The sequence below is a fragment of the Rhinopithecus roxellana genome, chromosome 5 (assembly GCF_007565055.1).
Source record: "Rhinopithecus roxellana isolate Shanxi Qingling chromosome 5, ASM756505v1, whole genome shotgun sequence".
In the NCBI taxonomy this organism is placed as follows: domain Eukaryota; kingdom Metazoa; phylum Chordata; class Mammalia; order Primates; family Cercopithecidae; genus Rhinopithecus; species Rhinopithecus roxellana.
In genome coordinates this window covers 152,960,812-153,031,582 of record NC_044553.1, presented here as the reverse complement: position 1 = coordinate 153,031,582, position 70,771 = coordinate 152,960,812, and the positions used below count along the sequence as shown (strand labels likewise).

Here is a 70,771-nt window from a genome sequence, read left to right as displayed (position 1 = left end):
GGGGTTCAACTTCAGAAAGATCCCAGAAAAAGATCTTCATGAGGGCTTCCATTACATCATCCACGAGCTGAACCAGAAGACCCAGGACCTCCAAGTGAGCATCGGGAACATGCTGTTCATTGACCGGAGGCTGCAGCCCCAGCGTATGTTTTTGGAAGATGCCGAGAACTTTTATGGTGCAGAAACCATACTCACCAACTTTCAGAATTTGAAAATTACTCAGAAGCAGATCAATGACTTTATCAGTAATAAAACCCATGGGAAAATTAATAACCTGATCAAGAATATAGACCCTGGCACTGTGATGCTTCTTACAAATTATATTTTCTTCCGAGGTAAGGCTTTTGGCATGTTGGTGTGGAATGAATAGGATGACCATTAGACTTGGGTTAAAAACCTGGGTTGGCCACTATTTGCTCTTTGACCTTGAATTCATATGTCATTTATCTCTCAGAACCTCGCTTTACCTATCTGTAAAATGGGTACCATAATACATAACTCATCATATGATTATCAAGATTTAAAGTGAAAATGTATGTGAAATGAGCTTTATGAAGTCTGTCATTTTCATGGTTAGTGATTATCCTAACACAACTTTGGTTACAGAGATCGGAATTACATTTTATTCCCATCTCTTAGAAGAGAAAAAAATTCAGAGAGAGATTAACTGACTTACTCCAAGTTACAAAGCCCATCATTGAGAGTCAGGACTGGAACCCATTTCTCTTGGCCCTAGCACTGTGTGCTTTCCAGCACTTTAAGCAGACACCTGAGATAGTGATTGTGTTGATTACGGTGATGGTGATCACTCGGTGGGTCTTCTTATATATAATATATATGAATTCTCCTTATCAGACTTTATATATTTCCCAGATCTGATGGAAAGAGACAGAAAAAAAAGACGGAAGAATGTTTGTTTCCAAATTTCAGCTTTATCCCCCAACACCACACAGAACACATATACACAGACAGGTTGGCCAAAATAGGTGAGAATCAGAGGCCAACACCCATCGGTCCAGATAAAATCACTGCTGGAGTGTCAGGAACATGGTACTAAATATAAAAAATTGAGGGTTCTCAAAATCCACAGGCAGATTGATGGCTAAAGAAGAAAAAAGGTGACCACTGGCAGTCTAAAACCTCGATGTGCCTAAACCAGAGAAGGAAAGGGGAGAATATGGAATTTCCTGAAATTCCTATGTCCCCTAGATAACAACAGGAATAACAGTGAAAATAACGATGCTGATGATGACTAGCACCTACTCGACCTCACTATACACAGGCACTGAGCTGTGCTGCCTTATCCTGCTACATGTCAAGGCATCCCTATGAGGTAGCTGCCAATATCCTCATTCTACAAATAAGAACACGGAAGTCCAGGGAGACTGAGACACTTACCCAAAGTTAACCCTTGATAACCTTTTGGACAGGTAGATAGAACAGTGAGGCCAGGATTTGAACTCAGGGAGTTGGCCCTACAATGAGGACTCTCGAGTAGCAAGTTTGAAAGACCCAGGTCTGAGTTTATGCCCAATAGGTCAAGGTATCTTCAGAGTCCAGGCACCCAGGCTTCAGTGTTCACTGCTCTTTGGCAAGCTCCCAATGGCAGCCTGTTTCATCAGTTTTCTTAGTTCCACATGACAGCAGCTCCTTCAGGACTGACTCAGATTAGAATCAAGCATTTCTACTCACACCAGACTCAATTAGCCCTCATTAATTGTAATGCAGTCCCCTCTGTTAGGACATACTCAGTGGGCTTTCTCAGGCTTAGGGGAACCTGGGCTTATGGTAGTCTGCTTTTCCCCTCTTAATTTGGCAGTCTAGTCTTGACTTCTTTGGGAACTAATAATTACACCTGAGCCCATCTCATCAGAAATCTCCAGGATGTGGTATGAGGGCAAGGACTTCCCTGATACCCCAGAATATCCCTTTTCACCCTGAATCTGTGTGGACAGAGACTAGTGGTTAGATGGATTTAGTCACCTTTTCTCCCATGGGATGATCATGTCATTTTGTCTTTCTTCAAACTAAGCCAGGTGGCAACATGAGTTTGATCCAAATGTGACTAAAGAGGAAGATTTCTTTTCGGAGAAAAACAGTTCAGTCAAGGTGCCCATGATGTTCCGTAGTGGCATGTACCAAGTTGGCTATGATGATAAGCTCTCTTGCACCATCCTGGAAATACCCTACCAGAAAAATATCACAGCCATCTTCCTCCTTCCTGATGAGGGCAAGCTGAAGCACTTGGAGAAGGGCTTGCAGGTGGACACTTTCTCCAGATGGAAAACGTTACTGTCACGCAGGTAAAGTGGGTGCCTAGCCCTCGCAGCTTTTTCCTTCTCCTGTCTTCCCTCTTATTTCTTCTCTCTGAGCTCTTACCTCACGGCCAAGTCCTCTTCTGGCCTCTATAATAAACTTATATCATGGTGAGAAGTAGACTGGGGAACAAATCACAAGAATAGAGTGAAGTGCTTGACTCTTTGAGGGAGATTCATCAAGACTGTGAGAGCACAGTAGATGGAGTCTCAGCAGAGGGTGGTGGTCAGGGAGGACTTCACAGAGGATATAGTATTTGAGCCAAGTCTTCAAGGCTGGGTGACAGTCTGTATGAAAGGTGAACGAGCAAAGGAAACTGCAAGGACACACACGGGCTGTAAAAGAGAGCTGTGAGTTGTGAGGAGAATGATGTTGTCAACTGTGGTGTCACAACAAAACCCGTGAAGTGTCCAAAGTAAGTTATACAAATAGTTGAAGAACCAAAGAGAGTAAATATTTTTCTTTTAAAACATAAACTGATATTAGATTAATGCTAAGCCTACAGAATTCCTCCCAGGCACTTGCTTACTGATAGATTTTGGGGGAAGAGGTAAGAGTTGGTGTTGGGTTTAAGTCTTAGGGACTTAGTGTCAGCATGGACATACCTAGTGCCTTGAAAGTGGCTGGGTTAGTGGCCTCTAGTGGCCAGAGCAGTGAAGGGGATGTAGCAGAGTGGGCAGCTTCCACTTGGACAGGTGTCAGATGTCCCCTTCTCTGTTCTTCTCTTTCCCTCTTCCACTTTGTCCCTGTCATCATTCCCCGTGCATCTCCATAAAGGTATTTACTGAGAACCTCTGCCACACCTAATGTCCTGTCAGGCACCAAGGATGGTTCCAGGAGAGGTGCAGATGATCCTAGGACTGAGCTTAGTAACCCATGGGTGGTAACTGAACTGATGCAACTCTTTTCCTGCAGAACATGACCTTGGAGGCATTGCAGAATGCATCTCTTATATTTAGAGTGAGCCGCAGGCTCAAGAAAGGGAAATTCTGAGCCTGAATGCTTCCAATAAAGTCACGGCTCTGGGATGGGGGAGCCCAGTGGCAAAGCATCCTGAGAGAGTTGCCATCCCTTGAGATCTGTGTAGCCTCACCCGCCCTTCTCACTGGGAACCAGGGAGCTGCAAGGGTTGGCAGGGTCTGGCCACTGAAACAAAAGGAGGGGTCCAGGTTACAACCTTTAGCTGAGACCTGATTTTCTCATCTACGGTGGGTGGACGTAATATTGCCAACATCACAGTACTCTTGAGAGAATTAAATGTGCCTTAGCAAACATTGCCCCACAGAAAACACACCCAAATGCAAGTTCCTTTCTCCTTCTCCTTCCCATTGGCTAAAGAGGCAGAGCTCCAAGGTTCTCAGCAGAACTTTTGAACTTCTGGTTTATTGAATGACAGGTGTCCTGCAAATCTGACCCTCTTACCCTCAGGTTGAAGCTCTAGGGTGGCTGCTCCTCCACTGAAGAAGATGTTTCCAGTGGGAAGGGCAGGTGAGGCTGTGCAGATCTCGAGGGATGGCAGTGCTCTTGGAATGCCCTGCTACTTAGCTCCCCCCTTCCATAAATGTGACTTTATTGAAAGTATTCAGAACCAGAATTTTCCTTTTTTGTGCCTGCAGCTCACTCTAGATATCACAGATGCATTCTGCAATGCCTCCAAGACCATGTTCCATGTGAAAGGAGTCACATCAGTTCAGTTCAGTTACCACCCATGGGTTCCCCCATGTTGTCTCAACATGGGGACATCCCAAAGGGACTGACATGTTTCAGCCTGCACTCTACAGAGTTTTAGAGTTCATAGGGATGTCTTGGGAGATCTCCCTAAGGAATTTGGGGCTGTAGAAGGTGAAGAGAAGGTGAGAAATGGGAAGAATGCCAGGTCTTCCACCCCACTTCATCCGGAAGTCCTGACTTTGTGAGACATGGACTCCAGAATATGACCTTTCCTGTAGGACTCAAATTACAGTGACTTGAGACCCTGCAGTTGATTTGCTGGAACTTGCCGTCCTGACTGCACTCCCGTCCCATCTCCAAGCCATGTCTGACAATTTCCCCATGGGGCTATAGCTCAGGTGCTGCACTGGGGGCTTCACGTTCCCCTCACCAAGGCCCTCTGCAGCCCCCAGTGCTGTGACCACCATCAGGCCCCCACTAACCACACAGAGATGTTCCCTGGCCACTGCCACTATCTCTCTGGCTTCAGGCTTCATCTCCTTTTGCACCTCTACTCAAGAGTGGAATAGAACCTTCAAGATTTTCTGTAGGCCAGTGCCAGACTTCCTGGAGGTTTGGGAATAACAGAACCAAAGCTCTCACAAGAACCCAGGATAACTTAGAGTGCATAGAAGTGGCGTCTTGTAGAGTCCAAGTGTAGGCTATTCTCAGCGTCTTTTCCAGGGCACCTCCTTCCATTTATCTAGTGCCTGCTCTGCCTCCCCTATCCCTCTGGGACTGCTTCCTGCATCTTCATGACTTGAGGCCAGGCCTCCTCACCAGGAAGGCCATGGAGAGGAAGGTTCCTCTCACCCCAGGGATGTCTTGCCTACCCAGTCACTTCTGGCCTTGGAATGACAGACAGGGTAATGTCTACCTTCCCAAGAAGAAACTCCAAATCCTCTTGCAGGACAGGGGGCTTGCCCACAGTCCCCAAGGAATTACATTTGGTTAGAACATGATAGGCAAATATTCCTAATGTCTGAGCTCATTATTTCTGGGAGATAAGCGGTCAAGTTGCTTTGATCTACCGGTGAGAAGCGTAGTCCGGACATCTCAGTGGTCCGCTATGGGGTGGACAGGCTATCCCTATGTATTCTTCCTGCAGTCCCCTCCAGACGGGAGAAGACCCTGAGCAGAAAAATCACCTTTTCCCTAAAAGGAGTAACAAAGTCAACAGACACACACCAGTTTACATGTGGGTAGAACATGTCAGAATTTAGGCTTCGGATGACTTCCACCTGGCCTCTGTGCAGGAGGCAGACACCTGCTTTGGATTTGCATAATTTGAGGCCAGGTGCTCCTCTGATTTCCCCAGAGGAAAAGCTCTATTTCCCAGGGTCCACCTTTAGGAGCAGAAAATTGCTGGTGGTTTTGAAATAGCCATTGTCCTGTTCAGAAGTGTTGAGGGTCCACTCCCAGCCTGGGTGCCCCCCACACATTTCCGTACATATTGGTATATGCACTCACCTGCCAGCAGCAGCTGCATTTAATGCCTTCCCATGTTGGCACAAACTAAAGCAAATCTCCCCATTAACGCACTGGACCTAGGGCCCTTCGCTACTCAGGAACATCACCCTAGAAATCCACTCCTCACTTTCCTACATCAACATATGTTTTTCTCTCTTCTGAATCATTTCCATCAGATACAAAGATGCTCTTATCTTCCATCTCATCATGAAACCTCGTAGGGGGCCAGGGATAACTTACAGCTCATGGAAGTGGCTTCTATGCAAGAAGACAAAGCAGGTGTCTGCCTTCTGTGCAAGCAGACCTGTACGACTTGTGCTGGCCTGCAGGAAATCTCAATGCTCTTATTTTTCCCAACATAAAAGTGTCTCTTGACCTCTGCTTTCCCCCAGTTATTCCCCCATTTCGTCACTCCCCCTTTGCAGGTGAATACCTGTGAAACAGTTGCCTCTGTTCACAGCCCCTAGTTCCTCTCATCCTTTCCTAAATCCACTCCAGTCCAGCTTCTGCACCTACTTCTCACAGACAGCTCCATTCCCAGGGTCCCAAGGGTGTCTGTGTTGCAGAGTGCAGTCAGCCTCAGGCCTCGCTGTTAGGCTGGTTGGTGTCCCCACCTCCTTAAGGTGCTCTTCATTTGGCTTCAAGCTCTCCACTCTCACGGCACATCCCACCTCTCCCCTCCTCAATCTCCTTTGCTGGAGACCCCTCTCCTCCTCCAGGTCTCAGAGGTGAGTGTCTCAGGGCTCAATTCCCAGCCTTCTTTTCTCTCTATACTTACTCCTGAGTGAGTGCACAGGCTCAGAGCTTTAAACACCATCTCTATTACCACGACTGCCATGCTTCTAGCCCCAGTCCCTGTTCTCCCCCAAACTCCAGAGTCATGGATCTTTCTGTTTACCCAGAATCTCCCCTGTATGTGTAATTGGAGCTTAGTGTCAACACATCTAGAATGGTGTCCTGATCTGTCCCCAGGGAGCCTCCCCAAGCCTGCCCATCTCAGTCAATGGTGACTCCATCTTTTTAGTTGCTCAAGCCAAAAACCTTGGAGTCACCCTGACCACTCTCAAATGCCTCATTCCGTCTGTCAGGAAACCCCTTTAGCCTACAGCAAACTACATCTGGAATTTGGTATCTTTCCACTCTCTCTATGGCTCCCAACATCCGACGACCACACTAGCTTCCAAATGGTCTCCCGGCATCAGTTTTGCCCATCCCTACTTCACACACACCACCACCACCAAGAGTATATTCTTAACAGAGGCGATAGAATTATCTTTTTAAATCCTAAGCAAGACTATGTCACTCCTCTCTTCAAAACCCTACAGTGACTGCCCATTTTATTCAGGAAAAAAAAAAAAAAAAAAAGCCTAATTTGTCGAATTCCCTTGCATGCCTCAAGGTTTGCTCAAACCTTGGACCGATCCCCGATATCTGCAAGTTGACCTATTTATTTTTTTCCATAGCACTTACTGCCTTCTGCATACTACCGGTACGTGTGTGTAGGTTTAGGTGGTACTTTTTGCGATGTTGATTCTATCCTCTGTCTTCCCTGCTAGAACACACAGTCAGGGGCAGGGATCTTTGCCTGTTCTGTTCATAGATGCATCTCCAGCACCTAGAACAGCACCTGGTATACAGTGGGCATTTAATAAATGTTTGTTGAGTGAATGAAGTAGTGGAAAGGTAAATTTGGGAGTCGTCAGGTCTGTGGATGATATTCAAAGCTGTGAGACTGAATGCCATTCATGGGGAGGGAGTGAAGGTGGAAAAGAGAAGGGGACCAAGGTCTGAGTCTTGGAGCAGCAGCGTAGCTGGTAGAGACAGGTGGGGTGGAGCCAGACAGGGGCAGGAGTGGTGGGGAAGGAGGAGAAGCCTCAAGGGTGAACTTGGAACGCTTCACCCTGGGGAAAGAGATTACTGGCAGGTGCGGCTCACTGGGAGTTGACTCTGGGATGTGGGGCTGGATGTCAACGGTGACTCTGGAAAGAGTTACTTCCATAGAAAGTTGAAGTCAAAGAGCGGACTGCAGTGGACTGAGGCAATCGTGGGAGGGAGTGGAGATAGCTAGCAGAGACAACCTCTGCTACAAAGGGAAGTAAAGAAATGAGCTGGAAGCTGGAAAGGCAATTCAGGGCCAAGACAGATGTCTTGGCGTTAGTTTTTGAGGATCGGGTGCAGCCTTCTCCAGAGGAGGATCAAAGGGGCACTGTTGAAGGATGATGCAGGAGAGAGAGGACACATAGGCAGGAATGAGGTCCTTGGGTAGGTGGGAAAATAGGGTGCAGGGCCAGGTGAACAGGAGTCCAGGGCCTGCAGGTACCTCAGGAGACCCTGGCCCCAGGCTCCAGGCAGGAGGCTGATCGCGGTTCAGCCACAGAGGATGTGAAGTTACTAGTTGGAGGGCAGGAGGATGGACACCTGCTAAGCGCCGACTGTCTGCTGAGCGCCTTGTCTGCATTTGCCTTAGCACCCCTAGTGTTCCGCGGGAGGGATGAGGATCAGCTTCCTTCTCGCGTAAGTGACTTAGAGAGGGAAGGTCATTTGCCCCAAGTCACAGAGCTCATGAGAGGCAGAGTGGATTTGAACTCAGTTCTGTCTAGCTCCAGATTCTGGGTGCCCTGTTCCCTCCAGCGTCAGATATTCCGGGGTCAGGATGGGCTCAGGGCTCAGGCATGGCAGTGACTACAGTGGGGACATTGTCAGTGACTGTGGCTGAAGGGGCTCTGAGACAGGGGGACTTGAGACTTGAGAACACTCGCTGTAGAAGGTTCTGGGGCAGGTGTGCTGGGAGGCAGGGATACTGTTCAGATTGCTTACAGTGTTTTGAAACCAGGGTCCCAGGGTTAAGGAATCCCTCCTCGTTCTGTGGATGGAGAGAGATTGGAGACCTTTGGGGCTGGGAGGACACATTTCATTCGTCATGTATCCTGAGGCTTACTCTGCAACACAACAGGACTTGACCACTCACCCTTGTCGTGTCAATTCCCCAGGGTCGTAGATGTGTCTGTGCCCAGACTCCACATGACAGGCACCTTCGACCTGAAGAAGACTCTCTCCTACATGGGTATCTCCAGAATCTTTGAGGAGCATGGTGAACTCACCAAGATCGCCCCTTATCGCAACCTGAAAGTCGGCCAGGTAAGCCTGCCTAGCCTGGACTCCACTCCCTGCAGCACAGGGGCCTTCGCCCAGTCCCGGGCCAGAGCCAGGGTCACAGTGGCTGTCAGAGCCAGGACTCCACCCACCAGTTGGGGTGGCCATGAATCCAGCTGTGACCCTTACCAATCCCATGATACTGGGCAAACTACATAACCTCCCCCAGCCCCATGCTTCCAGTCTTTAAAACTGCTGCTATTTTGGAAATCTATTCAATGTAACAAACATTGATCAAGGCCTGGAACAGTTATCAGGCCTAGAAATGGTCTAGATCTAACCCAGACCCTCTCTCAAAGGCAACATGCTTTTCTCTCTTTTCCTTCCTTCCTTCCTTCCTTCCTTCCTTCCTTCCTTCCTTCCTTCCTTCCTTCCTTCCTTCCTTCCTTCCTTCCTTCCTCTCTCTCTCTCTCTCTCTCTCTTTCTTTCTTTCTTTTTTGTCTTTCTTCCTTTCTCTCTTTCTTCCTCTCTTTCTCTCTTTCTTTCTTTCTTCTTTCTTTTTTTTTTGACAGAGTCTTGCTCTGTTGCCCAGACTGGCGTGCAATGGTACATCTTGGCTCACTGCAACCTCCACCTCCCGGGTTCAAGCAATTCTCCTGCCTTAGCCTCCTGAGTAGCTGGGATTACAGGCGCCCGCCCCATGCCCAGCTAATTTTTTTTGAATTTTTAGTAGAGACGGGGTTTCACCACGTTGACCAGGCTGGTCTCAAACTCCTGATCTCAGGTCATCCACCCATCTTGGCCTCCCAAAGTGCTGGGATTACAGGCGTGAGCCACCGCGCCCAAGGCCACACGTTTTGTATGAGTTGGCGTAAGCATTTGCTGCATAGGAAGAGATGACCAAGCAAAGGGGCCTGTGGCCTCTGACAAAGGTGAGCACCTGATTGCCTGGGGCCAAAAGAGAGCAGCATATAAGTAGGGTCACCAAATTTAGCAGATTTCATACAGGATACCCAGCTAAATTTGAATTTTAAGCCAGGCGCGGTGGCTCAAGCCTGTAATCCCAGCACTTTGGGAGGCCGAGACAGGCGGATCACGAGGTCAGGAGATCGAGACCATCCTGCCTAACACAGTGAAACCCTGTCTCTACTAAAAATACAAAAAACTAGCCGGGCAAGGTGGCGGGCACCTGTAGTCCCAGTTACTTGGGAGGCTGAGGCAGGAGAATGGCGTAAACCCGGGAGGCAGAGCTTGCAGTGAGCTGAGATCCGGCCACTGCACTCCAGCTTGGGCGACAGAGTGAGACTCCGTCTCAAAAAAAAAAAAAAAAAAAAAAATTGAATTTTAGATAAATGATGAATAATTTTTTTAGTGCCAGTATGTTCTGAATATTGCAGAGGACATACTTACACTAAAACATATTCATTGTTTATCTTGAATTCAAATTTCACTGGATGTCCTGTATTTCACCTGGCAACCCTACTTTGGGGTTAAAAAGGCATTGAAGGAGGGGAAAGATTTCAACGAGCAGAGATGGGTGCAGGAATGGGTGCAGCAGTGTGGCCAAGGCTGGAGGGTTTTGCATATCATGCAGTAGTGGGTGGTGGGGATTAGGTGCTTAATGGAGATGAAGTGGGAGGTTCAAGCCAGTCTGGGAAGGATCCAGCTTGCCAAGCTGAGCCCGCTGCTCTGAATCAGATGGCACAGATTCCACTGTAATTTTCACTTTGACATAAGAAACACAGCTACTAGAATTTTCTCACTTTTGAGCTTTCCTGCCACAGACTTCCCACAAACATTCAACACCAGCTCTGAAGGTCTTGTTGAGTTTAATGGCTCTGTAGTTCTGTAGTTACGCTTGCTGATAGCTGTGATTCTATCACAGGATACTATCCTGTTTTCTGCAAGGAAAATTGTGAGAATTTTGCAGACTAGGAAGAAATGTGCAAGGATTTCACACATACCCATCCGCTTACCAGTACTGATCACCTGTTTACAGATGTTGATGCCTTTGGAGTGGATTTGGGATGCAAGTCATCTCAGAGCTAATCCAGAATCCTCCTCCCTCTTAACCATCCACCAGGTGGATGAAAGGAGGTGCTGGAGGCTTCAGGGTGGGGATACCACCACCTCACTTTCACCCAACTACAGCCCAGTAGACCTTTTCTGCCATGGCTGTGGTTGATGCTTCCCTGTAACCCATGAGAAAGAGAAGCAAACTCCACTCCATCTCTCCCCACACCGACCCCCGTAACTGATGCTCCCCCTGCACCATCTTTTCCTTCACGCAGGCATCTGCTTGTCGAATATTCTCCAGCATTAATGGCAAAAGAGCCAGAAACCCTGGAGTAAACCAAGTTACTGCTGTGCTGGACAGCTTGGACCAAGTTGTCTCCCTCTCTGATCCTCTCTGGGCCTCCGGCCCACCATGGTCGCTGAGCAGCTTGGCAGTCCCTGACTTTGCCCTTGGCTTCCACAGGCTGTGCACAAGGCTGAGCTGAAGATGGATGAGAGGGGTACGGAGGGGGCCGCTGGCACTGGAGTACAGACTCTGCCCATGGAGACACCACTCGTCGTCAAGATAGACAAACCCTATCTGCTGCTGATTTACAGCGAGAAAATACCTTCCGTGCTCTTCCTGGGAAAGATTGTTAACCCTATTGGAAAATAAAGGAGAATTCCTGCTTGCCGCAGACCCCGAACATGGCTTGGGATTGAACATGTTCCGTCTTCCTGAGATGGAAGTGACAGGCACAGTTCAGCTTAGCCCCTCCCCGTCACTATCTCCCTAGACTGCCTGAAAGAGCAAAATTGCAAGTTCTAGGAAGTCCTGTGCCCCGTTCCCTCCCTGCCCATTCAAATGCTGGGATTCGATGCCCCCCGACTCGGTGGCATTCTCCTCTCCCCTCCAGCAGGCAGAGGGACTCTGTGATTTAATAAACAAACGTTTCTCCCCGCAGCCCTGCCCCAGGTTGACTGGCTATTGGTGGATAATCTGGGGAAGGTATGGGCCACCGCAAGTACCTGGAGACTGGAGGGAGAGACTGGGTTCAAATCCTAGAATGAGGTATCTTTGGGAAAGCCACAAACCCTCTTTGGGCCTGTCTTCTTATTTCTGAAGTGAAGGTCTTGCCACTCCCTTTGGGGCTCCGAGGAAGCTAGTTCAGTGCTTTAAAAAAGTTGTTCCCACCTCTGTAAGCCCTCGGCCAATTATCCGCCCCAGTGTGTCCACGTGGGAGCTCTGGGCTCAGCCAGGCATTCAGGTGGATGGGGAAACAGGGACAGGGCCAGTTCAGCCCCTGGGGCAACATTAGAAGGACGAAGTCTAGAGTAGCAGCTAGAATTTGCCGCCAACTTTATCCATTTCAGGCACAAAAAGAACGTCCTGGCACCCTCCCTCCCACGTCCCCTCCTTATCTGGTTGTTAAAGGCAGATCCTGCGGTTTAAACCTGTTAGCAAGTTCAATTGAAGAGTGAGTGGCCCCAGAAAATGCGGCCCTGCAGGGCCTCCTGTGGCCACTAGAGGGCACCAGGTGCTCGCAGGGCCGTCCACAAGTCCCTGGCCTGGTGCCAGCTCATTTCAGGCATCTGGTTCCTTCTTTTCCTGCAGGGAATTCTCTGGGCTTCCGGTGTTTGGAGAGGAGAGGATACTTGCTGGCTTGGCATTGAGAAGCCTCGGCTGTTACTACTTATCATTTCCTGGGCCTGTTTAGCAGTTTGCAGCTCAAAGTGTCCTTTGTGTTCTGGTCACAGGTGCTCTCAGAGCAGCCAGAGTGGGCGTCCCTATGACAGACGTGGAAACTGAGGCTCAGAGAGGTGAAGTGGCTTCCTCGTGGCCTCAGGGTTAGCCACATGCAGCAAGCGCCCCATCTTCTGGTTTGGGGCAGGAAGGGAGGAGTAGCCAGAGGCTGGTGGAGAAGGCTGCCTGGTGGGGGGCCGGGGCTAGTGGACGGTGGTGAAGGCTGAGCCCGGGAGCCCAGAGTGCGCAGCCCCTTTTCCAGAGGGTGGGGGTGAGGGAGAAGGTTGAGACCCCGCACAGGGACACAGACCTGGGAAAAAGCCTGGGAATCTCAGCCGAGCCCTTTGCCGACATCATTTCCCCTGCCCCAGCCTGAAGGGTGGGTATGGAAAGACAGAAACCCTCAGCTACGGTGTCAGGTGCACAAAATATGACACTGGGGACGTGACACAGCCAGGCAAGCCACTGAGTGGCCAGGTGACCTGTGCATGTCACTAAACCTTTCTGAGCCTTAGCTGCTTCATTTATTGAGAGAGGATCATAATATCTACCTCAGCGGCTAAGCTAGAGTCTAATACCCTCTATCTACCTACCTACCTCTGAGGATCACATGAGGTTGCATGGCCATCGTGCCTGGCATGTGGGCTTGCAGTTGAGAGCCCCTGCTGCAGTCCCCACCAGCCCCCTCCAGTGTCTGCAATGACCAGCTGTTTCCCAAAACTCTGCCCCAGGCATTTGCTTCTGTCATCTCCTCTAATGAGAATTCCCTCCTCTAGCCTAACAAACTTCTACTCACCCTTTAATACCCAGGCCATTAGGACCTCTTTGTGAACTCTTCTCTACCTTTCCAACATCTTCCAAGCAGCCTTCCAAAACCCTCACCTCCATGCATGACGATGGCAAGTGGGTCTGAATGTTCCCTCCAGCCCTCTGTGGGCTGCAGTCAATCCTCCATTAAATGATGACTTCCGGGCTGCAATCTCTGAGCTCCTCGTTGATACATGTAGACCGGTTCCTGCCTTCCTGGGGTTAATAATCAGTGAGGGAAGCCATCATGAATACAATAAACACACATTCGTCATGAGCTGCAGTGGGCACAGTGAAGGAGACGTTGCAGAGCTTGCAAAGGATGTCACAGAAGGATTGCATCCAGTCGGACGGGCACGTGTCACAGAAGGATCATGTCCAGTCCGGGGGTCGCATGTCACAGAAGGGTCACATCCAGTCCGATGGCCCAAGAAAGGCTTCCTCGGGATGTAATATTTAGGGAGAGCTCCAAATGCTGGGAACTCATCTGTTTTTAAACTGTAGTTAGGAATTAAAACTGCATATAGAAGTGTTTTTTCCAGCATAGTTAATAATATGTTAAATACTGATTGGTATTTTTTTTTGTTTATTTTTTTTTTATTATACTTTAAGTTCTAGGGTACATGTGCATAACGTGCAGGTTTGTTACATATGTATACTTATGCCATGTTGGTGTGCTGCACCCATCAACTCGTCAGCACCCATCAATTCATCATTTATATCATGTATAACTCCCAATCCAATCCCTCCCCCCGCCCCCCTCCCCATGATAGGCCCCAGTGTGTGATGTTCCCCTTCCCGAGTCCAAGTGATCTCATTGTTCAGTTCCCACCTATGAGTTTGGTTTTCTCTTCTTGTGACAGTTTGCTAAGAATGATGGTTTCCAGCTGCATCCATGTCCCTACAAAGGATGCAAACTCATCCTTTTTTATGGCTGCATAGTATTCCATGGTGTATATGTGCCACATTTTCTTAATCCAGTCTGTCACAGATGGACATTTGGGTTGATTCCAAGTCTTTGCTATTGTGAATAGTGCCACAATAAACATACATGTGCATGTGTCTTTGTAGTAGAATAATTTATAATCCTTTGGGTATATACCCAGTAGTAGGATGGCTGGGTCATATGGTACATCTAGTTCTAGATCCTTGAGGAATTGCCATACTGTTTTCCATAATGGTTGAACTAGTTTACAATCCCACCAACAGTGTAAAAGTGTTCCTATTTCTCCACATCCTCTCCAACACCTGTTGTTTCCTGACTTTTTAATGATTGCCGTTCTAACTGGTGTGAGATGGTATCTCATTGTGGTTTTGATTTGCATTTCTCTGATGGCGAGTGATGATGAGCATTTTTTCATGTGTCTGTTGGCTGTATGAATGTCTTCTTTTGAGAAATGTCTGTTCTTATCCTTTGCCCACTTTTTGATGGGGTTGTTTGTTTTTTTCTTGTATATTTGTTTGAGTTCTTTGTAGATTCTGGATATTAGCCCTTTGTCAGATGAGTAGGTTGCAAAAATTTTCTCCCATTCTGTAGGTTGCCTGTTCACTCTGATGGTAGTTTCTTTTGCTGTGCAGAAGCTCTTTAGTTTAATGAGATCCCATTTGTCAATTTTGGCTTTTGCTGCCGTTGCTTTTGGTGTTTTAGACATGAAGTCCTTGCCCCATGCCTATGTCCTGAATGGTACTACCTAGATTTTCTTCTAGGGTTTTTATGGTATTAGGTCTAACATTTAAGTCTCTAAGCCATCTTGAATTAATCTTCGTATAAGGAGTAAGGAAAGGATCCAGTTTCAGCTTTCTACTTATGGCTAGCCAATTTTCCCAGCACCATTTATTAAATAGGGAATCCTTTCCCCATTTCTTGTTTCTCTCAGGTTTGTCAAAGATCAGATGGCTGTAGATGTGTGGTATTATTTCTGAGGACTCTGTTCTGTTCCATTGGTCTATATCTCTGTTTTGGTACCAGTACCATGCTGTTTTAGTTACTGTAGCCTTGTAGTATAGTTTGAAGTCAGGTAGCGTGACGCCTCCAGCTTTGTCCTTTTGACTTAGGATTGTCTTGGCAATGCGGGCTCTTTTTTGGTTCCATATGAACTTTAAAGCAGTTTTTTCCAATTCTGTGAAGAAACTCATTGGTAGCTTGATGGGGATGGCATTGAATCTATAAATAACCTTGGGCAGTATGGCCATTTTCACGATATTGATTCTTCCTATCCATGAGCATGGTATGTTCTTCCATTTGTTTGTGTCCTCTTTGATTTCACTGAGCAGTGGTTTGTAGTTCTCCTTGAAGAGGTCCTTTACATCCCTTGTAAGTTGGGTTCCTAGGTATTTTATTCTCTTTAAGCAATTGTGAATGGAAGTTCATTCATGATTTGGCTCTCTGTTTGTCTATTACTGGTGTATAAGAATGCTTGTGATTTTTGCACATTAATTTTGTATCCTGAGACTTTCCTGAAGTTGCTTATCAGCTTAAGGAGATTTTGGGCTGAGACAATGGGGTTTTCTAAATATACAATCATGTCATCTGCAAACAGGGACAGTTTGACTTCTTCTTTTCCTAACTGAATACCCTTGATTTCTTTCTCTTGCCTTATTGCCCTAGCCAGAACTTCCAACACTATGTTGAATAGGAGTGGTGAGAGAGGGCATCCCTGTCTTGTGCCAGTTTTCAAAGGGAATTTTTCCAGTTTTTGCCCATTCAGTATGATATTAGCTGTGGGTTTGTCATAAATAGCTCTTATTATTTTGAGGTACGTTCCATCAATACCGAATTTCTTGAGCGTTTTTAGCATGAAGGGCTGTTGAATTTTGTCAAAAGCCTTTTCTGCATCTATTGAGATAATCATGTGGTTCTTGTCTTTGGTTCTGTTTATATGCTGGATTACGTTTATTGATTTGCGAATGTTGAGCCAGCCTTGCATCCCAGGGATGAAGCCCACTTGATCATGGTGGATAAGCTTTTTGATGTGCTGCTGAATCCGGTTTGCCAGTATTTTATTGAGGATTTTTGCATCGACGTTCATCAGGGATATTGGTCTAAAATTCTCTTTTTTTGTTGTGTCTCTGCCAGGCTTTGGTATCAGGATAATGTTGGCCTCATAAAATGAGTTAGGGAGGATTCCATCTTTTTCTATTGATTGGAATAGTTTCAGAAGGAATGGTACCAGCTCCTCCTTGTACCTCTGGTAGAATTCAGCTGTGAATCCATCTGGTCCTGGACTTTTTTTGGTGGGTAGGCTATTAATTATTGCCTCAATTTCAGAGCCTGCTATTGGTCTATTCAGGGATTCAACTTCTTCCTGGTTTAGTCTTGGGAGAGTGTAAGTGTCCAGGAAATTATCTATTTCTTCTAGATTTTCTAGTTTATTTGCGTAGAGGTGTTTATAGTATTCTCTGATGGTAGTTTGTATTTCTGTGGGGTCAGTGGTGATATCCCCTTTATCATTTTTTATTGCGTCTATTTGACTCCTCTCTCTTTTCTTCTTTATTAGTCCTGCTAGCTGTCTGTCAATTTTGTTGATCTTTCCAAAAAACCAACTCCTGGATTCATTGATTTTTTGGAGGGTTTTTTGTGTCTCTATCTCCTTCAGTTCTGCTCTGATCTTAGTTACTTCTTGCCTTCTGCTAGCTTTTGAATGTGTTTGCTCTTGCCTCTCTAGTTCTTTTAATTGTGATGTTAGAGTGTCAATTTTAGATCTTTCCTGCTTTCTCTTGTGGGCATTTAGTGCTATCAATTTCCCTCTACACACTGCTTTAAATGTGTCCCAGAGATTCTGGTATGTTGTATCTTTGTTCTCATTGGTTTCAAAGAACATCTTTATTTCTGCTTTCATTTTGTTATGTACCCAGTAGTCATTCAGTAGCAGATTGTTCAGTTTCCATGTAGTTGAGCGGTTTTGATTGAGTTTCTTAGTCCTGAGTTCTAGTTTGATTGCACTGTGGTCTGAGAGACAGTTTGTTATAATTTATGTTCTTTTACATTTGCTGAGGAGTGCTTTACTTCCAATTATGTGGTCAATTTTGGAATAAGTGTGATGTGGTGCTGAGAAGAATGTATATTCTGTTGATTTGGGGTGGAGAGTTCTATAGATATCTATTAGGTCCGCTTGGTGCAGAGATGAGTTCAATTCCTGGATATCCTTGTTAACTTTCTGTCTCGTTGATCTGTCTAATGTTGACAGTGGAGTGTTGAAGTCTCCCATTATTATTGTATGGGAGTCTAAGTCTCTTTGTAAGTCTCTAAGGACTTGCTTTATGAATCTGGGTGCTCCTGTATTGGGTGCATATATATTTAGGATCGTTAGCTCTTCCTGTTGAATTGATCCCTTTACCATTATGTAATGGCCTTCTTTGTCTCTTTTGATCTTTGATGGTTTAAAGTCTGTTTTATCAGAGACTAGGATTGCAACCTCTGCTTTTTTTTGTTCTCCATTTGCTTGGTAGATCTTCCTCCATCCCTTTATTTTGAGCCTATGTATGTCTCTGCATGTGAGATGGGTCTCCTGAATACAGCAGACTGATGGGTCTTGACTCTTTATCCAGTTTGCCAGTCTGTGTCTTTTAATTGGAGCATTTAGTCCATTTACATTTAAGGTTAATATTGTTATGTGTGAACTTGATCCTGCCATTATGATAACAACTGGTTATTTTGCTCGTTATTTGATGCAGTTTCTTCCTAGCCTCGATGGTCTTTACATTTTGGCATGTTTTTGCAATGGCTGGAACCGGTTGTTCCTTTCCATGTTTAGGGCTTCCTTCAGGGTCTCTTGTAAGGCAGGCCTGGTGGTGACAAAATCTCTAAGCATTTGCTTATCTGTAAAGGATTTTATTTCTCCTTCACTTATGAAACTTAGTTTGGCTGGATATGAAATTCTGGGTTGAAAATTCTTTTCTTTAAGAACGTTGAATATTGGCCCCTACTCTCTTCTGGCTTGTAGAGTTTCTGCCGAGAGATCTGCTGTTAGTCTGATGGGCTTCCCTTTGTGGGTAACCCAACCTTTCTCTCTGGCTGCCCTTAAGATTTTTTCCTTCATTTCAACTTTGGTGAATCTGGCAATTATGTGTCTTGGAGTTGCTCTTCTGGAGGAGTATCTTTGTGGCATTCTCTGTATTTCCTGAATTTGAATGTTGGCCTGCCCTACTAGGTTGGGGAAGTTCTCCTGGATGATATCCTGAAGAGTGTTTTCCAACTTGGTTCCATTTTCCCCCTCACTTTCAGGCACCCCAATCAGACGTAGATTTGGTCTTTTTACATAATCCCATACTTCTTGCAGGCTTTGTTCATTTCTTTTTCTTCTTTTTTCTTTTGGTTTCTCTTCTCAGCTTTATTTCATTCATTTGATCCTCAATCGCTGATACTCTTTCTTCCAGTTGATCGAGTCGGTTACTGAAGCTTGTGCATTTGTCACGTATTTCTCATGTCATGGTTTTCATCTCTGTCATTTCGTTTATGACCTTCTCTGCATTAATTAGTCTAACTGTCAATTCTTCCACTCTTTTTTCAAGATTTTTAGTTTCTTTGCACTGGGTACGTAATTTCTCCTTTAGCTCTGAGAAGTTTGATGGACTGAAGCCTTCTTCTCTCATCTCGTCAAAGTCATTCTCTGACCAGCTTTGATCCGTTGCTGGCGATGGGCTGCGCTCCTTTGCAGGGGGAGATGCGCTCTTATTTTTTGAATTTCCAGCTTTTCTGCCCTGCTTTTTCCCCATCTTTGTGGTTTTATCTGTCTCTGGTCTTTGATGATGGTGACGTACTGATGGGGTTTTGGTATAGGTGTCCTTCCTGTTTGATAGTTTTCCTTCTGACAGTCAGGACCCTCAGCTGTAGGTCTGTTGGAGATTGCTTGAGGTCCACTCCAGACCCTGTTTGCCTGGGTATCAGCAGCAGAGGTTGCAGAAGATAGAATATTGCTGAACAGCGAATGTACCTGATTCTTACTTTGGAAGCTTCCTCTCAGGGGTGTACTCCACCCTGTGAGGTGTGGGGTGTCAGACTGCCCCTAGTGGGGGATGTCTCCCAGTTAGGCTACTCAGGGGTCAGGGACCCACTTGAGCAGGCAGTCTGTCCCTTCTCAGATCTCAACCTCCATGTTGGGAGATCCACTGCTCTCTTCAAAGCTATCAGACAGAGTCATTTGCGTCTGCAGAGGTTCTGCTGCTTTTTAGTTGTTGTTGTTTATCTGTGCCCTGTCCCCAGAGGTGGAGTCTACAGAGACAGGCAGGTTTCCTTGGGCTGCTGTGAGCTCCACCCAGTTCGAGCTTCCCAGTGGCTTTGTTTACCTACTTAAGCCTCAGCAATGGCGGGCGCCCCTTCCCCAGACTTGCTGCTGCCTTGCAGTTAGATCGTAGACTGCTGTGTTAGCAATGAGGGAGGCTCCGTGGGCGTGGGACCCTCCCGGCCAGGTGTGGGATATATTCTCCTGGTGTGCCCGTTTGCTTAAAGCGCAGTATTGGGGTGGGAGTTACCCGATTTTCCAGGTGTTGTGTGTCTCAGTTCCCCTGGCTAGGAAAAGGGATTCCCTTCCCTCTTGCACTTCCCAGATGAGGCGATGCCTCGCCCTGCTTCAGCTCTCGCTGGTCGGGCTGCAGCAGCTGACCAGCACCGATTGTCTGGCACTCCCTAGTGAGATGACCCCAGTACCTCAGTTGAAAATGCAGAAATCACCGGTCTTCTGTGTCGCTCACGCTGGGAGTTGGAGACTGGAGCTGTTCCTATTTGGCCATCTTGCTCCGCCCCCCCGATTGGTATTTCTAAGTAAACCAATAGAAATCAGGTGTAAGCTCGAGTTCTTTATTCATCTTCCTTTTAACTAATTCTGTTTTTAAAATGACAGTTGCATACCTTAAATATTTTTAAATATCATGTTCTGCTTTCATAGCCACATTTGTATAAATAAATTCTGTAAAAATAAATTTACACACTATAAAAATAAATTCTATTTTGAAAAAGAAAAAAGAGGAAGAAATGAGGGTGGGAGCCCAGGGAGACCCCACCAAGCAGCAGGAACAGCATGTGCAAAGGCCCTGAGGTCGGGAGTGGCATGGGTGAGGAGCTGAAATGAGATAAGTAAGCAAGAAGGGGTGGGAGCGGGGCTGAGAGGTAGGTGAGAAATCGTGGGCCACAGAGGGATGCTGGTCTTTAATTGAAGAACTATGGTGGGCTGCAGCAGGTGTGCAGTTTGAGAGAGACTCAGGTAAGCCCATGTGTTGTGTGTCCCTCTGCCTGCAGACTAGGTGTCCTTGTATCCCCCATGCCCAGGCTGGTACATGCCACAGAGCACACACCCAACACGTACTTGCTGGAAAGAAAAACTGCCCTGCCAATCACCCTTGTCCAGACACGGTCAGCCCCCTCCAAAGCTCCCCTCTCCTCTGGGAAGGGAGTCACATGCCTTAGCCTGGCAGGTCTGCCCACTGGGATGTGGCCATGCCTGCTCCTTCTTGTAGGTCCGTGTGCCATCTCCCTACATCTTCCAACCTTCCTGGATGCTCTCCTTGCTCCTCATCCTCTCCCACTCCCACCACTTCCCTCCAGTGTGTTACTCAGTCTTTCAGGGAAGGTCAACCACTACTCCTTCTCAGAAGCCTTCCCAGGTCACATATTTGTAGGCTGACCGACCTTGTGAATAAATGAGTGAATGAATTAGTGGATTTTGATTTTGACATAACCAGCACTTCCTAGATGCCTATCAAAGCCTGGCACGACATGAGTGCTTTCCCCATCTCACTGGCCCACAAGCCTTCCAGTTGGTGTGACCATCCCAGTTTACTGATGAGAAAACTGAGGCTCAGGAAGATCACATCACTTGCACAAGGTCCCACAGCGAGACAGCCACAGAGATAGGAGCAAATACAAATCCCCTGAGCACTTGTGGCTTTTATTTGTCCCATCAGTTCATCCATCCATCCATTCAACACATATTCACTGAGTGTCCTCTCTGTGTGGGGACAGAGAGGGGCTTTTAGGGGCTTGTGAATAAAATATAGAAAGATCCTTGCCCTTGCAGAGGTCTCGGGTTACTCGGGAGAGGCAGGCAATTAACAATAGGTGTGATCAAGAAACAAGGACATACAAGCCTGGCCAATATGGGGAAACTCCGTCTTTACTAAAAATACAAAAATTAGCCAGGCATGGTGGCATGCACCTGTAATCCCAGCTACTTGGGAGGCTGAGGCAGGAGAATCACTTGAACCTGGGAGGCTGAGGTTGTAGTGAGCTGAGATGGCAGCACTGCACTCCAGAACAAGACTCCGTTAAAAAGGAAAAGAGAAGAGAGCACAGGAGAGGAGAGGAGAGGAAAGGAGAGGAGAGGAGAGGAGAGGAAGGAGAGGAGAGGAGAGGAGAGGAGAGGAGAGGAGAGGAGAGGAGAGGAGAGGAAAGGAGAGGAGAGCAGAGGAGAGGAGAGGAGAGGAAAGGAGAGGAGAGGAGAGGAGAGGAGAGGAGAGGAGAGCAGAGGAGAGGAGAGGAGAGGAGAGGAAAGGAGAGGAGAAGACATTAAGTGGAGTGGGTAAGGGTGACTAGAGGTGCCAGTGGCCCTGGCAGGGGTCACAGCCAGCCTTCCCGGGAGGCTGAGACAGTGGGTTTTATGGTTCTCCTCTCCAAAATCTCTGCTGCGCAGTCCTCTGGAGCCTTTAGCCTGGGAAATGCCCATACAAATGAAGGGACCAGCCCCTCCACACCTGTGGGCCTTTCTTGTCAGGTGGACGAGAGACTGAGAAAAAAACAAAACACAGAGACAAAGTATAGAAAAAGAAAACCGGGCCCAGGGGACTGGCACTCAGCATACGAAGGACCTGCACCGGCACCGGTCTCTGAGTTCCCTCAGTATTTATTGATTACCATTTTCACTATCTCAGCAAGAGGAATGCGGTGGGAGAGGATGGTGATAGTGGAGAGAAGGTCAGCAAGAAAACATGTGAGCAAAGGAGTCTGTGTCACAGATAAATTCAAGGGAAGGTACTATGCCTGGATGTGCGTGTAGGCCAGATTTATGCTTCTCTCCACCCAAACATCTCAGGTGGAGTAAAGAATAATAAAGCAGCATTGCTGCCACCATGTCTCGCCTCCCACCACAGAGCAGTTTTTCTCCTATCTCAGAGTTGAACAAATGTACGCGGATTTTATACTGAGACATTCAGTTCCCAGGGGCAGGCAGGAGAAAGAGGCCTTCCTCTTATCTCAACTGCAAGAGGCCTTCCTCTTTTACTAATCCTCCTCAGCACAGACCCTTCATGGGTGTGTCGGTCTGGGGGACGGTCAGGTCTTTCCCATCCCACAAGGTCATATTTCAGACTATCACATGGGGAGAAACCTTGGACAATACCCAGCTTTCCAGGGCAGAGGTCTCCGCAGATTTCCTCAGTGCATTGTACCCCTGATTTATCAAGACTGGAGAAGGGCGATGACTTTTACCAAGCATACTGCCTGTAAACATGTTGTTAACAAGGCACATCCTGCACTGCCCTAGATCCCTTAAACCTTGATTCCATACAACACATGTTCTTGTGAGCTCAAGGTTGGGGCAAAGTTACAGATTAACAGCATCTCAGAGCAAAGCAATTGTTCAGGGTACAGGTCAAAATGGAGTTTCTTATGTCTTCCCTTTCTACATAGACACAGTAACAGTCTGACCTCTCTTTCTTTTCCCTACAGCAAAGGTGGACTTGATGCATAAAAGAGGGATTCACCCTAACCAAGAATGAGGGTGCCCAGTGTCAGAGGACCAGGATAGACAGGCTGCCTTGGTGTGGTCCACCTTGACCTACACGACATAGAAAGCCTCTGTGCAGCCTCCGAGCAGGGGCTTTTTTGCCTCTTCCAGCATAGGCTGGGTGCCAGGAGTCTGGTTTGCTGTCTGCCTCCACTCTGCCTGCAGCATTGCCTGCCTGGACTGAGGTCATTCATGTGGGCGCATGACAGAAGTGACACACTGGTGTGTTGGCAAGGATGATCACAGATGGGAAGGCCTAGTTCCTGGCCCTGCTTTTCCCAGACACTGACTGTGGCTGGAGCAAATACCTTCTTCTTCTTGGGCTTCCACTGCCCTTTCGTGCAATGATGAGGTTGCCCTGGATGCCCCCAGAAGACTCTTCTATTTTGGGCAATACTTTGATGTTCATATTGGAAATGATAGAACTGGCTCCAAAGTTTTATGTATAGTGATTCTGCCATGCATTTGTTTAGTCAATAAATACTTACTGGGAATCTACTATGTGCCAGGCTGTGTTCCAGGGAGGGAGAAGCCAGGATCGACAGGAGAGACAGGGACTTTGTTCAAGCAGAGCTGAGGTCACATGGCCTGCTTCGTCCCCATTTCCTAGTGTCCCCTTCAGAACCAGCCAGGAGCACGTTCCCTGCCCCACTGGGTCACCACGTCGGTGCTCAGGTGTTCCCACAAGGGTGCAAAGCCAAGGTAACCTTTCTCATTGGGAAACCAGCTCTCCATTAGTGCTCAGTTTCTCAAATTTTATTTCCTCCCAAACCACGTTCATGATTAGGACTGAATTCCCATCTCTTTTGTACATTATTTGCTCAAGACTTATCCTTAAATCAATTCATGTTAGGAAAAGAAAATTTGTTTAAACAGAAAAATTAATATTGCAGTCATACATAGAAACTAGCACAACTTGCCACAAGTAGAAAGTAAAAATGCACACAACAAAACGAATTCGGTGATTAAATTCTACCAAGACTGTCACAGATCGCAGGCTCCCAGCCTACGGTTTGCTCCGCCTTGTTAGAAAGGAAAGTCAGCAAGTCTAAGATGGTGGTAAAGATGGGCTGACATCAAGCCGAGACTCACTCCAGGGGGAGCTCAGAATGATCAAAAGAGAACTGGAAGAGGGAGGACTTTGCCACTGAGTGATTCCACATCATGAGCAGAAACCACCTGAGATTGTTTACGTTGTGAACAGAGCAGTTATCTCCCTGATCCCTGGAGACCTTGACCAAGGTTGGAATGTTTTCCTGATTATGTCCTTGACTGATTGGCTTTTCTTTCTTCTTTTTAAATTTTGGAATAATTTTAGCTTCACAGAAAAGATATGAAGAGAGTCCACTGAATTTCCACGCACCTTCAACAGCTTTACCTACTGCTAACATCTTCCATGACTGTGAGACGTCGGTCACAACTGAGGAGCGAATGTTGGTAGCTTGCTATTCACCAAACTACAGAATTTATTTGAATTTCATCATCTTTTTAAATGAATACTTTTTTTTTCTGTTCCAGCATCCAATCCAGGATACACATCACATATGGATCTATCTCCCTTCCCCATCTCCACCCTGAGCTTGGTTCAGATTCCTAAAAGTCAGGGGATCACACTGGGCAGGCTAGGAAGTGAAAAAAGTTGCAGCAGAAAGGGTGGCAGGGACCTGCACTTCCTGAGACAGATCCATGGTGGGGACTGTGGATCTCAGCTGGGGAGGCTTCTTGACAATCCGAAGGGTACCCTCTAGCTAAGATGGCACTCCAAGAGTAGCCTTGAGGCACCCAATCTGCTCCACTGTCAGGAGAAATATTGAGTGAAATATTTAAACAAGTACTGAAATAGAAAAGTATAAATATGTAGCCAGATTTTTAAAATAGTATGAATGTCTCCAACAAACCAAAAATGGAGCAGAAGCATAAGAATGTGTGAGGCAGGCAAGAGATCCTGTAGCCAGGGTCCTAAGAGGATCTCAGAAAGGCCTGGACATAGCAGGAGACTGCTCCATGAAGGAGTATGGACTTGGGACAAGGTTCCATCTTGATGGACCCATGGAGATCTACTCCTGGCTGGTTGCTACTCCAGCAGGCTTGGTTTTATGAATTTGGGGAGAAATGGGTCTTTATTTTCAAGGAGGCTCTAAAGCCCCAGAAACTGAGGACCTCAGAGCTAGAGGAAACCCTGAAGAGCTTCTCTCTGGGGCAAGGACAGAGGGTGGAGTGAGGGGTGGGAAGAGGAAGCATCTAGCCCTCTCCACTCTGAAGTCTTCTCATCTTTCCCTGGAAAATCTGATTAGGTAGTTCTGCATGGGACCTGGGAATCTGCATTTTAATGAGACCCCAATTAAGCTTGGTAAGTTCCATACTTCTTCAGGTTGCCTCTCTGTGTTTTATCAACTATGAGTCTTTACAAAAGTCCCTGGGTGTGGGTGAGCCAATAGTGCCTGGCCCTCAGGGTTCCCAACATCCCTCCCACTTGCTCCTTCCCATGTAATCTGCTACTCTCTCTGTATTACTTACCGATCATAGTCCCAACCCTGGAGGATGCCACACAAAGTCCAGACTGTCTAATCAGGGAGACTGACATATGGGAAGGTAAACTGCTCTGGTTTGCTCCAGGTGTTTGTAAAGGGAGGGGCAGACTTTCTGTGGCATCTAGAGAAGACTTTGTGCAGTGGGTGATTTTGAACTGGAGCTGGCAGGATGGAAAGGAGTGTATCAGGCAAAGAGAGTGAGATGGATAGTTCAAGCCAACTGAGATATATGTGTAATCATAGAGAGTACAGGATGAAACAGCAGGGTGGCATTCATTTCAATTTATTGTATTTTGATTTTCATTTAGGTATAGTTCACACAAAGTACACAAATATCACAAATATTTCTGCCCACTATTTCTTCAAAATTTTCTGTTCTCCACTGTCCCTCACTTTTTTTTGCCTAGAACTCCAGTTACACATATGTTAGTCCATTGATGTTGTCCCACAAGTCACTGGGACTCGTTTATTATTATTATTATTTTCCAGCTTGCTGTCTTCAGTTTGAATAGTTCCTATTGATGTATTTTCAAGATCACAGATCTTTTCTTCCTTAGTACTAAATTTGCTGCTAAACCCAGCCAGTGAATTTTTCATTTCAGATGTTAAGTTTTTCATCTCTAGAAGTTTGATTTTTCTCACATTACAGTAAAATTTTTATTATTTAAGCATATTTTAAGTAGCTGTTTTAAAGTCCTTGTCTGCAAATTCCTTAATCTCTATTATGTCTGAGCCTGTTTCTATTGCTTAATTTTTCTTCTGGTCATGGGTCACATTTTCCTAGTCCTAGAATGTCTAGCAATTTTTGATTGGATGCTGGACATCATAACATTACAATTTTGTTGTCTTCCTTTACAGTGTTTGAAATTTGTTTTAACAGGCAATAAGTTACTTACAGATCTGCTTGAGCTTGTCAAGGCATGTTTTAAAGCTTTGTTAGGGTAGGTCTAGCGCAGCTTTAATTCAAAGTTAGTTTAGCCCTTATGCCAAGATGTGATACTTCTGGGTCTCTACTGAATGCTCCAGGTCTCTCCACTTTGGGTGGTCATAACCTTAATAGATCCTCATGCTTTGTGAACTCTGAAAATTATTTTGTTTATACCTTCACAGTAGGTTTATTTTTTCTTCTGTGTGTGTGCGTGTGTTTGCTTATGTGTGTGTGTGTGTGTGTGTGTGTGTGTGTGTGTGTCTGTGTTGACCAGCCATGTGGAATTTCACTTTATGTATGCAGAGCTTAGTACTTAGCTTTGGACTTAAAGAGACCCCTATGCACATTTCTAAAGCTCTCCTCTAGTCCTTCACTGCACAAATTGTAGCTTCCTCAGTTTTCTCAAATTCTAATGTCTGTCTCCTAAGCTCAGCAAGCTTCTCATGCCCTCCTTGGGTTTTCTTCCACATGTCCAGAAAGCGTCCTTAGGCAGAAAATTGGGACAATTGTGGAACTTATCTCATTTTTTACCTTCCCTGCCTATTCTCCAATGTCTGAATTGTTTTATATATTTTTTGAGTATCTCAATAGTGTCATAAATTTCATCCAGTTTTCTGTTTACAACTGTTTGCAACCAATATCAGTTACTTTGTTTTGGCCAAAAGTGTAAGTCAACTCAAACTTTATATATATACCTGTGTAACTTTACCTTAAGTAGCTACAGGACTTTTCGTCACCCTGAGTTCCCCTGTCTTCAGTTTGCTGTCTAATCCAGTCAAGATTACTCTTGCTTATTACCAGTCAAGATTATTCTTGCTTATTACCTTGCTTATTACCCTTGCTTATTACCAGTCAGGATTACTCTTCAGAGGTAAACAGATTATTTCATTTTATTTCAATTCATTTATTCTTTTAGCAACCACTTACTGGACCATGAGTATTGGCCAAAGAGTGGGTGTGCAAGTAGACAAAATCAAGGTAGACAAGATCCCTGATTCATGAATTGTTCAGTCATACAAATAAATGTGAAACTATGACAGTGATAAGTGTTTCACTGAGAAGTTAATGGTACTATAAAAATAGGTGTTAGGAGAAATTTTTCTTATTTGAGTGATCAAAGAGAGTTTCCTTGAGGAAATGGTATGAACTAGGGCCTAAATAATGAATAAAAGTTAATTAGGGGAAAAGTCAGATGAAGAGAGTTGGAAGGATATTCCAGAAGTAGGAAACAACAAATATCACATGTGAGCATAAAAATTAATGGGGAGAATGGGCTGACGTGGATGTCAAGGGCAAGGGGCTTCATGATCTGCGATGAAGTTAGAGGGGCCAGCAGAGCCCAGGCTGTGCAAGTTAAGACTTCAGTGTTCACTTTGGGAAACGGGAAGCTATTGAGACATTTCAAATAGTAAGTGACACAGTCAGGTTTGAGTTTTAAAAGACTATTCTGCCTGTCACGTGCAGAGTGAATTGGAGGAGCAGGACAGGGTATGCAGAGAGAGCTGTTAGGAAGCTTTGTGGTAGCCCAGGCAAGACACAATGGCAGCACAAATAGCCTGCTAGAGTGAAGGCAGTGAAAAGTGGATGGAGTTGCACAACATTTAGGAGGTAAAGTTGACAAAACTGGGGATAAATTGACATGAAGAAGAAGGAAGTGCAAGGATGCCTCCTAGGCTCAACTAACTAGGTGAATGGTGGACCCAGTGACAGAAATGTTGAAAAGGGGTTTCGGTTGTGGCTGTTGCTGGGAGATGGTTCTTGGGGAGGAGTCTGAGTTCATTGTAGTTCATATTGCATGGAAGGTTTATTTGCAACATCAGGAGGAGATATCAAGTAGGCAGTTAGACATATAGAGATCAAAGGAAAGGAATGAGCTGGAGAATAAAAATAATATATCATTTGCATGTCTAGCTGGAGAATAAAAATAATGTATCATTTGCATGTCTTAGTAATGAAGTCATGGGTGTTGTGGCATGAGATCAGCTGGAGGGAGAGGAGAGATTAAAGTGAGGAGAGAGCTACAATCAAGTAAGTGAGTGCCAGGGCTCGCCAACCATGCAAGGACAGGGCAGGAGAAGAGGAACCGCAAAGGTGGGTAAGGAGGAGGTGCAGAGAGATTGGGAATGTGTTGTCACTGAGCCAGAGGGAAGGACTGGATCAGAGCAAGGTCTTCAGTGTCAAATGCAGCTGGGAAGTCAAGGAAGATGAGAACCTAGACATACTAGTTGGCTTTTAGTAGCATCTGGGTCGCACTTTTGTGAATACAGAAGCCAGGCTGGAATGGACCAGTGAGTGAATAGGAGGTAAGGCCACAGAGGCCATGAATACACAGCTCTTGAAAATTTGGGCCACAAGGGGAGGAGTATGGAAATAGGGCGGCAGTTAGAAGCAAATGAGAGGGTGAAAGGAGTGTTTTTGTTGTTGTGTTGTTGTTGCTTTCTTTGTCTTAACGAGCAAGACTTGAACAGTTTCCAAGCTAACAGCAAGGATCAGGTTGACAGGGAGATTTTAAGTACAGAAAAGAGAGGTGGAAGGGTCCTGAGATGGAGAGAAGAGATACTTTCCAAGGCCCAGGAAGGGAGACTGGACATCAAAGGAGGGCAGATCCTCTGCTTTGTTGGTAGAGTGCAGGTGTAGGGGAGAGAGAGGGGTGACAGGGAAAGTAGGGATAGGCAGAGAAGATGCCCTTTGAGGGAAGCTGAGACAATTCCTTTTCATAGGATCTCTCTTTTATGTGAGATAGGAGGCAAGGCTGTCTGCTGAGTGTGTGTGTGTGTATGTGTGTATGTGTGTGTGTGTGTGTGTGCGCGCATGCGCGCACGCACATGTGGGCACACATGCATATGTAGCAGGTTGGGCATCTACTCCACCCTGGAATAAAAAGGTTAAGGACATGGAAAAGGTGAAGGTTTCCCCTGAAAATGGGAGCGTGAGCTGATGAGTTACCTGTTGCCAGGTGGATAAAGGCTGGTGGTTGGGAACCCACAGTGGACACGGCTGCCTTGCAGAACCTCTCTTTCAGCAGCATTTGGCAGGGAAGGAGCAGACAGGTAGGTTCTACTACACATGGAGCCTTGCCACTGGGCTGGGACATGAAGACAAAGGCCTGGGGGTGAAGCACATTAGATTAAAATGAAGCCCTTGACACCCAAGCTGGATAAAGAGGCAAATGAAGATAGGGGATGGGGTGAAATTTAGGAATGCAAACAGCTGGGTCCTCAAAGGTGAAGCTGGGGTGGTAAGTCAGGGCCCAATAAATAAGGCTCTTGAATGCCAGGGCCTTGAGCATTTTTCCTGAGCTCAATGGGGAGCCACTGAGGAATTCAAGGTGAGGTGAATGATATACCAGATCAGCATCTGGAAAGGTCACCTTGTCTGCAGGGTGGAGTGCTTGGAGATGGGAGTGGGTGAGAGACAATGGAAGGTGGAATGCAGGCTGTGGTAGCTGGGAGGGAGAGGCCCAGAAGAGGCAAGCCCTGGGGACAGCAGAGTGTCCCTGTTACCCCAAAGAGCAGAGTCCACTGGTCAAATGCTCACATAAACCCAGTCCACAGCCAAAAGAGGGGCAAGGGCCTTGGCAGGGCTGGGAGAGAGAAGGGATGGCCACAGGAGGACAGGAGTTCAGGGTGGAGAGAAGCAAAGTGGGGAGTGTAGTGGATTTTAAGAGCTGACTGAATGAGCTTTGGCCACGGTTTTCCCCCAAGAGAGCAATGACCTGGGGGCCCTCAGACATAGATCCCAGACTCAGAAGAGAGGGAGGGGCCTTTGGAGATCACCTCTTCCTGAAGTCTTGTGAAAAGCAGAGATTTACCTGAAGTCACATGGAGGCCAGTACCATTGATGAGTCAGGACACTTACTGGCCAACTCGCCGACTGCGGGTGGGTCTCCCCTACTCAACCCAAGCCCAAAAGAAACAAGACTTGAGGCATGGAGGTCATGTCTGATAGGCCATCTCTGCTGATGGGGATGGGGAATTGTTTGGGGGGTACAACCCAGTGCCAGTGGAGGCCCCCTGAGAGCCACCTGCCCCATCCCCAGCCTCCACAGAAAGGGGCACAGACCCCTGGTGCTTGTGGCATCCTGGTACCTGGCAGCACCCTCTTCCCCTCCATGTGGCGGATGTCCTCTTCCTTCAACCTGGTCCTCTTTCCCATGGTCATGAATAGCCAGGGACACTCCTTTCCTTCACCCTGGTTCCAAGGGAGGAACACAAAATCATAAGAGCCACAAAAGAGATGCAGCTTTGGTCTCCTGCCCACCATGGGCTGAATGCTGTGCTGGGCATTCTGCAGACGTTATCTCGCCCTTCCTCAGAGCTGCCCTCCTTACAGATTGGGGTCGACGCAATTCAGAAGGTGAAGCAATGCAAAGACAATGCTGTTCTCTAAACAGAAAGTGCTGCTCTGAGGTTAGGAGGGGAACCATGATCTTGCTTAGGCTCTGACTTCTGAGTGGCTGTCAAGATCAAGTGCTGCCACTTCATCATTGAGGCTAGAGGGCCTGCAGACCCCAAGTTAACACAGTAGACCCCAGCTTATCACAGGGAAGCCTGCAGATGCCACACTCTTACACGGCTTCCTGAAGAGCCCCAGTCTGTCACAGAGCTCGTCAAATACGAGAAACTCGGGGTTTCAGTCCCATATTCCAGGAGGCCTCCTTCGTTTCACCACTCTGGTCTTTTTTTTTTTTTTTTTTTTGAGATGGAGTTTCACTCTTGTTGCCCAGACTGGAGTGCAGTGGCCTGATCTCGACTCACTGCAACCTCCGCCTCCCGGGTTCAGGTGATTCTCCTGCCTCAGCCTCCTGAGTAGCTGAGACTACAGGTGCCTACCACCATGCCTGGCTAACTTTTGCATTTTTAGTAGAGATGGGGTTTTGCCATGTTGATCAGGCTGGTCTTGAACTCCTGACCTCGGGTGATCTGCCCGCCTCGAAAGTGCTGGGATTACAGGTGTGAGCCACCACGCCCGGCCACCACCCCAGTTCTGAGGCTGGTATAAATGCTTCTCCATCTCGGGGCAGTGCACCAAGTGTCTACTGAGCCCCTACATTGGGCAGTTTTAGGTGCTGGCAGGGGAAGCGGGAAGGAGGACAGGAAGCAGGTGTGTAGAGCAATGAGGAACACAGACAGGTGCCAGGATAGTCTTGAGAATTCTCTGCTGCTGAGGTTCTCTGCAGCCATCCCCCAGTGGGTTCCAGGGCCCAGAACCAAGTCTGCACATCCCTGCATGCGGCCCCCTCTCTCTGCAGCCCGTCTCTCCCACTCCCCAGCCCTTCCTGCCAGCTTCTCTGGTGCTGAGATCTGTGTCACAGAACCTTTTCTGTTTCTCAAAGCTGCCTGGCTCTGGGTTCCCTCTGGGCCCTTGCACAGGTGGTCCTCCTAGCCTGAATCTCTCTCTTCTCTGCTTTTCCCCTTTACCTTGCTAACATTTTTCAAGTCTCGATCAGCTGCCACTTCCTCTGGAAGCCTTTCTCATTATGGAATAGGTGCACCCAATGCCTGTACTTACTCATCCCACACACACTTCTTGTGCCTAGTGGTGTTTGCTAATTGCCCGTCTTCCCAGTGGGCTCCTTAAGGACCAGGGCCTGTCTCTCTGTCCCTCACTGTAGCCCCAACACCTGGTGCAACACCTGCATAATAAGTGTACATGTTCAACCCAGTGGACCAAATGCATGAATTACACATTCAAAGAACCTAGAGATTATCTAAAGGCATGAGTGTGGTCAGTGGTAATCCACTTGGTAATAGAAGTCGAGTAAATTTCAGAAGTGGCAGAAGAGAGAAGGGTGAGAGTGATGAAGTCACAACAGGAAAGGGGGGCCAGAGAGGGCCTCTCAAGCCAGAAATAGCTAAGCAGAGTCTTCCAGAATGAGAAACAAGGGCTTTTCCATGAGCAAAGGAAGGTGGCGTCCAGGAGGGGCATTTGTAGGAGAGTATGCTGTGCCTGAGCAAGGGGTGGGTGAGTGAGAGGAGGAGGGAGGGAGGTGGACCCTGGGCTGTTGGCTATTGGTGTTGACTTCAGAGACTGCAGATAAATACACTGGCTGGCAGTGGGGCCGAACAGAGGGGAAGCAGTCAACTCGTAACGCCATGTGTCACAGGGTTCCCAGCGAGCTCTTTAAGAGCCAGGACCCTGGCTATCTGTCCCCCATTGTAGCCCCAACACTTCCATCTCCCAGCAGACCATCTCTGTGCAGAGTCAGATTGGTGAAGTTTCTCAAGAAAAACATTTTGAGGAAACATGACCAGAGGAGGGAGATGAGTCCAGAAGCCTTCAGGATTGTACAGTGGGAGGAGATAAGGAGGGTTAGGACCAAGGGAAGAGCAAAGAGATGGAGAGAAGCTGGGGCTTGCGATGTCTTGGGGAGGAAGAACAGTTGGGGGAAGGAGGGTGGCCGAAGAGTGCAGAGTGACCATCAGTCTCCTGACTTGGAAGACGGCAGCGTGGGTAATATGGCCTTCTTGGAGAAAGGGAGAGATGGGGCACTCAGGGTGGGGGCAGCTCCGGAGGTCAGTTCAGAACATGTTGGCAAAGAGTCCAGTAGGTGGATGGATGGATGTGAGCATAACTTAGAAAGAAAACTCCACTTTAGTCAAACAGGCAAACACAAAACTACAAAAGAGAAATTGTCCAATCACATCAGTGGAAATGGAGAGAAATGAACAGTTTTGCAAAAGAATTACTCATTCAGTAAAAGGGTTCTTTATAAAGTTCCATCTAAGTTAAATTATATCTGGTATAATAAAATGTGATTCATTTACGTATTTCATTTCCACAGAGAAATTGTTCGGAATGTGGCTGTCACATTATGCTTGGTCTGACATAGACGAGTGACTGTGTGTGGCAGTATTTTTGTCACTTTCGGCAAAGGTTCTCTTGTCTTTTCCTTCTCCATTTCTGGCAAAATAATTGTTCACTTGTTGACTGAATTCTTGCTCCAGTGGGTAAAGTCTTTCCTTCACAATAGGGAGTAACACTTCATGTTGGTGCTCCTAGGAGAAGAGTGGGTGGCAGCCATTCACACCATAGTATAAATGACTAAAGAACAAAGTTTGATAAAGGGCAAGAGGGGTTACGAAGGCACTGTGCTTGTGAAAAGGATGATGGGGGGAAGGACATCCAGGTCATGGGGGAGAAATTGTACAATTGGTGAGGAGAGAAAAGGCTTCAGACAGATGTGACCTATAGGAGCACACACCTGCTTTGCTTTCCCTTGGCTGAGCACAAACCTCACCTAGTCTTGCATTGGATTCATACACCTTCCTTCTCTAAAATGACCATTTGCTGTTGTATCTCAGGGTCAACCCACAGGGTTGGAGCTCCTTTGTAAAGGTGTGTTAAAGTGAATGAGATCTTTCTGATGAAACTGAACAGGTGAGGGTGCTGTCGGCAGGGCTGCGGAGACCTGTGAGCATTACTTCACAGATTTGCCCAAATCAAATGCTCTCTGACTTCAACAAAACAACAGTAAAAGTAATGTATTGAGCACTCACCATGTGCCGGGTCCTGTGTTGCACAATTTATGTGTCTTATCACACTCAGTCCTCTGAACAACTCTGTAAGGTAACTGTCTCTGTTTTACAAAGGTGAAACAGAAGTCCAGAGAGGTTACTTGTCCACCATTGAATGTCAGGGTTGGATGCAAGCCCAGCCCTGTTGGGGTTTGAAATTGCTATCAGGTCATTTAGTCTGAAGTCTCCTTGGTGCCAAATTCTTGTCAACTGAGGCTTGAAGGGGAAGCAGACAGATGTGGCTAGAGCTGCAGCTCATCAGCAACTGACCACCAGTGCTCAGGGCACCTGGAGGACCACAGCAAAAAGGACAGCCTTTTGCTCCAGGTTTCCACTTTTCGAGAGATATGAACACATTAGTAAATGTCTGTTTCTGGCAACAGGCAGCCAGGGTGAGAAAATAATCAGATCTACACAAAATGTATAAAGAATGTGTGGAGGGACCTCCAAAGGGTGAGAAACCACTTCTGGCTGCTAAGAGGGGGACTTTGCAATCTGGTCTCACACTCTCAATTCTTAAAAAATAAGTCCATGAAGCAGAAAAAAAGCATGGGATTTGGAATTTGAGATCTGACTTTGAAGCCCACACAGAACATAGACAAGTCAACTGTGTGGTTTGGGGTAAGTTACGCAGACTCTCTGTGGCCTGTTTACTCATTTGCAAGTAAAACAGTAATGATGATACCTACATCATGGAACTATTGTGAGGCTCAAAGGAGATAACGTGAGAGAGCTCTGCTAGCCGGCCTATTTGTCTTCATTCTGCTGCTGATGGCGGGGGTTGTTGAACTGTCTCTGATTCAGGGCCTGGACCCTCAGTTTACCCTCTCAATGGTTCTTACTTCTCTTGCAGACATATTTGGTTCCAAAATGGCATCTTCCCTTTATGGAGTACTCTTTGTTGTTGGCCTCTGTGCTCCAGTTTACTGTGTGTCCCTGGTCAATGCCCCCAGCGGATACCCCCACCCATCCTCCACAGAGAGCACCCCTGCCTCACTGGTGTATTCCCTCAACACCAACTTTGCCTTCCACCTGTACCGCAGGCTGGTTCTGGAGACCCCGAGTCAGAACGTCTTCTTCTCCCCCGTGAGTGTCTCCACTTCCCTGGCCATGCTCTCCCTTGGGGCCCACTCAGTCACCAAGACCCAGATTCTCGAGGGCCTGGGCTTCAACCTCACACACACACCAGAGTCTGCCATCCACCAGGGCTTCCAGCACTTGGTTCATTCACTGACTGTTCCAAGCAAAGACCTGGCCTTGAAGATGGGAAGTGCCCTCTTTGTCAAGAAGGAGCTGCAGCTACAAGCAAATTTCTTGGGCAATGTCAAGAGGCTGTATGAAGCAGAAGTCTTTTCTACAGATTTCTCCAACCCCTCCATTGCCCAGGTGAAGATCAACAGCTACGTGAAAAAGAAGACCCAAGGGAAGGTTGTAGACATAATCCAAGGCCTTGACCTTCTGACAGCCATGGTGCTGGTGAACCACATTTTCTTTAAAGGCAAGGATTTGGGAAGTTGACTTTTATTTATTTATTTTATGATGATGCTGATGATTTTTGCTTAGTGAAATACACAAGGCAAACAAAGCCTAGACTGCAGGGTGGAGAAATGGGAGGGCCTGAACTCTGATTAGCTTTGCAGTTAGCTGACTGCAGGACCTGGGACAGCTCATGTTTATCAGTTACAGTGGGGGACTCATTTAGTTCTCTTTGGGTAGACAGATAAAGTGTCTCCAGGTGTGTTTGCATTTGACTCAGTGGGAAACCCATAGGAAAAATCTGGAAACTACTTGAGAGAAAGGATCTCTTGCCACCAGCAGCTGTCCCACTGCCCCTTGAAAGTTTTAAAGAAGGAATATGGAACTCTCTGACAACCCAGTTTAAGAAGCAAATCCAAGAGTGTGAACACTTTCATAGGTGTAGAAATGTAGACAAGTTGATGTGACTGTCATTCATATCTCATATATATATGAAGTCTACTTCATCTATAACTGCATATATATATATATATATATATATATATATATATGTTAGAGATTTACAGTTTTCACTGTGTTGTAGGGAATGCACATCAGCTTTGAAATCAAACAACTTGGATTTGGATTTTACCTCTGCCCCATACTTGCTCTATGATCCTCAGCATGTGTCTCTAAAAGATTTACCATGTGTTGAGTGTCTGACCTGTGCCAGTCTCTGTGCTGAGTGGATAGTTTGATCATAAAGCCAACTTTATAGGGTTGGGCTTGAGATAGAAGTGCCTGGCGTCTCCAGGCAGAGTTTTCACGGATGTCACCGTATCATCCCTCTCCTTCCTCCGTCCCTCTTCCTCCCCTTCCTTCCTCCCTCCCTTCATCCACCTGCTCCCTGTAACTCATTTATCCATGCACTAGTTTATCTGTCCATCCATCCAGGCATGCACCTAGCCAACCAGCCAGACATCTATCCATTGACGTACTCATCTACCCATCTACCCGTTCACAAAGCTATCCATCCACTTGTCCATCCATCAGTTCATCCATCCATCCACCTAGCTAGCCAACCACCTGTCCATTAATCTATCCATCTATCTACCCACCCTATATCCACCCATTCACCAAACTATCCACCCATTTATCCATATGTCATTCATCCATAAATCCATGCATGCATCCATCTATCCACCCAGACAGCCAAACATGTATCCATTAACCTGTTCATCCCTCTACCCTCCATTTACCCATCCAGCAAACTATCCACCCATTTATCCATCCATCAGTTCATCCATCCATCCATCTATCCATCCATGCATCCATTCATCCACCCAGCTAGCCATCTAGCTAGCCAACTACCTATGCATTAATCTGTTCATCTATCTATCCATCCATCAGTTCATCCATCCATCCATCCATCCATTCATCCATCTATCCACCCAGCCATCCAACCATCTATCCATTAGCTTTTCATCTATCCATCCACCCTCCATCTGCCAAGCTATCCACCCATTTATCCATCCATCCTACAAAGAGGAAAGAGAAGGAAAGAAAACTGGTATGCTTTGAGCCCTTACTAAGTTACCTTCACTCTATGTTGTTCTATTTAACTCAATTCTATTTTTAATTGAAATACAACTCACATATCATAAAATTCACCATTTTATTGATTTTCAGTATATTCACAAGTTTGGGCAACTACTCCGCTGTGTAATTCCAGAGCATTTTTTTTTTTTTTTTTTGTTACCTCAAAAAGAAACCTCATACCCATTAGCAGTAATTCCCTATTTCATTTTGCTGTCTTTGCCTCACTAATTGCACTTTGACATAAAGATCTCATTTCTCTCTTTGTGCTAGCCAAGTGGGAGAAGCCCTTTTACCCTGCATATACAAGAAAGAACTTCCCATTTCTGGTGGGCAAGCAGGTCACTGTGCATGTCCCCATGATGCACCAGAAGGAGCAGTTTGCTTTTGGGATGGATACAGAGCTGAACTGCTTTGTGCTTCAGATGGACTACAAGGGAGATGCCGTGGCCTTCTTTGTCCTCCCTAGCAAGGGCAAGATGAGGCAACTGGAACAGGCTTTGTCAGCCAGAACACTGAGAAAGTGGAGCCACTCACTCCAGAAAAGGTGGGTATCTGTGTCAGTCACCTGGGCCCTGAGGCAGGGGACACACACATTCAAAGATGGGGGAGAGATTGTGCTAACCACTGTTGGATAATCACTTCTGAACAATGAGTACCAACGGTATGCAGGACAGAGAGCCTGGGGCTCTCTATACATGTTTACACTTGAAGTTCACTATCACCTAATGAGGAGTCTTAATACCACTCATTTCACAGGTGAGGAAATGGAGGCTCCAAGGTGGTAAGTGAATTGTCCAAGGTCATGTAGCTGTTACATGCTAGCAGAGCTGGCTCTAGAAGCCAATCTGATATTGAAATCTTTGGAATGATCCCATAAAAGCAAGCAAACAAAAGCATTGGTGGTCACATATAAGAAAGAGGATAACCATATTACCAAATCCAAAGGTTGGTGAACAGATAAAGTAAGCTACTATTTACAAAGTGCTTAGGAGAATTCCTAGAAGATAGTAAGTGTTCAGTAAATGTTAGCTAATAGTGTTATTATTAGTCCTATAATTATTATGGTGAGTATAAAAATATGGAGAATATCAAAAAGATTAATCATGAGATAAAAAAGGAATGTCAAAGTTTTGTGTTCTGTCTCTTAGCAATATATTGTTGGCATCATAGAATGATTTCAGCAGCATTCCCTGGTGCTCATAGTCTGGGAAGAGAGAAGGAAGGCTGCAGTGTAGCTGGAATTCAAGAAAGAGATTGGGCAATGCCCCAGGGGAGGGCAGGAAAGGTGCTGAGGAGCTTCTGAGCAGAGAGAGATCACTTTCAGCTGGGACTCAGGGACAGCTTCAAGGAGGCGGTGGGGTTTAGATGCACATACGGGTAGCATATGAGCACACAGAGGCTTGGGAAGGGCAGCTTTAGTAGACAATGCACTGGCAAGAACTCAAAGTCAAGGATGAAGAGATGCTGCAGGGTGTGTCAGCGACTTCTTCTCTTCTCAGGCTGCATCTGGGGCTGCGGATAAGAAGAGGAGGTGGCACAGAAGCTCAGGGAGGAAGGCATGGAGCACATAGCAGCAGATGGAGCACAGAGAAAACAGGGAAAGGGGATAGTGGCAGGGAAGAGAGAGCTGTCCCTGGCATGAGGGGTCACAAGACACCTGTCAGATGAGGACTGAAATGTGTCCACCCAATATTTTTGTGCTTTCATTGCTGTGAGTCACTAAGTACATAACCTTGGGCAAAGCACTAAAACTAAGCTTTACCATCTTTAAAATGGGGACAGTGTTGTTGAATGTGCCTGGGACAATGTCTGGCATACAATATATGTTCAGGCCAGACTCACGCCGTAATCCTAGCACTTTGGGAGGCTGAGGCAGGTGAATTGCCTGAGCTCAGAAGTTCAAGACCAGCCTGGGCAACACGATGAAACCCTGTCTCTACTAAAATACAAGAAAAATTAGCCAGACGTGGCCATGTGTAACTGTAATCCCAGCTACTTGGGAGGCCGAGGCAGGAGAAAAGCTTGAACCCGGGAGGCGGAGGTTGTAGTGAACTAAGACCATGCTGTTGCACTCCAGCCTGAGTGACAGAGCGAGACTCCATCTAAAAAAAAAATGTTCAATACATGTGGGCTGTTTTCTCTTGGTTCAGAGGGAAAAAAATATTGTGCTAAATTATCAGGTGGTGCTGTTCAATATAGTAGCCACTAAGCCACCTGCAGTTATTTACACTTAAATTATCTGAAATTCAGTAAAATTAAAATTTTAGTTTCTCATTTGCACAAGCCACTGTTCAAGTTGCTCAATAGCCACACATGGCTAGTGGCTACCATACTGGAGAGCGCAGGTCGAGGATCTTCCCAGCATCACAGGCAGTTCTGCTGGACTTTGCTGCTCTAGGGCATTAGCAGGGCCTGCATCAGGAAGTGCTGGTGAGGAGGTACTCTGGACAGTGAGTGGGTGGTTGATGAGCTTCCATTGCTGCTTGACGTCTCCTGTTGGTTTCTGCCATAGACTCCCTTGCCGACCACCTTCTCACCTCTGCACCCACTTCACTGGGGGCCCGTCTGTCTCCTTGCATGTTTTTAGTGCTGGACCTGCTCAGCTGGGAGACTTACTTCAAGAGCAACCTGGGGTTCTTGGCTAGGATGTGTTGACCTTTTTAGCAGCAATTAGCAATGGCTGGAGGAAGAACGGAGTCTCCCAAAATGGCATCTAGGAGCAGAGATGCAGACACCATGGGCTTGTGACCTCATTGTTTCCTTTTCCTTACTGCACAGGTGGATAGAGGTGTTCATCCCCAAATTTTCCATTTCTGCCTCCTACAATCTGGAAACCATCCTCCCAAAGATGGGCATCCAAAATGCCTTTGACGAAAACGCTGATTTTTCTGGAATTACAAAGAGAGACTCCCTGCAGCTTTCTAAAGTGAGTTGAATGAGAATATTTGCAAAAAAGTCCAAGCAGGAAGCACCTGCAGAATTAATCAAGTGCTCTTATGTCATTGATAAGGAAACAGAGGTCTGAAAGGTGAAATGAGGTTCTTCTGTGGCCAGAAGAACCAAATCTTGCGACCTATGGCCACCATCCCTCCGGCACACAGCATGTGTTATCCCTCTTCACACAAATGTTCCGAAGGCATCCTCAGCAGGCAGCTGCTCCCCCACACCTGCTGCAGGCGAGCAGGTGCTCCCCTGGGATCTGACCTCACCTTTTTCCTCCCTGGAGTTTAGGCCCTCACACAGGCATCACAATATGGCTGTCCATAGGCCATTTGCACCCACAGATGTGTTGTCTGGCCTTCAGTGTGTAAGGAGAGAGAGAGAGACAGAGAAAGAGAGAGAGAGAGACAGAGACAGAGACAGAGGAGAGAGAGAGGAGACAGACAGAGAGAGACAGAGGGAGGGGAGAGAGAGATACAGAGAGAGAGAGAGAGAGACAGAAGAGAAAGAGAGACAGAAGAGAGAGAGAGAGAGGAGAGAGACAGAGACAGAGAGAGAGAGAGAGGAGAGAGAGAGAGAGAGGAGTTTTAAAACGTAGTATATTGGGGCCGGGCGCGGTGGCTCAAGCCTGTAATCCCAGCACTTTGGGAGGCCGAGACGGGCGGATCACGAGGTCAGGAGATCGAGACCATCCTGGCTAACACGGTGAAACCCCGTCTCTACTAAAAATACAAAAACTAGCCGGGCGAAGTGGCGGGCGCCTGTAGTCCCAGCTACTCGGGAGGCTGAGGCAAGAGAATGGCGTAAACCCGGGAGGCGGAGCTTGCAGTGAGCTGAGATCCGGCCACTGCACTCCAGCCTGGGCGACAGAGCGAGACTCTGCCTCAAAAAAAAAAAAAAAAAAAAAAAAAAAAAAAAAAAAAAAAAAGAAAAACGTAGTATATTGGATCTAAAAGTCTAGATTTCTGATCCTCTTGAAACAAATCACTGACCCTAATTCCCACATGGCAACAGTGAGTCTATGTGTCCACATGGCAGCCATCACCGGAGTTGAGTTGTGAGTGACCCTTTTAGTCAGACAGGACCCTCCAGGTATTGTGGGCACCCCATGCTCTTACAAGAAGTCTCCTTCAGTTAATTGGGGTTACCTGCCTAACCCCTGCACACATATGGGTTACTGATCTCTGACCTAAACTTTTATTTTGATAATGGATTATAATAGTCAGAAGTGATCTTGGGGCTACTGAAGGGGACCTTTGTCACTGGTCTACAGAAAATGCTGAGAGGCCCCACTGGAATATGATGAGCATAATGGACCTTTTCTCGAGGAAAATGCATCTGAGCCCATGAAAAACAATGCCTGTAGTCACAGGAGCTCAAGTCTCCCTGAAGCTTAGAAATCCAGGAACTCCAGGTTAAGAATCTCTTCCCTAGCAGACAAAGAAGGGATCTAACCTTAGTCATATCAAACCCATGTCTGCCATGCGAGAACTGCAGCAGTTACTACTGCTGGCAAGTCCACAAGCATTTGCCTTGTATGATCTCCCTTAATTTACACAATAACCTTACGGGACACATGCAATTATTATTACCTTTTATAGATCGGGAAACTGAAGCATGTGGCATCTAAATAATTTGCAACCATAAGTGGCAGAGCTGAGACTCACTCCTATCTTCCTGCTCTGTGTTTGTCACCATCTCACTCGCGGTGTAAGGACCAATGGACCATAGTCAACACCCACTGCAATGTACTGAGCAAACCCAATGCCAGGCATTTGAACCTTGAATCCTTTCAAGGTAGACCTCACCATTCCAGGGCAAAACACTCAGTTTAGTTTACTTAGTTAAGTAAAAGTGTCTCTACTGGGGCCACTGATGTTTGTTTTTCCTTTGGCAGGCAACCCACAAGGCTGTGCTGGATGTCAGTGAAGAGGGCACTGGGGCCGCAGCAGCTACCGCCACCAAGTTCATAGTCCGATCGAAGGATGGTCCCTCTTACCTCACTGTCTCCTTCAATAGGACCTTCTTGATAATGATTACAAATAAAGCCACAGACAGTATTCTCTTTCTAGGGAAAGTGGAAAATCCCACTAAATCCTAGGTGGGAAATGGCCTGTTGACTGATGACACTTTGCTAATGCACAAGAAATAACAAACCACATCCCTCTTTCTGTTCTGAGGGTGCACGTGACCCCAGTGGAGCTGCATTCACTGGCAGGGACGCCACTTCCAAGGCTCAATCACCAAACCATCAACAGGGACCCCAGTCACAAGCCAACGCTCATTAACCCCAGTCAGTGCTCTTTTCCACAAAGTCTCCCAGGTCACTAGCTTCATGGGATGTTGCTGGGTTACCATATTTCCATTCCTTGGGGCTCCTGGGAATGGAAATATGCCAATGCAGGTCAGGCACTTCTATTGCAGAATTACAATAACACATTCAATAAAACTAAAATATGAATTCAGCTGTCAACAGGGTCCTAATCTGAAAATGATTTACTGGCGAACTCGCAGTGGCTGGGCTGCCGTCCCATGACATCTCAGAGGCTGCATGATTTTTCCTTCATTTATTCAGCAAAAACTTACTGCGCACTTAATATATGCTAGGAGTAAATCAGGCAAGATTCCTGGCATGTTAGGCCTAAATGGGGGAGACAGACCCCCTACAGCAACAACGAAACCAAGCCTATAAACGTGGTCATAACAGCTTATAAGTGCCATGAAGGCATTGAATAGGATGACTGAGAGTGAGGGGAGGACAAGAGAGGGGTGTGAGCATAAAGGCTGTGAGTCAGGAATGAGCGGCATGTTGGAGGGACAGAGCAAGGACCTTGTAGCATCATGTGGGGCAGATGGAAGAAATGAAGATGCAGAGGCTCAAGGAGGTCAGCTGGTGGAGGCCGTTGTTGGCCAAGGAGAGAGCCTGCGTTTGTGGGGAGCACCAGGGCACGGGGTGACGAGGGCTAATGCATGGGCTGTGAAGGTCTCCCTGGGTGCTGTGGAACAGTTTTCCATCTCCTCGAGGCTGGCTGTCTCCCTGACTCTGATGATGTCGTGTATGCACATGCAGCCTTCTGGGTGCTCAGCCCCTTCCCTGCAGGTCTGTAACAGCAATGGTCCTGCTCCCACACTCTGAGTCCTGAGAGCAGCACGATGAGTAATGGGCCACGGTGGCACCACAGCAAAGGCAGCTCATGTCCTTTGAGTCAGACTCACCATCCCTCCCTCCGTCATTGCCTGACAGGCTATGCTGGCACCTCTGTATCACCCTCATTACCAAGGGCATCTGGCGGCCTCCATGGAGCCCTTGCTCCAGTCAGATCCAAAGGCTCCTCTTCTGGGGACCCCAGTGCCCCACCCACCTTGGATGTGCCAGGGGCCTCATGTTGGCTTTCTCATGCTGTTTTATAAGGAAAGAAATAAAACAGAAAGGAGTTACGCTGGAAAGCTGGCAGAAGTCCCAGGGGAACCTAACCCCCAGTCCTCACGCTCCCACTTTATTTCACAAACAGAACAAGCTGCCACTGCACTCCAGCCTGGGCAACACAGCAAGACCCTGTCTCAAAACAACAAAAACAAACAAACAAAAAACAAAAACAGAATAGCTGAGACTCAAAGAGTAAAAACAGCTAACCTAGGCCATAGGGCCCTCCCGTGTTGACTTAGAACAAGGACCAATGGCCAGTTATGAAGAGCTCCCGCAACACCCCCTGGAGCAAACTTTGTTTTATACACAGTGCTCTTCCCTCGGGCTCTCCATTGTAAAGGTCACAGTGGAGAAGCCAGGCATCCTTCCCAGGAAGGAGCATACCTGCTCAGACATGGCTCCAGCCTCCTGCGGAGTAGGCAAGAAGATGTCCCACAGTAGCACAAAGGAGATAGTAGGCGTGAAGAAGTGACTAACAACACCTGTTGTTCACAACTAGTTCTTTCTAGAAACTATAGGGAACCCCAAGTAGTCAGCAGTGGGTGAGAGCTGTAAGTATCCTTCTGACAGCCTTGCTTCCGGTGGCACTTTACAGTGAAAGCAAGCTTAGGTGGCATCCTGGTGCCCACTCAGACTTGCATTTGCAAGCAGATATAAGAACAGCCATGGAGCATTTTCTGTCAACTTGCTGAGGTCCCAGCTCTGTTTTTTGAAATGCCAATCCTTTGCATTTGTTTATAAATGTACCTCACATTTTGTTTTGAAATCATTTCCATTGTGTATGGTAAGGTGACAGACAAAGACACCTGCGTTTGAAAGAAGAGTTTATTAGTTTGAGCACCCAAGAGGAGGGGTCCTGCCCCACCACAGAGGGCCACAGGGGGAAGCACTGGGGCTAGTCCAGAGACACAGGAGCGAGAGGAACACTTGGCCAGAGACTTTAGTACTGCAGTGTGGGGAGTGGTTAGGTGGGACATCCCTATTGGGCAGGAAGTGAAGTATAGAGGTTGGGGCTTGTGGTTGGAGGATTTGTAAAATGATTTTTACATGCCCATGAAAACAGAGAGGGCATGAACATAATCAACTGTGGCCGTTAGTTTGGGCCATCATTTCAAGATGCAAAATCGTCAGTCACAGAATATCAAGCATGAGTATTACAGCATCTTACGAAAGTTTCACTCAAGGTAGGAGTGGCAAATGCAGACCCATGGGCACCCGCACCTCCACCCCATTTAGAGAATCAGGTTCAACCTCCTGGGAGACTTTATGTTTTACAAGTGCCTTGATTGGAGCCACTGTGCCAACCTCAATCACTTATTTTAGGATGAGCTTTACTTGTACTATTAAATAATGCTACTTTTCAACAATAGTGTTTTATTGTTTTTAATTAAGAATAAGATGCATGCTCTTTGTAGGAAATTTGGAGAATATGAAAATCTACAAAGAAGAACTTAAAAGTCACCTCGATTCTATCATAAAAAGACTCTCTCATAAATAAATACTCATTTAATTCTAAGCTTGTTCTTCTTACTTGGGAGTCATGGGTGATCATGAGCCAATGATTCTGCTTCACAGGTTTCTTCAAGTAACGAGAAGAAAGTTTTTTCTCTGTTTGTGAAATTTCCTTCCAATTTTTTTTCCCCGTCACCCAAGCTGGAGTGCAGTGGCATAATCTCGGCTCACTGCAACCTCTTCTGCTTCCCAGGTTCAAGGGATTATCCAGCCTCAGCATCCCAAGTAGCTGAAATTACAGGCACCTGCCACCCTGTCCGGCTAATTTTTGTATTTTTAGTAGAGACAGGGTTTCAACATGTTGTCCAGGCTGGTCTGGAACTCCTGGCCTCAAGTGATCCACCTGCCTTGGCCTCCCAAAGTGCTGGGATTACAGGCATGAGCCACCCACCCAGCCCCTTCCAATCTTTTTATTCATATACAGATTATATTTTATTTGCAGTATCAACAAAATACTGGAATGGTTTGGTGTGGTGGTAAAAGCTTGGACTGGGGGATGGGATCCAAGTTCTGAGTGTGGCCCCATCCGTTCACTTAGTAAGCAAGTGACTTAACCTCATAGAGCCTCAGTTTCCCATCTACAAAGTAGGGATGACTGTGCCTCTCTCACATTCTTGCAGTGAGGGTGACCAATAAAGAACATAGCCTAAAAAAAAAAAAAAAAAAGAGGGGGAAAAATGGTAGAGAGAAGGCAAGACTAGGTTGCAGCTCCCAGTTGGACAGAGCACTGTGTGGACCTTTGAAAAAAATTTCAAAGGTTCAAGACTGGTATCTTGAACCTTTGTTCCAGAACGAATGCAGGAATAAACCAGGAAAGCCAAGAGAACACACAGAACCTGTGAAGGAAGCAGGTTGCTCCTGCAGGACCCAAGAGACAGTCCAAATATTGTGAGTGTCCAAACTGTGAAAGTGGGAAAGGGGGATTGTCCGCCACTGAACACACACCCTCACTGGGGCACCTGAAGGTCTAGATCATGGGAGAAGGATCTGACCTTACCTGGAGCTGAGACAATTTAGAGAGCCAAGCAAAATATAGGGGTAGAGGAAGCAGCATGTAAAGCCCTGTGGGTTTTCCACCCTTGGAAAACTATTTCAGACTTGCCTCATGGGTGTTCTTGGGGAGGGCTGCCAGAGATACTGGGAAAAGACCACAGGGAGAAGAAAACCCCCAGCTGAACTTTGTAACAATTCCAACTGAACAGGAAGTCTCCTGGCCAGAACTCAAGGGAGGGCGTGAATCTGGTGTGCAGACTCCACAGGCCGAGAGGTGTGAAAGCCCTACTTGTTCTCACAGGTGGGAGGCTGGTAGCCCGGGGCAAGTTCTCAGCCCTTCCTGCCCACTGCCCGTAAATAAACTTGGTGCTGTCTGGGGGCACGTGGTGGGAGTGAGACTGGTCTTTTGCGTTGCGTGGGAGCTGGGTGAGGCCTGTAACTGCCGGCTTTCCCCCACTTCCCTGGCAACCTGCATGACACAGCAGAGGCAGTCATAATTCTCCTGGGAACAACTCCATTGACCTGGGAACCACACCCCATTCCCCACAGCAGCCACAGCAAGCCCTACCCAAGGAGCGTTTGAGCTCAGACACACACAGCGCTGTCCCCCTCCTCTGATGGTCCTTCCCTACCCGCTCTGGTAGCTGAAGACAAATGGCATATACTCTTGGGAGTTCTAGGGCCTACCCACAGCCTGGTTCTCCCTATACTACCATAACTGATGCTCTCTCAAAAGTGTCACCTTCTGGCAGGAGGCCAACCAGCACAAAAGTAGTGCATTAAACAACAAAAACTAAGGATCCTCACAGAATCAATTTCACCCCTCTGCCATCTCCACCAGAGCAGGTGCTGGTATCCATGGCTGAGAGACTTGCAGATGGTTCACATCACAGGGATCTATGCAGAAAATCCCTAGTACCAGCCCAGAGCCTGGTAGACCTGCTGGGTGACTAGATCCAGATAACAATCACCACAGCTTGGCTCTCAGGAAGCCACATCCCTAGGAAAAGGGGGTGAGTACTACGTCAAGGGAGCACCCCATGAGACAAAAGAATCTGAAGAGCAGCCTTGAGCCCTAGATCTTCCCTCTGACATAGCCTATCCAAATGAGAAGGAATCAGAAAAACAATGCTGGTAACATGCCAAAAAAGGTTGTTAATACCCTCAAAAAATCACGCTAGCTCACCACCAAACAAAAAAATCCCTGATTTACCTGAAAAAAAAATTCAGAAGGTCAGTTATTAAGCTAATCAAGGAGCCACCAGAGAAAGATGAAGTCCAATTTAAGGAAATTAAAAAAATACATAAGAAATGAGGGGAGAAATCTTCAGTAAAGGAATAGCATAAATAAAAAGCAATCAACCCTTTAGGAAGTAAAGGAGAGCACTGAGAGCAATGCAAAATGTTCTGGAAAGTTTCAGGAATAGAATCAAAGAAGCAGAAGAAAGAACTTCAGAGCACAAAGACAGTTTTAAATGAACCCAATCCAACAAAGACAAAGAAAAAAGAATAAAAAAAAAAATGAACAAAGCCTCCAGAAGTTTGAGATTATGTTAAGTGACAAAACCTCAGAATAATTGGCATTCCTGAGGAAGAAGAGAAATCTAAAAGTTTGGAAAACATATTTGGGGGAATAATTGTGGAAAACTTCCCTGGTCTTGCTAGAGACCTAGACATCCAAATACAAGATGCTCAGAGAACACCCAGGAAATTCATCACAAAAAGATCATCATCACCTAGGCACATTGCCATCAGGTTATCTAAAGCCAAGATGAAGGAAAAAATCTTAAGAGCTGTGAAGCAAAAGCACCAGGTAACATATACAGGAAAACCTATCAGATTAACAGCAGATTTCTCAGCAGAAACCCTACAGACTAGAAGGGATTGGGGCTCTGTCTTCAACCTCCTTAAACAAAACAATTATCAGCCAAGAATTTTGTATCTAGCAAAGCTAAGCTTCATAAATGAAGGAAAGATACAGTCTTTTTCAGACAAACAAATGCTGAGAGAATTCACCACTACCAAGCCAGCACTGCATGAACTGCTAAAAGGAGCTCCAAATCTTGAAACAAATCCTGGAAACACATAAAAACAGACACTCTTTAAAGCATAAATCCCACAGGACCCATACAAAAAAAAAAAAAAAAAAAAACAAGGTATACAGGCAACAAATAGCACGATGAATGCAATACTATCTCACATGTCAATACTAATGGTGAATGGAAATGGCCTAAATGCTCCACTTAAAAGATATGGAATAGCAAAATGGATAAGAATTCACCAACCAAGTATCTGCTGCCTTCAAGAGACTCACCTAACACACAAGGATTCACATAAATGTAAGGTAAAGGGGTGGAAACAGACATTCTATACAAATAGACACTAAAAGCAAACAGAAGTGGCTATACTTATACTAGACAAAACAAACTTTAAAGCAACAGCAGTTAAAAAGATAAAGAGGGACATTATATAATGATAAAAGGCCTTGTCCAACAGGAAAATATTACAGTCCTAAATATATATGCACCCAACACTGGAGCTCCCAAATTTATAAAACAATCACTACTAGATCTCAGAAATGATGTAGACAGCAACACAATAATAGTGAGGGACTTCAATATTCCACTGACAGCACTACACAGGTCATCAAGACAGAAAGTCAACCAAGAAACAATGAATTTAAAATATATCCTGGAACAAATGAACTTAACAGATATTTACAGAACATTATACCCAATAACCACAGAATATACATTCTATTCATCAGCACATGGAATGTTCTCCAAGATAAACCATATGATAGGCCACAAAACAAGTCTCAATACATTTAAGAAAAATGAAATTATATCAAATACTCTCTCAAACTGCAGTGGAGTAAAACTGGAAATCAACTCTAAAAGGAACCTTCAAAATCATGCAAATACATGAAAATGAAATGACCTGCTCCTGAAGAATCACTGGATCAACAATGAAATCAAGATGGAAATTTAAATGTTCTTTGAACTGAACTATAACACTAACACACCCTATCAAAACCTCTGGGATACAGCAAAGGCAGTGCTAAGATAAAAGTTCACAGCCCTAAATGCCTAAAAGTCTGAAAGAGCATAAATAATCTAAGGTCACACCTCAAGGAACTAGGGAAACAAGAACAAACCAAGCCAAAACCCAGCAGAAAAAAGGAAATAACCAAGATCAGAGCAGAACTGAATGAAATTGAAACAACAACACCAATATACAAAAGATAAATGAAACAAAAAAGCTGGTTCTTGAAAAATAAATAAAAATAACAGACCATTAGCAAGATGAACCAAGAAGAGAGAAAATCCAAATAAGCTCAATTAGAAATGAAATGAAAGATATTACAACTGACACCACAGAAATACAAAAGATCATTCAAGGCTACTATTAACACCTTTATGTGCATAAACTAGAAAACCTGGAGGAGATGGATAAATTCCTGGAAAGATCCAAGCCTAGCTTAAATCAGGAAGGATTAGATACCCTGAACAGACCAATAACAAGCAGTGGGATTGAAATGGTAACTTTAAAAATTACCAACAAAAAAAGTCCAGAACCAGATGGGTTCACAGCTGAATTCTACCAGACATTTAAGAAGAATTGATAAAAATCCTATTGACACTCTTCAACAAGATAAAGAGGTAATCCTCACTAAATCATTCTCTTAAGCCAGTATCACCCTAATACCAAAACCAGGAAAGGGCATAACAACAACAACAACAACAACAACAACAACAACAACAACAACAAAACTACAGACCAATATCCCTGGTGAATATAGATGCAAAAATCCTTAACAAAATGCTAGCTGACTGAATCCAACAACATATAAAAAGATAATCCACCATGATCAAGCGAGTTTCATACCAGGGATGCAGGGATGGTTGTCAATAAATGTAATATACCACACAAACAGAATTCAAAACAAAAATCACATGATCATCTCAATAGATGCAGAAAAAGCATTTGACAAAATCCAGCATCGCTTTATGATTAAAACCCTCCACAAAATCGGCATATAAGGAACACACCTTAATGTAATAAAAACCATCTATGACAAACCCACAGCTAACATAATACTGAATGGGTAAAAGTTGAGAGCATTCCCTCTGAGAACTGGAACAAGACAAGGATGCCCACTCTCACCACTTCTATTCAACATAGTACTGGAAGTCCTCATAGGAGCAATCAGACAAGAGAAAGAAATAAAGGGTATCCAAATCAGTAAAGAGGAAGTCAAACTGTCACTGTTTGTTGATGATATGATCGTATACCTAGAAAACCCTAAAGACTCCTCCAAAAATCTCCTAGAACTGATAAATTAATTCAGCAAAGTTTCAGGACGCAAAATTAATGTATACAAATCAATAATTCTGCTATACACCAACAGTGACCAAGCTGGGGATCAAATGAAGAACTCAACCTCTTTTACAACAGCTGCAAAAAAATAAAATACTTAGGAATATACCTAACCAAGGAGGTTAAAGATCTCTACAAAGAAAATGACAAAATACTGCTGAAAACTCACAGATGACACAAATAAATAGAAGCACATCCCATGCTCTTAGATGGGCAGAATCAATATTGTGAAAATGACCATATCACAAAAAGCAATCTACCAATTCAGAACCAATTCCAATCAAAATCCCACCATCATTCTTCACAGAACTGGAAAAAAAATACTAAAATTTATATGGATCCAAAAAAGAACCTGCATAGCCAAAGCCAGACTAAAATGAGGCTTCACATTACCTAACTTCACACTATACTGTAAGGCCATAGTCACCAAAACAGCATGGTACTAGTATAAAATAGACACATAGACCAGTGGAACAGAATAGAGAACCCAGAAATAAACCCAAATATTTACAGCCAAGTGATTGTAGACAAAGCAAACAAAAACATAAAGTGAGGAAAAGACACCCCATTCAACAAATGGTGCTGAGATAATTGGCAAACCACATATAGGAGAATGAAACTGGATTCTCATCTCTCACCTTATACAAAAACCAACTCAAGATGGATCGAGGACTTTAAGACCTGAAACTATAAAAATTCTAGAAGATAACATTGGAAAATCCCATCTAGACATTGGCTTAGACAAGGATTTCATGACCAAGAACCCAAAAGCAAATGGAATAAAAACAAAGCTAAACAGGTGGGACTTAATTAAACTAAAGAGCTTTGTTACAGCAATGGGAACAGTCAGCAGAGTAATCAGATAACTCACATAGTGGGAGAAAATCTTCACAATCTATACATCTAACAAAAGACTAATATCCAGAATCTACAAAGAATTCCAACAAATTAGCAAGAAAAATCAAACGATCCCATCAAAAGTGGGCTAAGGATATGAATAGACAATTCTCAAAAGAAGATATACAAAAGGCCAAGAAACATATGAAAAAGCGTTCAGCATCGCTAATGATCAGGGAAATGCAAATCGAAACCAGCAGGTGATATCACCTTACTCCTGCAAGAAGGACCATAATCAAAAAATAATAGACGTTGGCGTGGATGTGGTGAAAAGGGAACATTTCTGCACTGCTGGTGGGAATGTAAACTGGAACAACCCCTATGGAAAACAGTGTGGAGATTCCTTAAATAACTAAAAGTAGAACTACCATTTCATCCAGCGATCCCAGTACTAGGTATCTACCCAGAGGAAAAGAAGTCATTTTACGAAAAAGATACTTGCACACACGTTTATAGCAGCACAATCTGCAATTGCAAGATTGTGGAACCAACCCAAATACCTATCAATCAATGAGTGGATAAAAAAACTGTGATGTATATATATACAATGGAATACTACTCAGCCATAAAAAGGAATGAATTAATTGCATTCACAGCAGCCTGGGTGGAACTTGAGACTATTATTCTAAGTGAAGTAACTCAGGAATGGAAAACCAAGCATCATATGTTCTCACTCATAAGTGGAGCTAAGCTACGAGGATTGGAAGACATGAGAATGACACAATGGACTTCAGGGACTCAGGAAAAAGGGTGGGAAGGGGGTAAGGGATAAAAGACTACGTATTGGGTTCAGTGTGTATTGCTTGGGTGATGGGTGCGTCAAAATCTCACAAATCACCACTAAAGAACTTACTCATGTAACCAAATACCACCTGTTTCCCCAAAACCTATGGAAATAAAAAAGTTAGGAAAAAAAGAATAGAGCCTGGATCACACAACCACAGACACAGGCACCAGCCGCAACTACACCACCACCTGCTGCTGGCATCAGAATATTCTCAAATTGAGCCTGGGCTTAAGTCACAATCCACCATTTGTTTGTGGGACAGGCAGTCAGGGCAGACACTTTGGAAAAAAAGAGCCCTTCCTGTTTGCTGTGCATTATCTTCATACCACTTCCCAGAACTGACCTGACAAATATTGACCAGGTCGCTGCGATCTTCAAACACCATTTTCCTGTGGGTAGAGGTGATGCAGTGCTGAAGACCCGGGCCCCCACTCAGTGCCTTCGTTCTGTGAGTACTTTGCCTGTGCCCAAAATGAGGGCAGGGGCAGCAACTGCCTCACTCCCTTTCTCTCTCTCTCTCTCTCTCTCTCTCTCTCTCTCTCTCTCTCTCTCTGTGTGTGTGTGTGTGTGTGTGTGTGTGTGTGTGTGTGTGTGTGTGTGTTCCTGGCTTTGGTGGTAAGGATAGGAGAAGTAAGTCCCTGAAGAAGAAATGCAACCATGTACTCCCTCTGAGTCTTAAAGGAGGGACTTCAGGTTTTCAATCGCCTTTTATGGAAAACTTGGCCCTCAAGAATTTTGAGAGAACCCCAAATATTCCTGGCAGTTAGGCAAGAAAATGAAACAATACAACCCAAAGCACAATGACAATGATGCTGTAGCAAATTCACTAGAAGCTCTCCTCTGAAAAGGGTGCTTAGGAGCTCTGGTCTGGAGTCTGCGCCTTGCTCCTGCTCTCACCAGGTGGCTTGTCCTAACACTGCATCTGTTGCCCCCTGTGTACAGTAGAGCTGATAATCCCTGTGCTTTGAGGTTCTCATAAGGATTAAATTAAATAAGACGGAACAAGTGTTTCTCAACAAGGGCACTACCAGCACCTGGGCAGGACCACTCTTCATTGAATGTGACTCTTCTGACTGTTTCAAGAGCTTTCAGGAGCCCGGCTGTTCCCCAACTAAACTCCAGCAGCACTCCTCCACCAGGCATTAAGCCGATCCAAAATGTCACCCCTACCTTCTTTACACACACCCCTCCCCATGCCTTTGTCAGGAGCCAGTGTTACAATGCATATAATATTCTATCACTTCATAAATCCTTAATAAGTGAGAATACTATACTTTTTGAATATAGTTCTTAATTTTCCTCTGGTATCTTTCTGGAAGAGGAATTAAGACATGAACTGGGCCTCATTACCCCCAGGCTTGATAGAAAGGGAAAAAAACTGCTATTGAGTACTTTCGCCATGCCTAGAGCTTTGTACATTGACTGTCATATAATCCCGAAATGGCCCCACACCCAGGAGGTGGCAATACCATTTGTATTTTGCAAAGGGAGACACTGAGTTTCAGGGAGCTGCTTTTGCACACTATCAGGCAGTGAGTTACTGCACAGCCTTGATTCCAAGGCCCCTTCATTTACAATTCAATCCTCTTTGGGAAATAGGTCCTTTGCAAGTCAGGGGGTCCTTGGGGTACAGTGGGGTAGAAAATGGTGCTGAGTTCAATGGGATAAAAATAATAAACCAGAAATAGTTTCATCACAGTCGCTTTATTTTACCCAGGGGTACAACAATTTTTAAATTGATTTGCATCTTCCAAATTTTCAATCAAAAGAAAATCTGAAGTGTATGGGAGCTGTCATTAAGTGAACCCACACTGTGCTGCAGAAAGGGAGGACGTAGCCTTGGGGACGTGCCCACAGGACTTTGACCAGCAAATGCATTTCAACATAGCGGATAATGAGACAACATTTGTCCCTCCTGACAGCTGGCCTTTGTGGTTTGGCAGACTATTCAGGGCACCAGGGGCTACAAACCATTTGCAAAAAGATAACCTCTCGTGCACTGCCACAGCATTTGCAATTGATCCAGAAGTCATTGGTTTGGGAAAAAAAAATATGAAAGCGCCAGTTAAGACACAAATGTTATCAGGACAAATTAATGAGGAGTGATAGAGGTGGTCAGCAGTGCACAGCTGCTGTGCAATGAATGGAGCAGTGGAAGAGTTGGATTTGAAGGGAGAAGAGAAGGCTGCCTTCCTTACTGAGGACATCAAGGTTTGGGAGCGTCCCAGTAGCAATGTGGTCATGAGTCTTCTGCAAGAACCTGAGGGTGTGTGTAGGGTGGGTGGGGGGATGGGACTGAAAGGGAAAGGAGAGCATGGAACATTGGGCAGGGTGAGTAGAGACAACACTGTTTGTACTGCAGTTTCCCCTCCATCTCAGGCTGCATTGCCGGCCCTAAAACAAGGGGTCTTCCTGCTCCTGTACCACTTTGATCCCCTGGAATTGGACTAAAGGCTCTTCTGGCACATTCTATAACTTAAAGCACAAGAGATTTCACATTAGTTTGCAACGGCTATCTTAATAAATACTACATGCCGGGCACCTTAAACAACAGATATTTTTGGCTCACAGTTCTGGAGGTCCAAGATCAAGGGGTTGGCAGGGTTGGTACCTTCTGAGGCTGTGAGGGAGAATCTGCTCCAGGCCCCTTTCCTAGCTTTGCCTCTCTCCTAGTTTGCTGGCCATCTTTCACGTTCCTTGGCTTGTAGAAGCATCACCCTGATCTCTGCCTTCATCTTCACACGGCATTCTCCCTGTGTGCTGTCTGTGTCCAAATTTCTCCTTCTTGTAAGGACATCAGTCCTATTGGATTAGGAGCCTGTTCTAATGACCTCATCTTAACCGATTACATCTCCAATGACCCTATTTCCAAACAAGATCATATCTGGAGATACTAGGTGTCTAGACTTCAGCATATGAATTTTGGGCAGATACAATTCAGCCCATAACAGATATCATCCCCACAGCCCTGCAGCAATAAAAAAATTAGAGGTTTCAGCCTTTGCATGTGACAAGAGGCATCCCAGATATTAGAGGCTGGACGGAGACATGGAGACAGAGTTCCTGTCTCTCGTCACTCCTCTAGGCTCCATCAATCCTGCTACTTTGCTACCCACTCCTGGGCTGTCCTCATCCACACGTCCAGATGGTCGATCCTCACATCCCCACTCCAGCTAATGAACGACTGGAAAGGGGGAGGGCACTCTTCCTTCTCTTGAGGCCTGACCGAAGTTTGCACATCATCCTTTCCTTTCCAATGGGCAGGATCATAGTCAATAGCCATGCTGGATGTGAGGGAGGCCTAACATCACTGGCAGCGTGGCCAGGACATTTGCTCCAAGCATGTTCTTCTCAATTTGTCATCACATATATATTTGCTTATTTAGCTATTGAGTGTCACCTAAGCTAGTGTCAATTAAACCCTAAACTCTAGGAAATCTGAAATTTTGTTTACTTCTTTCCCCCACTAAATAATGAGGACCTAGTGCACTTCTTGGACCAGGTAGATGCTTGAAAGTTAATGAATGATTGAAAGAATGACTGGAAAGAAGAAAGAAAAAGGAAGGTAAGAAGGAAGGAAGGAAGGAAGGAAGAAGGCAGGAATGAAGGAAATGAAGGAAGGAAGAAGTAGGTGAAGGAAGAAGGAATGAAGGAAGTGAAGGAAGGAAAGACATAAGGAGGGGAGAATGAAGGATACATAAGGAAGGAAGGAAGGAAGGACAGGAAGGGAAGGAAGGAATGAAGAAGGAAGGAAAAGGAACAGAAGGAAGGAAAGAAGGAAGGAAGGGACAGAAAGGAAGGAGCGAAGAAGAAGGAAGGGAAGGAAGGAGAAGGAAGAAGGAAGGAAGGAAGGAAGGAAAGAAAATAGGGAGGGAGGCTAGACTATGGAAGTTGTTTTGCTGTGGTGGTGGTGGTTGTTTTTAAAACAGATTCTCACTCTGTTATCCAGGCTGGAGTGCAGTGGTGCAATCACAGCTCACTGCAGCCTCCACCCTCTAGGGCCCAAGTGATTCTCCCACCTCAGCTTCCAGAGTAACTGGGACTGCAGGCACATTCCACCACACCCAGCTAATTTTTAAAAACTTTTTGTAGAGGGGAGTCTCCATATGTTGCCCTGCCTGGTCTCAAACTCCTGGGCTCAAGCGATCCTCCCACCTCAGCCTCCCAAACTGCTGAGATTACAGGTGTGAGCCACCATGCCTGGCCAGGAGTTGCCGTTGTTGTTGTTATTGTTGTTTTATAGCCCAGAGACTTTTACTCAACAAAATCTTAGAAACCCATATGTAAAGCAGATAAAGGGTTGCTACCTTCACTGAAGCCTTAGAAGAAAGTGTCCAGAATCCTAATTGTCCACCGCCTTGTCTTCTTTAGTGCCCCTCATGGCAGCCCTATGGGCACATTGTGAAGGTGGGATTTGTGATATGAGCAATAGAGAATTGTGACATTATTTATGGAGAAAAGTGATATGTTCACCCTCTTGTTTTCAGAGAATGGGGCCAGCTTGGCTTTGGCTACTGGGAACAGGCATCCTGGCCTCTGTCCACTGTCAATCCCTTCCTGCCCATGGAGATAAAAGTCTGCAGGGGCCTCAACCCCCTGGGCATCAGCTCTCAGAGCCAGCCCCCGCCTACCGCAGAATCACACCCACCATTACCAAATTTGCTTTGCGTTTGTACAAAGAGCTGGCAGCAGACGCCCCTGGAAACATCTTCTTCTCGCCAGTGAGCATCTCTACCACCCTGGCCCTGCTCTCTCTTGGGGCCCAAGCTGACACCTCAGCTCTGATCCTGGAAGGCCTAGGATTCAACCTCACAGAAACCCCAGAAGCCAACATCCACCAGGGTTTCCGGAGCCTCCTCCACACCCTTGCCCTGCCCAGCCCCAAACTCGAACTAAAAGTAGGAAACTCCCTGTTCCTAGACAAGCGACTAAAGCCTCGGCAGCACTATTTGGACAGCATCAAGGAGCTTTATGGAGCTTTTGCCTTTTCTGCCAACTTCACAGATTCTGTTACAACTGGGAGGCAGATTAATGACTATGTGAGAAGGCAAACATATGGGCAAGTCGTGGACTGCCTCCCAGAGTTCAGCCAGGACACGCTCATGGTTCTTGCCAATTACATCTTCTTCAAAGGTGAGGCTTGCTCAGACAGAGTTATTGCCACTGCCTCTGCAAGTAAATGCTCTTACAGCAGAGAGCCAGCTAACAGGTTCTTTGCTAACCACTTGGGGAAATCTATGAATAAGATAGAGCTTTCCCACCCTTGCCTGGCCACAGTCCATGTGGGTTGGAAATAAGTACAGACGCGAAATAACTCAGTGGGATGGTGATGTTCTCCTTGCGTAGGCATTGGGTCCCACAGAGTTTCCAAAAGAGACACCCATCCAGACTTGAGAAGCTTCCTGGAAAAACAGCCACCCAAGCTAAGACATGACAGTGAGTTTTATCCACTCAGGTGAAAAAGCTTGGGAGAGGTGGGGCAAAGAGGGTTCAGGTTGCAAAAACCCAGCATATCTAAAGGTCCAGGGAAAAGAGATATCATTGCATTTTCAAAGAACTGAAACAAAATTTAATTGGGATAGAACATCAAACACAACAGCAGAATAATAGCAAGAAGCCAAGAGTTGCAATGTAGAGGGAAACAGAGCCACGTTGAGGGCTCCCAACTTTATTCAGCGAACCTTAGAATTGTCAAAGAGTTTTAAGTGTGAAGTGATAGGATTACATATTTTTAGGAAGACCAGACTGGCTACAATTTGGAAGGTGGTTTGGAAGGGAGAAAGGGTGAGAAAGGAGAGACAAGTTGGGAGGTTTTCAAAGTGGTCCAAAGTAAGTAGAATGGTGGGTTTGAATAATGTTGTGGTTTTGGAGGCTGAATCAGCAATACTTGGTCATTCATTGGGTGTGGGTATGTAGGACAGGATGATCCAGTTCTCCTGTTATCTAGACCAGTGCTTGCAAGCGGTGTTCGTGGGGACAGATTTATAAGAAGTAAGAGAGAATATACTACACATGTGAATGTAACCATGACCCCAAAATTCTGCATTTCTAACTACATCTTAATGGGCTTTTGCCTAATGCAAGACGTTTTATTAATTGAATTCTTTTTCCTTTTTCAGTTTGAAGATTAGGGAGTTGGGGTGGGTGGGTGAAGGAAGGAGTTCTCGAGCATCTCTGTAGAAGGTTGCTGTCCAGAGGCAGTTTGGTTGAGAGGGATTAATTCAGTGTGTGCAAAAGCAACCTGAGCTGCACAGTCAGTCCTCCCAGCTCTGCAAATCAGTATGTTTAAATACATACACAAAGACTCAGTTTGATCATCCCTGATATGGGAATAATAATACTTATTTCTTATTAATTTTTATGATAATTTAAAGAGATAATGTCTAGCACATGGAAGGTGCTTCGTAGATGGAAAAATACCTTTCAGCTTCTTAGAAGCTAAGTTCCTCTGAAATGGAACAAAATCATAGGCTGTTAGGGCTCAAGCACTGGTGACTTGTCCTAGAGGCCTGACTCAGGCCTAAATTCTGGTCTCCTGGCTCTGTATCCTTTCTACTTTTTTGCCATATACTTGCATAGCCAAGAGGAAGTGTGGTTTTGTGTGTGTATATACCCAGAGGTGCTCTCTTGAAAAGCGTTCTCATGGCCTTACGGGTTTTGTGTCCTAAGCCAAGTGGAAGCACCCTTTCAGTCGCTACCAGACCCAGAAGCAGGAAAGTTTCCTTGTGGATGACAGGACCTCTCTCCGGGTCCCCATGATGCACCAAAAGGAAATGCACAGATTCCTCTATGACCAGGAGTTGGCTTGCACCGTCCTCCAGATAGAATACAGAGGAAATGCCCTGGCGCTTCTGGTCCTCCCTGACCCGGGAAAAATGAAGCAGGTGGAGGCCTCTCTGCAGCCAGAGACCCTGAGAAAATGGGGCCAATTGCTCCTGCCCAGGTAAGTGTCACAGCAGAAGGATGCTAGCTGACCTTGCTCAAGAACCCCAGTAGGTCTTGATCAACTCCAGCTGCAAAAGCCCAATGTCTCGATTAGGCTCACCATCTTGTCCTTTACTAACTGTGTGATCTTGACAATTTTCTCACCTTTTTTGGGCCTTTAGTGTAAAACTAAGGACATGATACCTGCCTCATTGGGTTGCTCAGTGGATTCATTGAGTTTCTACCCACAGAGAACATAGAACTCAGATTGGTATGTGGAGCATAAGAAGTGTTTACCAGGAATTGACTGTTGTTATACTTTCCTGGTGTCTGTCTAGTCCCCATCTCCTTTCCTCTTGCTTTCCTCTCACCACCGCACCCCCCCTTAACAATTCACTACCAGAAGGTGGTTAAGTGCAGCCAAAAAATCAGATCAAAGACAGTGAAAAATAATCATGGCTGGGTGCAGCAGCTCAGACCTATAATCCCAGTGCTTTGGGAGGCCAAGGTGGGAGGATTACTTGAGGCCAGGAGTTTGAGACTAGCTTGGGCAACATAGCAAGACTCTGCCACGATACAAAATGAAATATATATATATATATATATTTATATATTTATGTATAAATGGCATCACTATGCCATTTAACAAACATGAGGAACCTGAAGCGGAAATGGGTGAGAGATGATGGCTGCTTGTATTAGGGGATGCCAGAAGGTAGAGTTAGGACCTAGTTCAGAAGCTTAGCCAACAGAACTTGCTGATGTATCAGATATGGAAGTGGGAAGATATGTTGATATATATATATAGCTGGGCATGTTGGTGCATGCCTATAATCCCAACTACCCAGGAGGTCAAGGAAAAAGGATCACCTGAGCCCAGGAATTCGAGGTTACAGTGAGCTATGATTGTGCCACTGCACTCCAGTCTGCGCAACAAAGCTAGATCCTATCTCTAATAAAAAAATATTATTATCATTATATTGTTAAAGGGTGCTTCTAATTTAATTAAAACATGTTTTAAAAATTAAATATCAAGAACATTGTAAACATTAAAGTTCCTGTTTTATGTGACCTCTAAACTATTTCCCATCTCACTCGCTTTTTGGTTTGTAGTTTCATCACAACTTCAGCTTTTTCTAGTTTCCCTAGATCCCTTTCACCAGCTAGTACTTTCTTGGGGGTGCATCTTCTTTTATGGGGTACTCAGAGATGAAATCTGGTACTGAGTTCTACTCACTGCTTGCTGCATAACAAGCCACCCCAAAAGTGAATGACTTAAGACAATCACTTCCTTGGTTCTATGGATTAACTGGACTCAGCTGAGCAGTTTTCATGTGTTGAGGTAGATGGTAGCTGGAGCTGAAGCCACTGAACTCTTCACTTATGTGTCTGGTGCCTGTGCTGGGCTGACTGGAGGAGACTAAGGCTGGGAGGCATCTCTCTCTGCAGGTAGTGTCTCCATGAGGCTAGCTGAGGTTCAGTAACTCAGCATAGCTAATACTGGTATATGGGAGCTAGGGTCTTCAAGACAGAATATTTCAAAGGCAGGAAATGAAAGCTACCACTCTGGTAAGGCCTAGGCCCGAAAATCAGCATAGTGGCACTTCTGCCGCATTGTATTGGTGGCAGAGCCAATAGGTGGGTGGTGCAGAGCCCACCCAGATTCAAGGGGAGGGCACATAGATGCCACCTTTTGATGATCTTGAGTCCACCACAACCTTGTAGGCACCAGCCAACCCACATATCCAAAGGTGGCTTCTCTCAGCACCCCATTCACACTGAGGTACCAAGGATAGAGAAGGTGTTCTGTGTTTGGGCAGAGATTAAAGCGCCAAATAGAAGGCACAGGCCAAGGGGAAAGGCCAGCATTTAAGGGATTATTCCTGTTGTCTATGTAGCTCCACGGCTCTAGTCAGTTGCTAATTTCAGCCCCATAGTCCCTGGCTCCTTTGGGGTGAGACTTCTCCTTGCCCCCATCACAGAAGGAAGTGCCATAGACTCTTCTAGACCAGTAGATTTTCCCTCAGGGAGGGTTTGGTTTGACTTCTTCCCACTTTGACATTCTAAAAGCAAAACTGACCCAAATTACTCCTCTAAATCTCAGATATTCCTTGTGCCAGAGAGTTACAATATCGTAGTAGCCATTTGTATGGGCTTTTAGATATAAGAATTTTAGACTCTGCCATGTTTCACTCCATTCAGACGTGAGGCAGGTTAGCTTGCCAAGGGAAACTACACTTCCTGGCACACCATTCGTGTATGCATTCATTCACAGTTGTTGAACACCCACTGTGTTTTGGGCTCTCTGTCAGACCCTTGCCCCACTAGACTCTACTCCACCCCCCAGCCCACTGGCCTGGAGCTTGCTTCCCACCCACGTGCTGCCTATGGGAAACTTGTCAAGTAGCCCTAGATGTCCTCCTACTTCAACTAGGCATCCAGACCCTCATCTTGCCCAGGAGTCAAACCAGCCACGATTCTCTAACCTGAATTCAATTTTCTGAGGCAGAAGTATTCAAGTTGATCATGAACTAGTCATGCTTTCAGGTGCCTGGGTAGCTGTCAAATCATAATTAAAAAGAACGATAGCACCAGAGAGAAAGGGCAGATTTGCTGTGGATCCAAAGAAATTTCCGAACTTAACCCAGGGAAATGTCGCAATCAGATGGTAAAGATGCCCCAAACACAGGAGCGAGAGTTCATTTGTGCCGTATGCCCAACACACATGATCTCCCATCAGATCCTCGCAACAGCCCCAAGGAGGGGGCATCACTGTGTCATTTAACAAACATGAGGAACCTGAAGCGGAGACGGGTGAGAGACAATGGCTGCTTGTATTAGGGGATGCCAGGAGGTGGATTTAGGACCTAGTTCAGAAGCTGAGCCAACAGAACTTGCTGATGTATCAGATATGGAAGTGGGAAGATGTTGACAGTATTAACCTCATGTGGTCATGATGTGGATTCCATCAGTTCAGACTTGAAAAATCACAGCCAATATCTGACACCTAGAAAGCCCTCTATAAATGTGATGAAGATGACAAAGACATGTAGCTGTGCCTGGAGTGTTCTCAGATCCAGCCACAAGATATTCCAGGAGGAACAAAGAGAAGGGAGCTGTTGGTATGGGTAGTGGAATGGTCCGCCGTAGTGAACAGTGTCATGGGAAGACTGGCTGCCTCTCATGCTGGGAAATGCCTCTCTCCCCCACAGCTCAGGCTGCCAACATACAGAGCAAGAGTGGCACATATAACAAGACAGCACCATTTCTCTGTGTGTTTCTCTCTCCAGTCTGTTGGATTTGCACTTGCCAAGGTTTTCAATTTCTGGAACATATAACCTGGAAGACATACTTCCCCAAATTGGTCTCACCGACATACTCAACTTAGAAGCTGACTTCTCAGGAGTCACTGGGCAGCTCAACAAAACCATCTCCAGGGTAAAGTGGTGAATATGGATGTGTGTGGGCAGGTGGGGGCAGGGAGGAGGTTTCTCCTTTGGCATGTGGAACATTTAAATGTCAAGTTCTCTGTTTTTTGTCCTATGTGAACTATTTAATACCACAGTCCTTAAGGCTTCTTTTCATGGGCTCCCCCTTCTCTATCTCCCCTTCCTTAGGTTTCTTCTATTCTTCAGGACAGGAATACAGGGTTCTAAATAGAATTGATGGTCATTTGGGGTCAACCATGCAGCCAGAATTTCCCTGGGTGTTGATAGTTTTATTTTGATTCCTCATACCTCCTTCCAGGGCAGCAGTGAAACTCTACCTGCCTTTGTTGTAGCTCTAGAGGGTAGTGAGGTATGAACTAGAGGTGCATCAGTCAGCTTTGCTGCAGCAACAAAACAATCCCAGAATCTCAGTGCCTTACTGCAACAAATGCTTATTTCCTGGTCATATTACCTGTCAGAAGCAGGTCACTACCATCAGCCACAGGGCTGCTGCACGCATCTCCCTTCCAGGATGTAGGTTAAAGAAGCCCCTGTTTGGGGCAAACCATTTTCATACCAGGGGAGGAAAGCAAAAGAAGATGTGTACATGGCTCTAAACACTTGTCCCACACACAGCCTGTGCCATGGCCACTCATGTGCCATCAGCTGAAGCAAGTCCCACAGTCCCGATCGTCTCCCCCTGCAGGTGGCACTGCTAGTCTTGTGGAACTGTCAAGGACCGATAACCCTCTAATGGGAAGAGAGAGTTCATATTTGGAAATAACAATGCATTCATCATGGAAGAGAAGACACAAAGGCCTTTCCCTGAGCTTCAGCTGTCCACTTCGTTTTAGGATAGACTTGTCCATTACCATTTGAGTCTTCATTAGAAACTTCATAAGGAAATTATTCTGTCTTTTATTTGGGAAGGATCAGCTGAGGGGGTGAATGTGCACCCAAGGCAATGGAGACATAGTCTTGTGTGCACATACACGTGTGTGTGCATGCGTGTGCATGCGTCTATATGTGTGCGTGCATATTTGCATGTGTGTGCATGTGTATGTGTGTACGTTGGAGAGTTAACAAAAACGGAAAAGAAGTAGTTTAGCTTTTTTTTTTTTTTCTTTTTCTGAGAAAGAGTTTCACTCTTGTTGCCCAGGCTGGAGTCCAGTGGTGCAATCTCAGCTCACTGCAACCTCCATCTCCCGGGTTCAAGCGATTCTCCTGCCTCAGCCTCCCAAGTAGCTGGGATTACAGCCCACAACCATGCCTGGCTAGTTTTTTGCATTTTTAGTAGAGATGGGGTTTCACCATATTGGCCAGGCTTGTCTCGAACTCCTGACCTCAGGTGATCCACCCACTTTGGCCTCCCAAAGTGCTGGGATTACAGGCGTGAGCCACCGCACCCGGCCTAGCTTTTTAAAGAAAAAAAAAAAGATTTTTTTTTACACTGACCTTAAATGCTAGATCTATCTTTTAATATAGCTTTTTAGTTAATTGAAAGGGATCATCAAGGCCAATGTTTTATCCACTTTTTTCAAAGCCTCAAAATCCTTTCTTCCTAGGAAGTAGTGTGAAAATGAGGCTAAAAAAAGGGAAGTTTCTGGCACAGAGGCTGGCAGAAGGCTTGGCACATCAGACATGCTGAGCACTTTCTGAACATCATTGATTTAGGCTGACTGAGCTATTTTATAGATGAGAAACCGAGACTTAGAGAGATTATGTGGAGCTTGTAGCAGAAAATGACAACAAGGCCTGTGCCACAGGTATACCCAGAGGCTGGAGAGATGCTCCTAAAAGTTGTTTTTGGGTTTTGCAACCTGGTACCTGCTTAGCAGCACTCTAGTTCAGGCCCTTTTGTCTCCCCATTAAAGAGTGATGGGTGATGTCGGTGTAAACCCTTGGGATGCGCAGTGTCTTCTCCTTGAAGGCGCCCAAACTGATGCTGTCTTCATCCCCTCTTGTCCTCTAGGTGTCACACAAGGCGATGGTGGACATGAGTGAGAAGGGGACCGAGGCCGGGGCTGCTTCAGGCCTCCTCTCCCAGCCCCCATCTCTGAACACCATGTCAGGCCCACATGCCCACTTCAACAGGCCTTTCCTCTTGCTCCTTTGGGAGGTGACCACCCAGAGCTTACTCTTCCTGGGAAAAGTTGTCAACCCAGTTGCAGGGTAACCGTGGTGAGAGGCCAGGGGTTATCTTACCTCGGCCTGGACCAAACAGATAGGCCAGCACCAGCCTGCATCCTGGGGCTGCTATGTGGACCAATTCATCAGTGTGCCAAGATTCTAATAAAGTTGACCTTGCGTTCTGTGAACACTAAAGAGCAATGCTTACAAGGGAGGGCCAGCTTCTAGCCACTCACTCACAATTGTCTCAAATCTGGTGTTAACTGTGCTTAGAAAGTTGAAAATGAGAACAACCCTCGTGTTACGGCCTCCCAGGAGATGTCACCACTGCTGCCGCCATTGTAGATACTTGCTGAGCGTCCTTTGGGTGAGGGTCATAGTGGAAAACACAGAGGGGATCAGCAGGAGTAAGCAAGTGTCTCCCTTCATAATGGCCAATATGTGCTGCACAGACAAGAGAGGTTGTCCTAAAATGTCATTGCCCAGACATCAGGGGCTAGATCCCCTCAAGAGGAGGTTGGACCTGTGTCAGGGCTCCAAACTACACCCCATGTAGAAAACCAGGTGTGCAGATGGGCCGGCGTAATCATGGGTCAGCCTGGAGGGAGGTCGAGTTCAAGCAGCAAGAACAGAGCATCAGAGCCCAGGGCAACACAAAGACCAAAGAAAGCAGGAAGGCAAACTTGGCCGGGAGGGATGACGGACGTCAGGCAGGGTCAGCGGGGTGAATTGGGGGCCATATTCAGTTGCGATGGAGCCTCCATTAGAGATCCAAAGTCCTACGCCCCCATGTGTGCCCCTCCAAGAGACATTCATTTGAAACTAGTGGGGAAGCAGAAAGATATGCCCAGCTGCTTGTGTGTACCACTTGGATGATAATACCCATCACTACAATGAACTCCATGCCCAGACACACCGGAGGGTAGGATATAGGTGGTGAGTGTCTAGAAAGGAGCCATCCCAAAAAAGTGTTACAGTGGTGGAAACTCCTGACCCTACTCCGAGGAGGTGAGGCTCAGATCCTGAAGACCAGGTAAGCTTTAAATAAAGAGAAAAGGGTAGGACAGTCTGGGAGAGGGCAGAGGAGAGATGTGATCGGCAAAAGCAATGGGTAAACAGAGGAAAAGGTATGTTCCAATAAAATGAGAGAAAACCAGCTTTGCAGCCAAGGAAAGTTCAGGTAAGGTCATGGTGGAAGGCAGTGTTAGAGAGGTATTCAGAGATAAAAGGCTGGAGGCTTTAGGTCCCCGTGGAGTGAGTGTGAGTGTGGTCTTGTAGACAGTGGAGAGTAGCTGTAGGCCTGTGGGCAGATGTGGATATGAACTAAGTAGTGATGGGGAAGTCATCTGTCAATTGGGCATAGATAAGAATGAGTAGGGTGAAGCCAGGGTAAGGGCCAGCCAGGATGGCAACATGCGGTCCACTCAACCACCGACCATGCTGCATGCAGGGCGATCAGAACACATGCATCCACTACTTCAATGCAGATTTATTAAACACCTCCTATGCCAGGCACTGGGAATGCAGCAGTGAACAAAACAGATGATAGGTCCTGCCTACATGGGGCTTACATTCTAGCAGAGGAAACCCGACAGTAAACAAAACAAGTAAGTGAAATATGTACTGTATGACAACAGCAAGGACTGTTCAAGGACTGGTCAGCAAGGACTGGTCAAAAATATGCCCGGGAAAGTCTCTATGGTGCACATGAAGGGGCAGCTGGCCCCTGACGGTGACAAAGTGGATTGCTCAGTGGCGAAGCTGGATTTAAGCCCAAAGCTGCAATGTCTCCACAATCATCCTTCTTGATTAAAGAAAACTGCAACTGAAAGATCCCTCCCTGTCATCTCTTCTGAGAAAGTGGCACTCGATTGAGACCAAAGTAGTCAGTGGTCTAAAGATATTCATTAACTGTCATGGAGGTTTGGACCAACCCTTCAAGGCTTCTGTCTTTTGCACCCAGTGCTGCCTAGGGAACACACTATTGAGACATGTCTTGTGTTCACTGAATGTTAGACACCAATGTAAGCAATTGACAGATGTCCATAAACTTACTATTTCCAACAGTCATAGGAGGGAGGCACTGCTACATCTTCATCTTACGGGTGGGGAAACTGAAGCACAACGTGCTAGCATATCTGGAGCCTGGATTTGAACCCAGGCTGTTCATCTCCGTAACCCACTTGTTTCATCTCTATCCCACACTTCTTCTTGTGAGCACAACTTAAAAGCCCTTCAGCCATGCCTCGTTGGCTGCCACACTGCAAGGATCTAACTCCCAGGGTCATAGGAAGTAGGAGAGGGAAGAAGTCACAAGAGCAGGAGCATCTGGGGAAGACTTTCTAGGGAAAGACCCAGAAGCATGGATGGAAAGTTGGTGGTTTAAGAAGCACTGATTGAGGACAGGGATGTGCCCTTTGTTGTTTATTTCTGTATTCTGGTACAGACACTAGCATAGGATAAATAGTAAAACCTTTTCTACCTTAATGCTGTGAGGGGAGTTGTGCCACGTGGCAGAATTCCATGACAAAGACTCAGAGGCAGGAAAGAAAGCAGCCTGGTGAAGGATATGGTATAAAAGTACAGTTTTGGGAGAGAACTTAGTGAGAGAGACCCCGTTCTACTCCAAGCTGTGTAGACAGCACTCTCTCTCTTTGGCCTCTTGCCTTCCCTTCTTTTTGGGAGGCCAGTTGAGGCAGGCTCCCTGGACTCCAGTGACATCTTACACCCTTCAGCTGGCTGGACAACCTTGGACACATTGCTCAACCCCTCTGTGCCTCAAGTTCTTTTGCAAAATGGAAAGTGTAAACCTTGCTTTACAGAATTGTAAAAATCAAATGAAGACATAAATGTGAAACATTAAGCACTTGATATACAGTAGGTGCTCAATGAAGTTTCCTTCTGGCCCCATCTTTTGACTCCTCCAACCGTCAAGGGTGCTCTTTCCTCCCACAGAGCAGAGCTCAGTGCCAGGTAATGTCAAAATCCCCCCAGTGGTCACTGGCCACATAACTACCTCCCAGTGAAACCATGAAGGCAGCACATCGAAACCCAAAAGTGTTGATGGAGAGGCCTCAGGGGCTTTATCTAGGCACTAAAGGTGACATCTGGAAAATAGAACCATTCTTGCTGCAGGAACATTAGCTATGACACTATGGCATTAAGTGGGAGAATGCTGGCCCAGGGATCAGGGCTGAAATTGCAGAGGCCCACGTGAAGGAGAGCCACATGATTTTCTCTAGAAAAGCATCGTTGTTAGAGATTGTTCCCTGGGTTGTTTCTCCTTTTCCCCCCTAAGATGTCTCCTTCAGTCATCTGTGAATTAGGTAAGAGTCTCCATAAGCATACATTTCAGATGTATTTACACTCCAAACCAACCTTTTAACCACCTAGAAAAACGGACCATTTTCAAGATAAGTCAACAGCCATCTAAAATTTATATTTTCAGAGATCTTGCAATGCTCTCTCTGGTGGAATTGAACCATCCTTGTAAGGCCATAGAGTCCCCGGTATACTTATTTTGACCCTGGAATGGAGGTAAGTTGGCTTGGAATGTTGGGACTAATGCCCTGGCCAGTTCCAGCCTATATGAACACACAGGGCCAAGTAATGAAAATATCACTGGGGACACTGGTATCTGTCATTCCACCTCAAGGTTCCATGAGTTTCACAGAGACCATGAAAATATTTGTAAAATTTCTATTCGCTTTATTCTAGCCATGAACAGAGCTGAGATCTTTAAAGTTTTCTATGTATGGGTGGGTCTGTTTCTAGACTGTCTATTTATAATTCTATTGAATGATTTGTCTTTCCTTGTGTCAATACCACACTGTCTTATTTAATCTAGCTTTATAAGTCTCGATATTATGTCAAGTCCTCCAGCTTTGTTTTATAGAAGTATTTTATTTGCTTATGTTGTTTAGTTTTGCTTTCAATGTTTGTTTTCCTGCCCACTCCACCAATTCTGGCTACAGTGGCTGGTGACTGTTTCTCCAGCTGCCTCATTCCTTCTCTTCCCACACTTATATAAGCCTCAAGTCCTATATTAAAACTTTTTATTTGACAGAGTATTTGGAGTGTCTATGTTTTCCTAACCCAAACTGATTCATCTGAAAACGTCTTTGTTCTGCCTTCATGCTCGAAGGAGATTTTCACTGGGCACACAATTTTAGATAGCCAGATGTTCTCTTTCAGTGTTAGAAAGATGTCACCCATTTTGGCTTTCATTGTCTGAGTTAAAAAGTTATCTGTAATTACTGTTATTATCCTTTGCAGGTAATCCATTTTTCCTTTTGGCTGCTTTAACATTTTTCTCTTTGTTTTTGTCTTTCAATTGTTTTCAAAGGACATTCCTAGGTATAGTTTTCCATGTATGAATCCCAATTAATCTTAATCTTAATTAATCCTAATTAATGTTAGGGTTCACACACCTTGAATATACGACTTGATGTCTGTTTTGAAAAATAGATACTATCTCTTTAAAAATTGCTTCTATTCCATTTTCTCTTCTTTCTCTGGGACAATCAAACATATATCAGATGTCTTCGTGATGTGCCATGTCTCCTTCGCTCTTTTCTGCATTTTCTATTCTTTCTTCTTCCTGTGTGTAATCTGGATGTTTTCTACATGCCTATCTTATACTTGTAGTCTTTTCTGTTATGTTTGATCTGCTTTTAAATAAATCTATAAAACTTTTAATTTCAATTATTTTAATTTTTAGTGCTAGGGTTTTTATTTTACTCTTTTTATGCATTTTTGTTCTCTACGAAGTCCTTTATATTTTCTTCCATCTTATTACATCTTATTAAATCCTGTGTTTGATAACTCCAATATCTGATTACCTGTGAATCTCTATAGTCTATTCTATGCTGTTCTCTTGGTGTTTAATCAGTTTTTCTGTTACCTGGAATGCCTGGTCATTTTCACCAAATGCCGCACAGTGTGCATCAAAAATTATGTGGCTTTGGGTAATACTATCTTCCTCAAGAGGAGATTTGATTTTCTTCTCAGGCAGATCGAGTATAAAAAGATTACTTTGATTCAGCCAAGGATGGATTTCAGTCCTTTGGGGGTCTGGTTTATTTCTCTTGGGGTTTACCCCTGTAATGTTATCTTTGGGAGATGTCAGCTGAGAGCCTGGGCTATTTGTGAGGGCTCCTCCCCGTTAACATGTTTATACACCAATTTTTGTCTCTTTCATTCTGTGAGGCTGCTAAAATCTCTGCCCTTCTAGCAGGTGGCTTTGGCATCATTACTTGATATCTCATCTCACGCATACATCACTTATGACGCAGAAAATTACCTTGAAGGGAAATTGCATGCAGGATATTGCATCTGCTTCATCATGATTATCTTTTATCTGGAAACTTGATCCCTTGAATCCTAATTACTTGTTGACTCTGAATGTTGACTCTGAACTCCAATTTTTATTTCTCCAACTCATTGCCACTATCAAAGGCTCTAAGCCAGCAGCCCCCAACCTTTTTCGCACCAGGGACTGGTTTCATGAAAGACAATCTTTCTACAGATCAGTGCTGCAGGGAATAGTTTCAGGATGATTCAAGCACATTACATTAATTGTGTACTTTATTGCTCTTATCACATTGTAATATATAACGAAATAATTAAACTACTCACCATAATGTAGTAGTACCAGTGGGAGCGAGCCCTGAGCTTGTTTTCCTGTAACTAGACGGTCCCATCCAGGGGTGATGGGAGACAGTGACAGATCATCAGGCATTAGATTCTCATAAGGAGTGCACAACCTAGATCCCTTGCATGTGCATTTCACAATAGGGTTCACACTTCTATCAGAATCTAATGCCACTGCTGATGCAACAGGAGGTGGAGCTCAGGCAGTAATGCGAGCAGTGGGGAGCTGCTGTAAATACAGATGAAGCTTTGCTTGCTAGCCTGCAGCTCATCTCCTGTTGTGTGGACCAGTTCCTCACAGGATGCGGACTGGTACCAGTCCATGGCCTGGGGGATTGGGGACTCCTGCTCTAAGTGACTGTCTTCTGTTCACCTTTATGCCTCAGACTTAAAACCAGCAAAAGTCCTACAGGAAAAAAGCAGCAGCAAATGTAAGCCTCACCTCAGTGCAGTTCTCCTCTCTCTGGAATCTCCTCCCAATTTTTAAGTTATAGCATTCCTCATTGTGCTCCAGTACCTTCAGCCATCTAAATTTTATATTGTATTTGTCTTTTATAATTTTCTTAAGAAAGAGTTAATCTGACACTAACTTCTCTGTCATAGTCAGAAGCCAGATGCTTTCTTAATAGAGCAAAGAACCCCAATCTGTAGTGCTGTGCTGGCTGTACTAACCCCAAGTCACAGTAATTTCATGTGTCATCTGACTGAACCGTTCAGTGCCCAGATCTTTGGTTAAACACTATTTTAGGTGTTTCTGTAAGGGTGTTTTTAGATGAAATCAATCTTTAAATTAGTAGACTTTGCAAAGCAGGTTACCCTT

The 70,771-nt window shown here is 45.6% G+C and overlaps 3 protein-coding genes across 6 annotated transcripts in view; all 3 read left to right on the top strand.

Moving 5' to 3' along the window:
* The window catches only part of SERPINA12 (serpin family A member 12), a 22,594-nt gene extending 11,080 nt beyond the window's left edge, over positions 1-11,514 (top strand). For all 4 annotated transcript variants that reach the window (XM_030931200.1, XM_030931198.1, XM_030931199.1 and 1 more), the window contains 4 exons: positions 1-335; positions 2,033-2,303; positions 8,487-8,634; positions 11,069-11,514. The exon at positions 1-335 is cut by the window's left edge and continues 332 nt beyond it. In XM_030931200.1, coding sequence (XP_030787060.1) covers positions 1-335; positions 2,033-2,303; positions 8,487-8,634; positions 11,069-11,260 — 946 coding nt within the window. In that variant the 3' untranslated portion in view covers positions 11,261-11,514. The remainder of the gene's footprint in view (positions 336-2,032; positions 2,304-8,486; positions 8,635-11,068) is intronic.
* Positions 11,515-28,328: 16,814 nt separating this feature from the next.
* SERPINA9 (serpin family A member 9) lies at positions 28,329-42,294 on the top strand. Its single transcript, XM_010384554.2, has 5 exons — positions 28,329-28,401; positions 34,681-35,325; positions 37,152-37,425; positions 39,660-39,807; positions 41,719-42,294. The coding sequence occupies exons 2-5, from the start codon at positions 34,698-34,700 to the stop codon at positions 41,920-41,922; spliced, it is 1,254 nt and encodes a 417-aa protein (XP_010382856.2). The 5' UTR covers positions 28,329-28,401; positions 34,681-34,697; the 3' UTR covers positions 41,923-42,294.
* A 9,853-nt stretch (positions 42,295-52,147) lies between these two features.
* SERPINA11 (serpin family A member 11) lies at positions 52,148-64,487 on the top strand. The gene is made up of 5 exons (XM_010384552.2): positions 52,148-52,265; positions 56,305-56,950; positions 58,487-58,760; positions 62,032-62,179; positions 64,142-64,487. The coding sequence occupies exons 2-5, from the start codon at positions 56,308-56,310 to the stop codon at positions 64,343-64,345; spliced, it is 1,269 nt and encodes a 422-aa protein (XP_010382854.1). The 5' UTR covers positions 52,148-52,265; positions 56,305-56,307; the 3' UTR covers positions 64,346-64,487.
* The last annotated feature ends 6,284 nt before the right edge of the window (positions 64,488-70,771 follow it).

Excerpts from the sequence above, each read along its gene's own strand:
- SERPINA11 (XM_010384552.2), top strand. The coding sequence starts at position 56,308 with ATGGGGCCAGCTTGGCTTTGGCTACTGGGAACAGGCATCCTGGCCTCT. Across the intron at positions 56,951-58,486 it reads CAATTACATCTTCTTCAAAG|CCAAGTGGAAGCACCCTTTC; the intron begins GTGAGGCTTGCT and ends TTGTGTCCTAAG. Across the intron at positions 62,180-64,141 it reads TCAACAAAACCATCTCCAGG|GTGTCACACAAGGCGATGGT; the intron begins GTAAAGTGGTGA and ends CTTGTCCTCTAG.
- SERPINA9 (XM_010384554.2), top strand. The coding sequence starts at position 34,698 with ATGGCATCTTCCCTTTATGGAGTACTCTTTGTTGTTGGCCTCTGTGCT. Across the intron at positions 35,326-37,151 it reads GAACCACATTTTCTTTAAAG|CCAAGTGGGAGAAGCCCTTT; the intron begins GCAAGGATTTGG and ends TCTTTGTGCTAG. Across the intron at positions 39,808-41,718 it reads ACTCCCTGCAGCTTTCTAAA|GCAACCCACAAGGCTGTGCT; the intron begins GTGAGTTGAATG and ends TTCCTTTGGCAG.